Genomic DNA, 63,108 nt, shown 5'->3' with positions numbered 1-63,108 from the left:
ATATTAAAAATTTTTTTAAATAAAAATGAGTAAAAATGAGGTCCAGCTTTCTCAGATTTCCCAGATTTCTGCTTAGTTATTTATACATCTTTTCTGATATTATTGGCAGTTCTTAGTAAAAATGCTTTAAATTTTCATTCAGAAAACATGTCTTTCAAGTTACGAGTTATGTGTGTGAGACATCATTTAGTTGGTGGGCTAAGAGATGGAGTTAAATGATGGCTTTTCCTGGTTTTCTTAGATTTGGGAATGGATGATGAAGGAGATGATGACCCTGTTCCTCTACCAAATGTCAATGCAGCAATACTAAAAAAGGTAAGATGACTTTTTTTGTGTGTGTATGTGTGTTCGAGATTGAATTTAGGATCTCGAACATGCTGAATACATACCTGCAGCCCTAGGCAAGGTCTTACATTAAATTGGGGGCTCTAAGGGGAAGTGGGGATGAGGAGGGGCTCTAAATACCATCAAATTATATTGTATGAAAATCACCCAAAAAAATCAATAAAAAATAATTATGGGGACATGAAGTGAGGTGGAGTAGGGAGGTAGGGGAAGATCTGGGAGGAAATGGATAAGGGGTTCTGTGGGAGGGAGTCTGAATATTATTAAAAATATGTTGTATGAAATTCAGTGTTACAGCCAGGCATGGTGGCACTTGCCTTTAATCTCAGCACTGGGAGGCAGAGACAGGTGGATCTCTGTGGGTCAAGGACAGCCTGGTCTACAAAGTGAGTTCCAGGCCAGCTAGGGCTAAAGGGAGACCCTGACTCAAAAGACTGGAGAGAAAAAAAAAAAACACCTGGGAGTTGTTATAGTTGTGAGACATCCAATGTGGGTGCTGGGATCTGAATTCCCATCCTTTGGAAGATCAGCAAGTGCTTTTAACTGGAGAGACACCTCTCCAGCCCCTTTATTTTTTTTGAGATAAGTCTTGCTGGGTAGCTCAGTCTGGTCTTGAACTTGGAATAATCCTGATGATGCCATCATATTTTCTTTTTTTTTTCATATGAATGTATTGCCTGTGTGTGTATAAGCGTACCTGTGTCGTGCAGTGTCTGCAGAGGTCCAAAGAAGGCATCAGATCCCCTGGAACTGGAGTTTCAGACAGTTGTTAACTGCCATGTGGGTGCTGGGAATCGAACCTGGGTCCTCTGAGAGCAGTCAGTGCTCTTAACCACTGAACTCTCTCTCTAGCCTGCCATCATATTTTCTTAATGAACTTAGCTTTTAGACTTATGATTGTTCCTTTGTGTAAATGGGTAGTTTGGTTTGTGGATATTATATGCACATGTGTGTTGCAGGTGTGTGCCTGGATGCCAGAGGAGGATATTGAGTGTCCTGGTCTGTCATTCTCCTTATTCTCTGGAGACAAGGTCTCTCACTGAACCTGAAGTTGGCTGGTAGCCAGCAAGCCCTAGTAATCCTCTCATCTCTATTTCTTTAAAAAAAAAAAAAAAACTGGGTTAGAAGTATGCGGTGCACACACACATGCATATACAACTTTTGTGGGTGCTAGAGAGATTCAAACTCGGGTCCATGCTTCCATAGTAAGTGCTTCTTGCCCACTGAGCCATCCCCCAGCCCTCAATTTTTGTTTTGAGACAGGGTATTACATAGCCCAGGCTGACCTTGAACTCACCATGTAGTTGGAGGATAACCTTAAAACTACTCTTCCTTAGGGCTGGAGAAATGGCTCATAAGTTGGAGAAATGGCTCATTCGTTAAGAGCACTGACTGCTCTTGCAGAGGACCTGGGTTCAGTTCCCACATGGTGGCTAACAACCACCTGTGTCTCCAGTTCTAGGAGATCCAACACCCTCTTCTGGCCTCCGAGGGCACTGCACAACATGGGCACACTTCCAATAATGCAGGCAGTACGCTCAGACACGTAAAATAAAAATAATAAAATTTTGGGGGGGGGGTGCTCTTTTTGAGACAGGGTCTCCCTGTAGCCCCAGCTGTCCTGGAACTCACTATGTAGACCAGGCCGGCCTTGAACTCACAGAGATACACCTGCCTCTGCCTCCCAAGTGTTGGGACTACAGGTGTGCGCCACCACGCCCTACAAAAATAATAAATATTTTTAAAAAATTTAAACTATTCCTCCTCTGCCTTCAGTATAGGGATTATAGACTTGCACCACCATGCCTGCTTTTGTTTTGTTTTTTTATTTACTTTTTTTTTTTTTTTTAAAGGCAAGGCTTGTCTCCTTATAGGTTCAGCTGATCTGTAGCTCACTATGTAGATCAGACTGGCCTCCATCTCACAGAAATCCATCTGCCTCTGCTTCCTGAGTGCTGAGATTAAAGATGTCTGCCACCATGCTCAGCTTTGTTTATATTTCTTACGCTATTTTCATTGTCCATCTTTTAAAAAAAATTTATTTTATGTGTCTTCTGTCTGCATGTATATCAATGTAGCCATGTTGTGCAGTTCCCAAGGAGGACAGAAGAGGGCATCAGTGATTGCCTGGAACTGGAGTTACGGACAGTTAACTGTCATGTGGGTGCTGGGATTCAAACCCAGGTTCTCTGCAAGAGCAGTCAGTGCTTTTAACCACTGAACTATCTTTCCAGCTCCATTTGTCCAACTTTTTTTTTTTTTTTGAGAAGCCCCAGCTGTCCTGGAACTCACTATGTAGACCAGTCTGGCCTTGAACTCACAGAGATCCGCCTGCTTCTGCCTCCCGAGTGCTGGGATTTAAAGGCATGCGCCACCAAGCCCAGCTGTCCAACTTTTTAATGGACTTAAAAAAAAAACGTTTTTATTATGTGTATGAGTGTATTGCCTGCATGTATGTAAGTGCACCCATGTTATGCAGTGCCCATGGAGGTTAGAAGAGAGTGCCTGGAACTGGAGTTAGGCACAGTTGTTAAGAGCAGCCAGTGCTCTTAACTGCTGAGCCATCTCTCCAGCCCCTTATTGGACTTTTAAAAAGTAGTGATATATTAAAAAATAAATGGTAATTTAAGAGTACCTTTTAATGACACTAAATACATTCACAATGTTGTTTAACTATCCCCAGTAATCATCTCTAGAGCATTATTGTCATCCCAAATAAGCTCTGTAGCCATTAAATGGTAGCTTTTCATCCCCCTACCTCATTGAGATACTGATAAGCAGCCACACATTTGTCCTTTTATAAGGTTTGTTTTATTTAACACAGTGTTTTCAGGAGCTGGAATTACACATGGTTGTAAGCCCCCTGATGTGGTGCTAGGAATCGAGCACTGACCCTCAAATAGCAGCAAGAGCTCTTAACTGCTGAGCAATCTCTTCAACCCTCTAATGGACTTCTTTAAAAAGTATGCTGCCAGGTCTGGGTGGCACATGCCTTTAATCCCAGCATTCAGAAGTCAGAGGTGGGTGGATCTCTTTAGTTCAAGGCCAGTAAGAGATACATAGATCCTGTCTCAAAAATAAATAAAAATAAAAATTTTGTTAGGATACACATAAAATTTATCTTAACTATGTTCAAATGTATAGTTTGTTGGCATTATGTAACAGGCTTTTTTATAAGAATTAAAGTTTTTACCACTTATCTTGGGTAATCATATTTTTGTGGTTTAGAAGCTGCTTGTATCTAGTTGGGGTTGGGGGGAAGGTGTGTGCATGTGCACACGCAGGCATGCAGAAACTAGAGCAGGACATCGGGTACCTTATCTACTTCAATTGCCTTAAGATAGGGTCTCTCACTGAACTGGGAACTGATGGTTTGGGGTAGACTGACTGGCCAGTAGGTTCTCAGAATCTGGCTTTCTCCTCCTTTCAGTGCAGCCGTGCCTGGCTTTATGTGAGTGCTGGGGATTTGAACTCAGGTCCTCATGCTTGCAGACCAAGTGTTCTTACCCACTAAGCCATTTCTCTAGCCCCTAGTTCTTTTTTTTTTTCCTTAAGAATTTTGAGCTGGGCGTGGTGGAGCATGCCTTTAATTCCAGCACTGGGGAAGCAGAGGCAGGTGGATCTTTGTGAGGTCAAGGCCAACCTGGTCTACATAGTGAGTTCCATGACAGCAGGGAGACCTTGTCTCAAAAAGACCAAAAGGAAAAAAAAAAAGGGGGCTGGAGAGATGGCTCAATGGTTAAGAACACTGACTTGCAGAAGACCGGAGTTCAAATCTCAGCACCCACATGGCAGCTAACAACTGGGGATCTGACAGCCTCTTCTGTCTTCTGCAAGCATTGTACAACACAGGTGCAGTTGCTTACATGCAGGCATAACACTCATAAAATAAAAATAAATATTTTTTTTTTAAAAAATTGAGTATTGTCAAGTAGCATAATCTTGTATTAAGGTAAAATGCTTCTAAAAACTTTTGCTTTGAGTTATTCAGAAGCTGGTGTCTTTTAGGTTAGGACACAGCTGTGACTAAAGGATAAAAACCACTCTAAAGCACTTGGAAAGCAGAGGATGTATTGCATCTTAATACTTCTGAGTTACAATCTGCCTTTAAGTTAAAGTCAGGGCAAGAACCTAAAGGTAGGAGCTGAAGCATGGACTATGGAAGAAGGCTGCTTTTAGGCTTGCTCCCCTGGCCTGTGCTCAGCTTGCTTTCTTATGCAACCAAGATTCCCTGCCCAGAGGTGGCACCACCCATAGTGAGCTGCTCTCCCACATCACTCAACAATCAAGAAAATGCCTTACAGAGATGGTCACTGGCCAGTCCAATGGAGGCAGTACCTCAAAGGAAGTTCTCTCTTCCCACGTGTCTGGTTGACAGCTGAGGCTATCCAGCACACACCTGTCCTTAAACATACACATATCACACTAAAATACACAAATCAGCCGGGTGTAGTGGTGCATACCTTTAATCCCAGCACTCGGGAGGCAGAGGCAGAGGCAGAGGCAGGTGGATCCTTGTGAGTTCAAGCCCAGCCTGGTCTACAGGTCAAAAAGACCAAAAAAAAAAAACCCAACAAATTAATTAAAAATCTCTTCCCTTATGGAGCATGTGTTCTTAAGGGATATGGACAGAGTATGAGAAAGAGAGATGTTCCAGCCAGCTTGGGCTGCAGGGAGAATTGGTCTCCAAAAAAGTATTTTTTTAATTAAATAAAAAACGGCTGGCAAGATGCTCAGTAGGTAAGGATGCTTGCTGTCCATCCTGATGACCCGAGTTTGATTCCTAGAACCCACATGGTGGAGGGAGAAACCCTGAGAAGTTGTCCTCTTACCTCCATAGAGTCAGTGTGTGTGTGTGTGTGTGTGTGTGTGTGTGTGTGTGTGTGTGTGTGTGTGTGTGTGTGTGTGTATGTGTATGAGAGAGCAAGAGAGACACAGGATGGGAACATTAAATGTTAAAAAAATTAGTTTGATTATTAACTTTTTGTCATGTCAGCTTGAGCTAGTTCTTACCCCAGTGTAGGACTAATGCCTCAGCATTGGGATGAGAACTTTGTGACAGAATGAGGACTTGAGCTGCTGCTGTTGTAGGTCATTCAGTGGTGCACCCACCACAAGGACGACCCTCCTCCTCCTGAGGATGATGAGAACAAAGAAAAGCGGACAGACGATATCCCTGTTTGGGACCAAGAATTCCTGAAAGTTGACCAAGGAACACTTTTCGAACTCATTCTGGTATGTTATTAATGGATAAAGCCGTTCATTCCAGAGCCTTTACCACTCACTTGAGTTGAATTTGCCAAATGCATTGATACTGAATTGATAATATTCTCTGAACTCAGGTGCAATGCTATCTACTATATACGTTTTAGTAATCACATTAAGTGTAAGTTATCCAAGCACCAGTTGAGAGGTGAAAATGGCCGATCAGATGGGCTGGCCCCCATCTCACAGAGATGCCTCTGCCTCCCAAGTGCTGAGATTAAAGGCATGCCCCACCACCACGCCTGGTGAAACCTACTTTTAAATATACAGGCACAATTAGATTCAGAGATGGAAAGAGTATGCTAACACTAATCAAAAGAAAGCTGGAATAGCTGTATTAAAATAGGTTTTGAAGCTGGATGTGGTGGATGCACACTTTTAATCCCAGCACTTGGGAAGCAGAGGCAGGTGGATCTCATAGTTCATGGCTAGCCTGGTCTACATAGCGAGTTCCAGCCCAGCCAGAGCTACACAGTGAGACCCTGTCTAAAAACCAAACAAAACCCCCCAATAAAATGGATTTTGGAGCAAAGAGTATTAACAGGTTTAGAATGGGCTATTTCATAATAAGGGGATCAATTCATTAAAAGTACATGATCATAAATGTCTACTTAGAAGCAGAACTTCAGAAAAGTGAAATAAACAGTGAAACTCAAAATTCTAGTCATTGATCGAAATTCCAGGACTTGTCTCCAAAACAAATAGGGAATCAGTAAAGACTAGGAAAACTTGGAAATACTATTAGATAATTTGTCTTAACTTACATATATAGAACTTTATGTTTAATCATAGCCAAATAAGTTCTTGTCAATATAGACCATTTTCTGGGCCCCAAAAGTTTCAAATTTAACAAATTAAAATCAAAATGCTTTTCTGACCTCAGTGAAATTAGCTTAAAAAATGTCTGGGAAAATCTGCAAATATTTAAAAACTAGCAATTTCTTAATTTATAGGTCAAAGAAGAAATTTTTAAATTAGTATTTGTAATATAACTGAGGGAAAACACTTAAAAATCTGTGGGATACAGTTAAAGCGATATGCAAGAAAATTAAAGAAGAAATTAAATTGAAGAGTATTAAAAGGTAGAGAGTTTCATAAAGTTCCTAAAATGATCTAGCATTTTAAACTTGATTCAGTGTGCATTGCTAGTCATTAAAACATCCTAGTGCACATTAATGAAAGCCAGCTATCATTTTACAGGCAGCAAACTACTTAGACATCAAAGGTTTGCTTGATGTTACATGCAAGACTGTTGCCAATATGATTAAGGGGAAAACTCCTGAGGAGATTCGTAAGACCTTCAATATCAAAAATGACTTTACTGAAGAGGAGGAAGCCCAGGTAGGTAGCACACAATTATCTGTGATTACTTTTTTTTTTTCTTTTTATGTGTATGCGTGCATTGCCTGCATGTAGGTAAGTGCACCCGTGTCGTGCAATGCCTGCGGAGGTCAGAAGAGGCTGTCGGATCCCCCTGGAACTGGAGTTAATGGACAGTTATTAGCTGCCATGTGGATGCTGGGATTCAAACCTGGGTCTTCTACAAGAATAGTCAGTGTTCTTAACCACTGAGTCATCTCTGCAGCCCCATATACTGGTTTTTTTACTGGTCTGTCTCTTACTCTAAGCTCTTAGATGATATTGTTCTTTTGTAAACATAAGAAAAATGGATTTTGAATTAAAGGGGCTCTTAATTCATTAGCAGTCTTTTTCTACCTGGGACCTTGTATATAAGCCTTGAATAGCTGGCTTTAGAAAAGCAGGCTCCAAAGTTGAGTGTATACTAGTACTTTAGGGAACCTTATGGTGAGATAATAAATGATAATGTCAGAATGATTTTGTTGACAAGACAACGAACTGAAATTACAAGAAAGAATTAACTGAATTTACTTGCCAGATTTGGTGATTGGAACTGTAATTGCCCCATTGCTCTTGCTTTTTTGATGACTTCTGGGAAGAATAAATACCTGAGGAGACACAAGAACGGGAATTAAGGCATGCGCTCTTACTTAACTTGACACTTGCCCAGCTTTCCATCTGCCCTTCTCACCATGCACTGTTGGATGGAGTGGGTAGTGCTTGGGAGTCTTCAATGTTCAAGGGACCTCTTGTGTCTCTCTTCTAGGTGCGCAAAGAGAACCAGTGGTGTGAGGAGAAGTGAAGTGCTGTGCCGACACTATGAGGATGGCGCCGATACTAGTTGCACTGCTCTGTTTATAATTGTTAATAGTAAATGCAGCAGCAAGTAGTTGTGTTAGCATAATGTCCTCACTGCATGTGTAGTTCCAGTAGATCCCAAACTTATGGTTGTTGAGTCACTTCTATTATGAGTGGAAGTTGTTTTTTTTTTCTTTACTCTGAATAAAATGGAATTAGGGTTCTCTGCAGAAAGTGGCATTTTGGGCTCTTTCTGTAAAGCGATTTCTGCCTAGTTTATTGTCCAGTTAACGTCAGTGAGCTTTTCAGAGTTGGCATTGTAAATAAAACAACTTATGAAAAGTATTCTGTAATAGAATTAACAAAATACAGTCTTTATTCATGATTTGGAAACTGGAAAAGGGTGACTTGAAGCTGATGTTCCAATGGGGTTGATGGGATCTTACAGACCCAAGTGAGGCAGCCCTGCTTCTGCCTAGCCTGCATGTAGCTGGGCTCTTCGTAATTGGACCTGAGGACTGACTTCATTTGTCTTTTTCTTTTGTTTTTTAAATCTCAGCTTTGAATACGTTGCCTAGAGATTAGTTTAGTACCCAGTTTGTGCTTTGGGAGGTGGGGATGTAACTAGATAATTTGTTAGCTTTTCAATTAAAGACACTTACTTCATGTGGTATGTCATCTTATTATCAGTGTGCCCACATGGGAAAAAACACTACTTGCATGTAAAAAGTAACATCTTTAACATAAAACAGCCATCATAAGTGCAAGATACTTTTCAATAAAAAGGTTATTTAGTAGGCAGTGAGCAGTTGCTTTTGTGGATGTAAATGTGTCTCTTCACTTATATAAGATGGAAGCCAGAGATGGTGGCACACATCTTTAATCCCAGCACTCAGAGGCAGTGGCAGGCAGATCTCTTTGAGTTTGAGGCCAGCCTGGTGTAAGTTCCAAGCTAGCAGGGGCTACAGGGGGAGACCCTGTCTCAAAAAACCAAACACAGGCACACACCAAAAAACCCCCCAAGACTCACCACATGTTCAATGGGTTTAAATTCGCTGGCCTTTTTTTTTTTTTTTTTTTTTTGAGATAAAGATTCTTTGAAAAGATTCTTAGGCAATTTATGCCTTTGCTCACTGGAGGCTGTTAACATGTAGCCCCAACTGGCCTGGAACTCACTATGTAGACTAGGTTGGCCTTGAACTCACAGGCCTGCTTCTGCCTCCCAAGTGCTGGGTTTTGTTTTTGTTTTTTAAAAATATTTTTATTTTATGTGTATGAGTGTATTGCCTGCATGTATGTGAGTGCACCTGTGTCATGCATTGCCATGGAGGTCAGAGGAGGGCTTTGGAGTCCCCTGGAACTGGAGTTAAGGATGGTTTGTAGCTGCCATATGGGTGCTGGGAATCGAACCCGGGTCCTCTGCAAGAGCAGTCAGTGCCCTTGACCGCTGAGCCATCTCTCCAGCCCTGGGTTTTGGGTTTTTTAACATTAAAAAAAATTTTTTTTTGACAGGGTCTTTCTAGTCACAGCCCACCTGGAAGTCATGATGTGAACCAGGGTGGCCTTGATCTTCCAGAGATTCATCTGCCTCTGCCTCCCGCTGGCTGGGATAAAAGGCCTATACCACCACACCCAGCATAACATTAAAATTTTTTAAAGATTATTTTTACTTGGTGTATATGTGTGCACGCACACACCATGGTACATTTGTGGAGGTTAGAGGACAACTTCAATGGGACTTGGTTCTTTTCCTGCCACCAGGTATGCTGCAGGGATTGAACTCAGGCTGTCAGGTTTGATAGGATAAAGGAGCCTTTATACCCTGAGCCATCTTGCACCCTCCACTCCTTTTTCTTTTAAAAACAATATTTTCTTTTTTCTTTTTTTTTTTTTTGTCTTTTTGAGACAGGGTCTCCCTGTAGGCCCAGCTGGCCTGGAACTCATTACATAGACCAGGGTGGCCTCGAACTCACAGAGATCCACCTCCCTCTGCTTTCCAAGTGCTGGGACTACAGGTGAGGCATGTGCCACCTTACCTGGCCCAGTGTTTTCTTTCTAAAAGATTTTTTTTTTCTCCTCATTTATGTATATGAGGGTGTGTCGGTATATTTGCCACATGTGTGGGTGCCCACAGAGGCAGGAACAGGCTCTCAGATCCTGTGGAACTAGAGTTATGGGGCAGTTGTGAGCTGCCTGATGTAGGTGCTAGGAACTGAGCCCTGGTCCTCTGGAAGAACAGCCAGTGCCCTTAACTGCTGAGCCCTCTCTAGCCTTAGTGCTTAGTTCTTAAACACATAACTGCTCTGCCACTATTTGTGTCTTCCCCTTTATAGTAGAAAGGTTTATTTTTGCAATACTGGGGATTGAACTTAGGACCTGACACCTGCTAAACAAGCACTCGACCAGCACTTCCTGTCCTAGATAACAGTGTCATCTGCAGCCATATTACTTTCTTGTATTTTTACAGATTTTTATGTGTATGAATGTATTGCCTGCATGTGTGTAGGTGCACCTGTATCATGCAATACCCTCAGAGGTCAGAAGAGGCCGTTGGATCCCTGGAACTGGAGTTATGGATTGTTGTTACCTGCCATGTGGGTGCTGGGAATCGAACCCAGATCCTCTGCAAGAGCAGCCAGTGCTTTTTAACTGCTGAGCCTTCTTTCCAGCTCCCCCGCCCCTGTTGATCATCAGTTACTGTTAGGTGTGGCTTAGATTATCACTTGACAATAACTTCTACCTTTCAGATCTTTAAATTCTTCTTACTAGTAAAGTCCTTTATGTTGTCTACTTAATTCCATTTGTTTTCTTCTTTGAGACAGGGTCTAGCTATGTAATAGCCTAGGCTCGTAGTCTTCCTGCTTCAGCCTCCTGAGTGCTGCTGGGATGTAGATGTGCACCATCATGCCTGGCTTCCGCTTGTTTTCTATACAGAGATAGAAAACTACAACATTATGTGACTCATACCTGGTTTGTAGTCTGGTGTTGCCATCTTTAAGATGGGTTTTTATCTTTTAAACTTTCATTAAAATATAAAAATACATGCTGGGCGTAGTGGCACATGCCTTTAATCCCAGCAGGGCTTACCTTTATTTAGCAGTGCTATTCATGTACATCTGGATGGAGTGAAAGACCCCATGAAATGGGTGAGTTTAGAGCAGAACGTGAAAGGTGTAAATGTCAAAACCTCGGTTTAGAAAGTGGTTACTGATGAAGAATTAGGAAAACATTCTTCAGTACTGTCCTTTTTTGAGACAGGGTCTCGTGTTGCCCAGGCTGGCCTAGAACTCACAACTCATGTAACCAAGGATGACTTTGAACTTCTAATACTCCTAAGTGCTAGGAATACAGTAGTGCACCACCACATTTGGTTTTTATGCAGTGCTGGGGATCAAATGTAGTGTTTTGTGCATGCTAGGTAAGCACTCTTCCAGACCAGGAACTCCTTAACCTCCAGGCTTAATTTGGAAATGCCTTTTAATGTGCCAGAAAAAACGAGGAAGGTATTTGGCAGATTTGGTGATTGCCAGCTAGGATTGACGTGCAGGTATCAGTTTGATCTGTGGCATGGAAAGTGCATAGCTGCTGCCAACAATACAGTGCTGCAGTGCTTTAGTGCTGTCGCTTCCTGTGACAGAGTGAGGATCGAACCCATATTGTAGAAGAAAGTTCTAATACATTAGCTAGGTTTCACTATAAGGTTTTTTTCCAAGATTCATAAAGTTTTTAGAACAGTTGGAGAGCTGGACTAAAAGGTAGGTGATTGCAGTAATTGGGACTGGGGAAGTTAACACAATTTAGGAGCCAAAGTCTATTTGAGAGAGCAACTTTGTAGAAGTCCCTGTCAGACTTTCACTTTGTAAAAATTTTTTACATTTAAGTGTGCGTATATGCACGCTCACCTGGAGATCAGAGCACAACTTATGGGAGTCTGTTCTCTCTTTTCAGAACCAGGTGGGTTCTGAGAATTGAGCTCAGACCACCAGTCTTGGCATAGACACTTTACCTGCTGAGGCATCTTGCCAGCCCCACTTTATTTTATTCTGAGACAGGGACTTAATGTGTACCCGAGGTTGGCCTTGAACTCTCAAGTGTTGGGATTAAAAGGCTTGTTCAGCACCTAAAATGTAAAGAGTAAACACCAAGACATAAACCTGCACCCCTCCTGAGGCCCAGGCTTGTCTCCAGCCCTCTCTGTACCCGTCCTCCTGCCTCCCTCCTGAGTGTTGGAATTACAGGCATTCAGACCACTGAGGAGCACTAAGGAGAAAGTTCCGAAGAGACTGCCAGAGAGCTGACAGCCTTCCTGACCAAAAAGAAAACCCAGCTCAAGGCTGTTACTAGTTTTGGGTCTTAAATGTGAATTCTACTTTGATACATTTGCCTGGCAAGTAGGACTGGATCTGGCCTTGCTACCCTGACCTAGTGTTTTTTCCTAGAAACATACCGGAATCAATGAGTATAAAGCACGATTCTGTTCTTGTGACCTTCCTATCCCTGCTCTTGTGCTCTGACAGAGGCTAGCAATATTCCAGAGCGTGGTTAGGCCTCCACAGCCAAAAGGAACTTGAGACACAGGAGCCATTCAAAAGATAGATATAGCTTGGAAGAGTCCAGCCGTGGCTTGGAAAAGGGGTGGGGGGGAAACGCCCACCTTCAAATTTAGGAGACCTAGAAAGGCTTAATCTTGCTAGTCTGAGCCTTTACATGTCCTCAGCACAGGATGGGGCTTGGTTGCCACAGAAGAGCAATCAGACACCGTTTCCAAGAATTTGTAAGTACACCAATTGTCTTGGAATGGGTAAGAAAGCATAAGAGTATCCTGCCCTTTGGTGGCTCGGAAAACTGGGTTGGTTGAGGGTACTGGTGTGATGTTTGTATTTGAATTAGGTTGCATTTTCAAGTCATCCTCCAGTCTCAGGAATGTAGTGGTGTGATTTAGGATTTGAATTTCCTTTCTGAAGTTACACTTTGTAAAGAGCTGATCTGATTCTAATAAAGTTGCCAAAGCATCCTCCATTGTATGCCACCAGCACACCTCACCCCACTACACAAAGAGGATATTATTCATGTGCCCAGTGTACTCTTAAGTGACACAGTAGATCAGATGTAAAAACCCAACTTTGCACAAGCCCTGGTTAGAACATAGGGTTGGTTTTTTGTTTTTTCAAACAACTAGGCCAATAGAGAATTCTTTAAAATGGAACAATGTCCAGAGAAGGACTGTTGTCTTTAGTATTCTCTCCCACAGAGGTGTGAAAGTCTGGGATTGCAGTTTCCATATCCTACATTTACTTCTTAGGACAGCCTTACCATGGAGCTCAGGCTGGCCTTATATGCAGAGATTCACTCGAGACTAAAAACCATAGCACAGGATGGTGGCCCAATAGCTGTCCCTTGTAAGACATTTCTTGCCTAACACTCATCCAGTGATTGCCTGAGCTGTTGAGGTGGTTTGACACCTGTTATATTGGTAACAAGTTTCCAGAAGTTGGCTGTCCATCTACTGTTTGTCTGGTGTACACTGCACAGAAAAAGCTTGTAGATTATCATCCAACCTTTGCATGTCTTGTATGAGAATGAGATAAATAATGGAAGTTTTGGGAGGAAAGAGTGCTTGTTAAGATAGCGTTGTGTAGGATTTTTATGACATAAGGTTGTAAGATTTGAGTGCTTGTTTTCCTTGATAAGCTGAGTGACTCATGTTGGAAAGTCTGTGCAGTCTGGATGGCACTGCCAGCTTACAGATGCTCAAAGGCACTGGGGAGTAGGCTAACCTGCCTTGGCTGTAGTGGTAGAGGATTAAGAACATTAATAGTAAAGCTTAAAAAGTGAGTTTACATGCAGCATGAGCTCAGCTGTAAAGGTTGGGCCAGACCAAGTCAGACCTTGCAGGAGATGACAGTAATCCTTGGTTTCTGTAGTTTGGAAATCTTGGGAATGTTGTGTACACAGTAGGGAATAAACTCAAGTTCTCTGACTGCTAGGAAGAAAAGGAATGTGTTAGCTATGGTTAACTACAACAGCTTGTCACTCCAGTCAGGCTTTGAAAAACCCAGTAAAAAGTATCTTTATTTTCATGTTTAAAAAAGTTTTTCTATAATGCATTAGCAATACAAAAATATTTTTAACACTACATTTGTCTTTTTTTTTTTTCCAGTCTCTGTGTAGCTCTGGCAGGAACTCACTGTATAGATCAGATTGACCTCAAACTCAGAGGTCCACCTGCCTCTGCCTCTGCCTCTGGAGGGCTGGGATTAAAAGTCGTGCGCCACCATGCTCGCCAGTCTTGAACTTAAAACACTACCCTAGAATACATCATCTTTGGATTCTGAGAAACCAGTGGCTAACATGGAACTAAGGCTTTTCTGAAGGATGTATAAGGTACACAGCCCCTTTTCTTTGGATTTCAGGCTATATACAGTGAGAAGAATGCAAAAAACAAAATTAAATTAAAAAAAAAACTTTTTCAAGGCTCAGGGTTGAAGCTTGGCTCAAAGATTTTTATAGTATGTGGTGAAAACCCATGTCCACCACTAGAGGTTTTACGGGCTCTTGCCCAAGTTGTAACAGACCTGGTTCTTCCCACAGCCCCACAGAGAAACTGAAGCTGGCCTGGTCTAAATGCTGCAAGGGGGGCTCTGGCTGTCGGGACACTTGTTGCACTCTCACACCTGCCTAAGAGCTGATTTGACTGACAGGCGAAGTGAAAAGGCTCTGATTGATGGGGAAGGGTGCATACTGAGTTTGGGCCATGACTTCTTCAGACTGACTGTAGCTCCTAGTGCCTATGGCCTACCACGGCTTCTTCGGCTGGTGAGCGTCTGGGGAAAGATTTCCAAGTCATTCCAGCTACAGCTAAATGCCCCCTACCACTCACACTGCAGTAGGGTAGTCAGGTTAGTCCTGCTGCTCAGGCTGATAGATCTCAACCATTCCATTCCCTCCTCTTGCAAGCTCGTGAAAACATGGTAAGAGGCCGCTTTCTCTGGTTCAGCTTAGGAACAACAGCTGGTATTTTGTAAACAGAGCTTCTCAGTTCCCTTAGGAGAGAGAAGCATTGTTATCTTGACTTGTGACAAGAACATCTTGTTTGATAAACCAGGTCGTTCTTGGTCCATGAAGTATCTGGCATGGGGAGGGTATGGCAGGGGACTGAAGAGGCACTTGTAGAGAAGGCAGCTGAGCTCAGTCCGGTCCATCTCACCTATAGCAACAACAACAAAAAGCAAGGCCACAGGGCATCCTGCTAACAAGACATGGCTAGCAAGACAGATGATTAAAAAAAGAACAGGTGTGACTGCCATAGGCCAGAATGTCCTTAATGAGAGGACACATCTACTCAGGTCTGATCCCTACCACTTGAACAGATAGACTCAGGTTCAGACCAAAGCTGTGCAGTCTCTGAAATCTTCACTGGGCCCTTAAAAGGGCCCCTACCTGATTTCTATATACTTTGGGCCTCTTGTTGCATCCTTAGATTAGGGGTGGGCCTGTGGAGGAGGCCAGGTGTCCTGTGCATGCTAAGCTGCCTGTCTCTGAGATTCCTGTTGCTGTACTTGTGTGTTCTGGAGGGTGCTGTGGGGGGCTTGTGGGAGTCCAGGGGCTGGGAGACTGAGAGCTTCAGAGAGAACTGAGGACGTTGGTGCTGGCTCCACAGGGCTAGCAAGCACTTCTGTGGGAAAGTGGGGCAGCAGAAGATAGGATGGTGAGTCCTGGGGAGCAGGGGACCGGGGGCAGCCTAGAGCACTGTCATCGGAAGGAACGGGGCTGGGGCAGCGGCCTTCTCCGGGTAAGTACCGAATGCATTTCTTTTTCCTCCTAGGAATAGTGAAGAGAGTTATCTGTAAACAGAGGGTGAATTCATAGTCATACACCACAACCAAAAAATGGCTGTCCTTGCGCAGGCGTGGCACCTTGTCCCATGACTGGAGTATGGTCCCCTCAGCCCTGCCTGGCCCAGACATAGGACAAGTGCAGGTTCCAAAACAGCCACAAGGCGGCAGCAGGGACTTTTTGTGGGTAGACCTGTGGACAGTATGTTTTCCAGGGGAACTTCTCATCTCTTGTGGGGGTCTTTAAGCTGCTTCATGTGTGTTTGTGGGACTTCTCTTTGCATACGGCAAGAGTGACAGTGCTTGTGAACAGTCCCAGTCCTCACACCCATGTGAGTGGAAAAAGAAATCCTCAGTGACTGTTGCCCATTACTACTATAGTGCTTTCTGGGGGGTGGGTTTTTTTTGTTTTATTTAGTCTTTTAGAGACAGGGTCTCCCTGCAGCCCCAGCTGGCCTGTTAGAACTCACTATGTAGACCAGGCTGGCCTGGAACTCACAGAGATCTGCCTGCCTCTGCCTCCCAAGTGCTGGGATTAAAGACATAGCGCCGGTTTGTTTTTTCAGTGGTCTCCGGATAGTAATGGTGGCTGGCCTGCTTTTGGGAGCTTGACAGTCTTCCTGTCTCAGCCTCCTCAGTGCTGAGGTTACAGGCATGCACCACACCTGAACAGTTTGTCTTTTGAGTAGCACAGAACAGATGGAATAGGGCCTCTTGTGGGGATGGAGGTGGTTTTGTGCTGTGTGCACACCCCACACCCATTTCTTTGCTCTTTGTCCTTGGATGCCCCCCCTCAACTTCTCTAGCCTTCTGTTCTCAATAGACAGAAAATGGCAAGTCAGTGCTGCCTGGCCGTCAGAGTACTTGGAGGAGTCTCATCTTCATCATCACTTTGTTGTCTCAAGCAGGAATCCCACCTTACAGGAGAGGTGGGTGGGCCTTAATCACCTGGAGGCGGGAGCAGGGGTTCAAGCTACTTAAAGAATGATGTGTGATAGATTTGTTTCCAGGACCTAGTAGGCTTGGCTGGCACCAAAGCCATCTGCTTAAGACTGCTTTTCTTCCCTTCTAGAACATTCTGTCTCTCTCTACTTGTTCCACCTATACCATTCTCCACCAGCTATGTTCAGTGTGCACTCAGATTCTTAGGAGGCATGGGTTCCCTTTTCTCCTGGGTTTGCTGGGGGTCTGAGGGACCAAAGAAGGGACTGCAGGCCCAGCAGAACATGTGCAGTCAGGGAAGCAGCTTGAAGCGAAGGGAGAGTGATGGTGGGGACAAACCCACCTGCAGGGACCACACCAATCCGTCTGCTGGTTGAGGCCAAAGCGAGCACGACATTTCTTAGGCGAACCAGGGTCTGCTCACAGCCATGCCAGAGGGGCAGAGCAGGGCAGAGAGTGAGCAGGCAGGCAGCAGGGCAGAGCAGGGCCCAGAAAGAAGAGGTAACATCAGTGTTAGCCAGTTACAGACACCCTCCAGCCCCCACAGGCAGAATGGATCTCTCCATGGCATAGCCAGCCCCAGGGGGAGCCCTAAGACTCAGAGCAAGGTATCAGAAAAGGTGGTCACCCAGCTGGGCAAGAGTCAGTGGGAAGAATGGTGGGGTACAGAGGGGTCCTTGCACTGCTCTCCATCGCACAGGGAGCCTCTTGGAATCCTGAATCTTCTGTCTTGGGGCCATCCATTCTCTCCTGCCAACTACCTGCCTATTTTATCCAGCTTTTCCTCATTGTCAGTGCCCACTTGCCCTCTCTGACCCACATTCTCCTAAGTCAAAGGCCTTATACCTATGCTCTATACTTAGATGGAAAGGACCCATTCCTATCAGAAAGGGCTAGGGACATTTCCCTCTGTGGAGGTAGCACAGCTAAGAATGTCATGAATATGGCATCTGAATCATCAAGAGCTGGGGACAGGAGAGACCTACAGCAGAGTGGGCTCCCTGAGTTATCCATGCAGTAGAGGAATGGAGAAATCACCAGGTACCAGTCAGCAGCTGTGTGACCACTGTGGGGCCTGGACTCAGCCTCTGCCCAGATAGCCTGCTTTCCTTTTCAGCACAACTAGCCAGCATGATTTTTAGGGGGTTAGGTATGGAACCACATGATCAGTTCCTCACCAGCCTCCAGTGCAAGTAGGGCTGCAAAAGTGCCAGGGACTTGTGCTGGTCCTTCCTGGACATCGCTAAGTTGTTGCATGGAATTAAGACTTGTGAGAGGCAGACCTTGTTTCCTGGCTGAGTATTCTGCCCCTCCCTCTGGGCCAGAGCAGGGCTGCTCTTGAAATGGGAACATACTGCTGAAGCAGGCCTTACCTGCGGTGGACTCCTGATGCTTTTCCCTTGACCGCCTCTTCTTCTTTCCCTGCCAGGAACAAAAAGGATGCTCAGTTCTGGGGGGTGGACACTGGGCTGTCTGCAACCTTTTGCCCCAGGGAATTCTAAACATATATAGGCCCCTCCTACCCTGGGGTTCCTGTTTCTTGATTGTACCTGAAAGGCTACTTTCGAGCAGGTACATTTAGGGGTGCCTCCCTCTCCCAGCCTGCTCGCGTGTGTGAACAGCAATGGCAGGAGGGATTTGATTTCCAGGTCCCTTCCTTCCCTTCCCAGATGGCAGTCGCCCCATATGTGAGTGCATTCTGGAATGGAGCACTGCCTTTAGGAGTAGTTCCCCAAGCATGCCTCTTCTGAGGTAGTCAAGGAAGCCTTGGTCCCTCTATGCCCCACACCTTGTCTGTACTGTCAAGACCCTGTTGAAGTCATGGCCTGGGACATGGTAGCGTAGGCTCTCATCTATCCCTGTGGTGTGTCCCTGGCCACTCACGTAGTTATCCCGTGCCGACCAGCCTGGGTACAGCTGCATGTGCAGCTGCCTTTCTTTGCGAGCCAGCTCATAGTACTTGGCCTGCTCTTCTCGAGACAGCGCGTGCCACTGCAACAGGGAAGCGGGACGGTTGGGATGCATCAGGGAAACTCAAGGTATACCAGGGTGAACAGGGCTGGGCCCATCCCTGCCAGCTTGCCTCCCCATGGCCTCACCCTGCGGCCCAGGATCTGGTTGATGGCAGCGCTCTCTTTGAGTGTGCACTCTGCGATGACCTTGGCTCTCATCTCCTTCATGTAAAGCATGAAAGCGTTGAGGGGCTTCTTGATGGTTGGCTTCTTGGCCTCCTTCTCTGCCTTGGATTCTGCCTGTGTTTTCCTGTGGTGCACACATGCAGATTGCTTTATCTGGAAACAGTTCCCCAACCCCCACCCAGCATCGTGCAGTGACCATCACCTAATGCCATTGCTCTCTAGTGTAGGGTTTTGTAAGTGGACTCTTAACCACCCTACATGAATGAGCAGACAGCTAAGTTCCTTACGAGGCTGGTATGGCCAAATAAGAAAAGCATACAGACTCATCCCCTTTGTTCTCAGGTCCCCTCCCTCCCACCCACTCTTGCTTTAAAAAAAAAATTATTTTTATTTTATGTGTATGAGTATTGCCTGCATGTATGTGAGTGCACCCATGTTGTGCAATGCATGGATGTCAGAAGAGGGTGTCGAATTCTCCTGGTACTGGGGTTAAGGATGGTTCGTAGCTGCCATGTGGGTGCTGGGAATTGAACCCGGGGTCCTCTGCAAGAGCAGTCAGTGCTCTTAACCACTGAGCCATCTCTCCAGCCCTGCATTCCTGCTTTTGAAGACTACAAGCATAGTAATGGCCAGTGCCAGAGCCACACGAGGCTTGGCAGGCCCTCCTGGCAGTCCTCTGAGCTGCTAGGAAGCAGGCCTTGGACCTGGTGGGAGGCATATGCATCCTGGCTGAGCGTTGCTCTGTTCACCTGCCTGGTTCACACCTTCTTGTCCCCCTCCTCCCATCATGTGTTTGCACTCACAGGCCACGGTCGTAGGGCTGAAGCTCCTGCTTCCCCGAGGAAGGCACGATGGCTGGGTGAGGAATGGCAGCTGGGTGACCAGGTACACCAGATCCCAGCATCAAGGATGGGTGGGTGAACCTGGAGGCAGGAGAGCGGACACTAAAGCAGGCATTACAGGCCAGACTTTGGACACACACAAGGGTCCCTGCACAGTGCACGAGGACATGTGGAATACCCACTGGCCTGGACACAAGTACACAAAGAGAGGCAAATACCTGCACCCAGCATTGCAGACATGGCAAAAATCCACATACCTGCTCATCAGGTGGCTACTGAATAAGTCCCAAGCAGTGTTTAATCTGACCCCTTCTTATGACCTGTCCCTACCAAAAGGCTGCAGAGGCTGTGGCAGCCTGTGGACCTCCTCGCTCTCCCACTTGACTCCTCAGGCCCCTCTCCACACAATAGCCAGACTGACCTTTTAAAAGAATGCTCTGACCCACTCCAGCTCAGGAGCCCTGACTAAAATAATAAAACCCAGGCTCTTCCTTGGGGCCTGCACAGCCCTCCTGAGCAGCCACACTAATGTAACTCATCCTATCCTCCTGCCTCCCACTCCCCACACGCAGCCAGCTCTAGCTTTTCTATGTCCACCTCTCAGGAAATGTTAGCATTCCCAGGCACTTCTCCCTGACCCATCACGTCTGGCTGGGGTCTCCTTGGGGCTTGCCCATCTTCCAGCTGGCCCATTCAGTTGTTGGTGCTGTGTCCACCTCCCACCCTAAGCTGCTGAATGGCATGCCTGGCACCACGTAGGTCTGTGTCTGTCAGCATGAGCTGAATGAGGGGACTTGTGTACTCTCCCCTCCCACCTCTTTCCTGCTGTTGTGTGAAGATCACTGTACCATTTGCTGCTTGTACAGATGTGGGATCCCTGAGCAGGCAGCCTCGAGAGACCAGAGGCTAGGGACACCAAAAGGTACTGCTTCACCTTGGGCAGAGCTCAGGGGATGCCCCACCAGGGGGTATACATTGGTGTCTGGGATCCTCTGTCCAGGGTGCCCTGGGCCGAGGCCTCTTTCCCATCGCTCACTAGTTTCATTCGCAGGCACAGAGCAGCGAAAGACTCCAGACAGACAGAGGGACAAACAACTAACACAGGGTAAGCACTGGCCTGAGCATAGCCCTGTGTGGGCACTGAAGCCTGGGCAACAGGAAGCAGGAGCCTGGCTGCAGGGATGGGGACTCACCTGGGGTAGGGGGCGCCAGGGGCTGCGGTGGGGGCAGGGAAGTGCTGTCTATATCCGCAGGAAGGGGACAGGGGGTAGAGAGGAGGGCTGGGCCTGTGGTTGGGAGAGATAGCTGTTAGCCATCTGAATTCCAGCCAGACATGGGGAAGGACTTTTGTCCCTTGCATGATGGGACCTGTACATAGTGTGAGACAGGTGGATCTCTGCTGGGATCACTCCAGTGTGTGCTGCATCTGACAGCCTGTGCTCCAGTTTCAGGGTTAGAAGTGGCAGCCTTCTCTAGGACCCAGCTTAACAGCTTCCCTTGGAACCCTTCCAGCCTGCCACCTTTCCTTGACAGTTCACAGCTGATAACTGTCCCAGGGCCTTTGCACCCTCTATTGATGCTGTCTGGATTGCTCTCCTGCCCCAATATGCCTGCTTTAACCCTTTATTCTTCCGATCTTGTGACCTTTTCCCAAAAGCTCAGAGGTCCCAAGCTGAATGAGGTATCCCTCTGGGCTCCTACAGTTCCTAGTCAAGATGGTGTTAACAGTGCCCTGTAAATGTCTGGCTTTCTGCCTGGTTGCCACTAAGCAAACTTGAATTCTGACAGGGCAGGGACCTAAGGATCAGTCTGCTTCAGCAGAGTTTCACTGGCACCTAGAGTCCTGCCTGATACAGGACTCAGTGCAGAGGTCTAAAATTCCTGCTTGTCTCTTGGCAGGTCAGTCCTACCTGGGCAGATCTGAGAACATAGTGCTTCTCCCTGTGCCTACAGCCCTTCACTGGCACCTTAGTGGGAGATACCCTCTTGAGGCTCAGGTCTCCTGGTCTTTGGAGCTCCTGGTCTAAGGGACTCTTCAGGAGGCTGGCCAGAGAGTTGCATGTGTGGAACTCTGGCCTGGTCCCATCAGGCTAAGCTCCAGGTACTCCTACCCCACCTTGGTCCTGTAATCATGAGGTTAGGCCTAACTTGTATTCAGAATGGTGCTTCGTCCAAAATCTGGAAATGGAGGTGTGTACTGATTGTGGATCAGGGCAAATGAACAGCAACAGGTGGACCCAGGCTGACAGGCTTTCCTGGGAAGACAACCCTTGCTGCTGCTGGGTGCCTGCCCCATCCCAGAGGGGTTAGAGACCTGCCTAGGTCATGCCTTGGTTAATGAATAAAAAGCCAAGTGACCTGCTGAGGCCCAATTCCAGCTGAAAACAGACTGTGGCCCACAGTCATGCCTGGTCCAGCTCCAAACAGGCTCATCAGGAGCTTGGCTCAAGCAGGCGTGTAGGGACTAAGAGGGACCCTGTCTCTGCTGAGAAGGGACAAACAGCAGCAGGCACTGAAGCTACAGGAAGTCTGTCCCTGATCACCAGACAGCTAAGAGGCACTAGCCTCTTTGGTGGCTATTCACACTGTCACCTCCCTGATCAGGGTGACCTTTTCTTTCTCATATGTTGGAGAGTTCAGGTGCAGTAGGGTTGAGACCTAGGAAATAGGGAAAGCTTCCAGCTTTCCTTCCTCTTAAGTATGTCAAGCTACCTAGGGAATGCCTACAGACCAGGCAGGCACAGGGATTGCTAGCTCAGAGCTTGGGCTAGAGCTGCTGGTCAGCCCCTGGTATTTACAGAGCGGGCAGCATGGGCTCAGCGAGATGGATGGAAGTGAAACATGGGACAGTAGGTACTGTCCAACTGGCTCACTGTGCCCCTTTCCCAGCAGGCCCACACTTACCAGCTCACAGTGGGGGGGAGCTGTCCCATGCTGCCTGAGGTGAGAGAGTAGAATCCAGAGAGGTCAGGAGTCTGCAGTGGCCTGTGAACTGCAGTAGGAAGGGCCAAGTAAGTGGGCCAGCTTGACCAAGGGGTGTTACTACGGTAGAGCTTTCTACTGGGGCCTCTAAGATCACACTTCCTTTTGCTAGAGGTCCAGACATTAACTGGTTTGTTCAGACGTATCCTAGGGTGGTGACAGTGGCCTTATGACAAGCAAGGGAACCAAGGATAGAGGTGCGGGGTGACTTGCATTAGGACACTGGCTGGCCAGAGGCAGAGCTTGAAGTCACTCAGCAGCAGAACCAGACCTCACCACTCCTTGGTCCACTGCTGCTCTGTCACTGGCCTCTGCTGGGGGCTCTCTCTGTCCAGGCCCTCAGGGCAAAAAGCAGGCCTCCTGGTCTAGAGGAACCTAGCTCCACCGGCCCGGGCTGAGTCAGCAGGTTTCCCACAGCTGACAATGGTGGATTTCAGAATGACTTTGGCTGAGGCTGAGGTGAATCAGCCATCACAACCACCACTTTCCATTTTCTCACTGGGGGAGGTAAAGTCTTTTAAGTCTTACATTTACCAGTAATGCATGGCTGCTGCTCCCACATTGGCAGTGGGGGCCACCCACAGGCCTGAGTCTCCTACCTCAACCTGAAGCCTCAGTTCTGAACCTGGCACTACCTCCCTTGCCCTCAGATGCACACAATTCTTTTTTGGCTTTCTCTTTTCCTCTCCACCCCCCCCCCCCCCCCCCCCCCTCGCCGCCCTCCCTTTTCACTCACAGGGGGGTGCACTCTACCCAGGCCGGAGTCTCGGCCCGCCCTTCCGCAGGTTCGCCCCTCCCCCCCCCCCCCCCCCCCCCCCCCCCCCCCCCCCCCCTTTTCGCAGGGTCTCATTTTGTAGCCAGGGTGATCTCAAACTTGTAATTTTCCTGCCTCTTCCCCTCAGTGCTTGGGCTACAGGTACACATCACCATGCCTGGCTCCTTTCTGGCATTTTCTTTGGGCCCTGGGTGTGCAAAGCCCCAGTTATTACTGTTACAAACAGGGTCTCAGAAGCCAGGAACTTGGCCCACATGTTCTAGTCTCCATGGGCTTCTCCCCATCCCCAGCCCATACCTTGCTTCTGGCTGATGTCCGCAGGTGCAGGTGCGGGGTGTTGACTGCTGAAATGTTCGTAGAGAGGAGAGAGTTGGGGGACACCGTGTGGGGGCTGACTGGCCTTGTGCTGAAAAATGAGGAGGCTGGGTGAATGTGGAGTGCCCAGAGGGAAGAAGGCATTGGAGACGGGGAGGGGGGCATGCATGCAGGCAGAGCTGCAGTGAGATGTGGGCAACACGGGCTGTCAAAAGTGGCAAGCAGAACCCCACACGTTAGGGTAGAGGGCACCACTCCACATACCTCGTGTCCTGCAACACTGTCTTCCTGCCTCCTAGTTCCTGAGACTGTCTGTGCGGTCCCACTTTCCAATGAGCCTTATTCTTAGGGTACTCAGCATCTGTCCTGTCAGAAGTCCTTCCTGGCCTAGTCCCAGAGATGCCCTGTTTCTGTGAGGCCCAATGGCTTTTCCTCCTCCTACAGCTCTCAGACTGTCCCACCTCAGACCTAACTGGATGCACTGGCACAGGGCAGGACCCCTTAGCAGCTAACTGGAGTGTAGGGAGGTCAGGTGGGGTTTGGCTCATTCCAGGGACAACCTGCCCAGACCCTGCTCTTCTGGTTTCCTCAACACCGCAGGACTCTTGCTTTTCACATTAGTCAAATGGTTCTCAGTCAAGAAATGAGTCAGCCAGCAGGCCTGAGAAGAGGCTCCCCACACAACCCAACCACAGGTAGTCGCTGCCAGACCTACTATACTGGCCCCCGTGTATAAGTCAGGGCTCTGGGACACCTACAGCTGAGCCCATCTTCGGGGATACTGCTGTCTGGGAACACACAACTGATCACTGGCCATAGCTCAGTAGAATGACAGGAGGTTATCAAGGGCAAGTAGGAGGATGCCCCGCTTCTTGCTCCCAGCAGTGAATCTCGTTGGAATCCTTAGATCTTCCGCTTCCTCGCCTGGAAGTGAATGACGCCTAGCATAGGTCCCTTGGTACTTGGCCTTTGGGGATCCAGGGTGAGGACAGAGGCAAAGCTGGGCATGAGCCACACTGCCACTAGGGCATGTAGCCTGGTCGGGTCAGGTACTCGCAATAGCCCTGGCCTGCCATCTTTCTATGTTCCTGCCTCCAGCAATAAGCTGCATCTCCCCTTGAATTCTGGGCTACCTTGGCTTCCCTCTGTCCTAGACAATGTCCTGACAGGTGTCCATCAAGTGAGAGAGGAGTGAGCTGGGGCAGCTGTGGGATGTGTGGAAACATTTCTTTCAGGCACTGACGACCTGCCATAGCTTACAAACTCTTTACCACTGGGGCACAAACAGGCTGCTGTTTTCCCTGTCTGTCTTCCACCTCCTGTCTTTCCCCTTCTACAGAAGCCTTAGCCAAGTCTAGCCTCACTCGCTGCCTTCAGATTTTGGCTCTTGCTCTCTTTTCGGCCCAGCCAATCTTTTGCCTCATCCTTCCACAAGATGACCTCTGTCAGGCTCCCCAGTCACTTCTACGATCCTGAGCTCAGTTGTCAATTCTCAGTCATTTCCCCCATTTCTCAGCCTTGTCAGACACAACTGATTCTCTCTCTTCCATTAAGTCAAGTTCCATCACTGGCAGCTCTTCCTTGGCCCTTTGCTGATTCCCCTGTGCCCTCCTCTCCTAGGATATAGCTTTAAACAAAGAACCTGAGTTTAAGTTTCCAGCACCCATGCTGGTCAGTTCCTAACCACCTGCAACTCCATTTCCAGGGGATCCAATGCCCTCCTTTGGCCTCCATGAGCACTGCATTCTTGTGCATATACCCACAGATATATACATATATACCTAATTAACAATAAAGTTGGGTGTGGTGGCACATGTCTTTAGAGGGAGAGGTAGGTGGATCTCTCAAGTTCAAGGCCAGCCTGGTCTACAAAGTGAGACCTTGTCTCATAGAAAAAAAAAAAACTTCAGTATGATGACTCTATATTTCTGACTCCAGGCTCTGCCTCTAGGAATTCCACTCTCTGAATACCTACTCAGCTCTGCTAGGTCTACACTGCGCCATACTCCACATACCCAAATCATAACCTTTCTTCTATGTGTGGTATTGAGAATTGAACCTAGGGTCTCCCGCATTACATAAGTGTTCTACCACTGAGCTATATCCTCAGCCCTCAAATCAGAACCTTTGACTTTCTGCCCTGTCTACTGTGGTCCTCTTCCATTACTGGTGGAGCCACCTTTCCATGTCTGGAGGACCCGTTTCAGACCAGACATCTTTATGTCATTCTTGCCCCTCTCCCCTGTACATCCAATTTCTCAGCAGATTCTAATGCACTACCTCCAAAATCTAGTGATCCAACCACTTCTCTCTGACTCCTTCCCGCTCAGTCTGAGCCATCATCATGTCTCACCAGCAGCCACATCCTCCCTGCCTCCTCAACCAGGCCTCCAGCTGACAGTCTCCTTCCCTGGGGTCAAGAGCTCTGTGATTACACTAGCACCTTCCCTAATGCTTACTTAGTATGCCCAGGACACCCAGAAGTGCTTCACCTACAGAATTTTTTTTTTTTTTTTTTTTTTTGGTCTTTTGAGACAGGGTCTCCCTGTAGTCCCAGCTGGCCTGGAACTCACTATGTAGACCAGGTTGGCCTTGATCCCACAGAGATCCACCTGCCTCTGCCTCGAGAGGGCTGGGATTAAAAATGTACGCCACCATTCCCAGTCCCCCAGTGATAAGCTTTCGGGTGTGTGGTGATGTATGAGGGAAGCTGGGAGACCCAGCTGTATCTGGCTAACCTTTAACTCAGGTATCGTAGGCAAGTCTCCTTCCTTATCTGGGCTTGAAGTTTCTTTCCTTGTAAACAGAATGAAAACGTTAGTCCTACCCACCTCATCAGTCACAGATGCTGACATTTTGCTTTGTTCGAGAGTTTTGGGGAGCAACTACCTAGTGTCTAGTAAGTTTCCCAGCGATCTTTAAGGCATTTATTTTTTTTATCCTGATAGGTTCCAAGACAGTGCTAGCCCGAAGGCAAGGCTTGTGGCAGCTGAGGGCATGTCCTACTCTTTCAGAACCCTTTAGAATATTAGACTGTGACAGAAAGTATTCCACCATTCACTGCCTAAGGTCCAGCTTTGCTTCCTGACCTAGGGTGCAGCACAGGTCATGCTGGGCCTAAGAAACTTCAGTGACCTAGCTCAGCCTATAGTTGTTATGTGTGTAGCAGGGCAATGAGGTGGGGGGTAGGGGTCCTGGGGGATGGTGGGCTAGTCCTGTCTGGCAGTGTTCCCTGGGTACTGGGGGAAAGCCTCATTAAGCAGAAGTCTGCAGCCAAACCACAGAAGTGCTGGGTGGGCAAGGGTGGGGCAGACAAGCAGCCTAGCAGCTAAAGCCCAGGGAGGCCAGGGCTCCAGGGCAAGCACTGAGGGCCTGGCCAGTCCTTCCACATTTGTGTAGGCTGTTCATAACATTCCTCCTAAACCCCCACCATGCCTGGTGGTGCTAGCCAGAGGGCATGGTCTGGCACAGGGCCCCCTGCCCCCTTCAGTCAGTGGAACGTCCCGCTCCAGGGCTTCAGCACAAGGTTGTCTCAGGGCCAGACTTCCTAGACGACAGAGTGGGGTCACCTGGGGCTTGGCATGTGTACAGGGAGCCCAGTGACTCAAGTGCCACCTCCATTCTCTTTCTGAGGGTGCTTGTCCCCACCAGGCTGCAAGCACCTCAATAGCACAGCCCCTATCTCCTTACTAAGGGAGGAGACCAACACAGTAAGTGCTCAGAGCATGCTGGAATGTATGCACATGTCAGTGACTCAGCTGCAGTCTGCATGTCTCTAGCATGCACCCTAGAGCCCTGCACTTTACCAGAGCTCTGGCAGCTGCTCCTACCAGCCTGTAGCACTCCAACACCCCTGACAGCCACCCAGCTTATATGTGCCACCTACCTGGTGACCAGCTCCCTCCTGGCAGAGGTGGTCCTTCCTGTTATTGTCTCTCTCTTCCCAACCCCCACCTACTGTCCTAAAGGTGTTCCCTTCTAGGATTGTTTCTTTAGCGTCTGGCTAGAGTCTCCAGCTCCACTGCCCTAGCCTCCCATCCTCTTCAGCAGGTTGGAGTGAGGAAGGGAGCCAAGGTAGGGCCAGGTACCGGGAAATGGAAATGGGGGACTCCTGAACAGGTCTCCTCTGCTCCGGAGTCCAGTTTGGGCATGGCCAGTCTGCCCCTGGTTACCCCCTCCTAGCTGCACCCCCCCACACACACTTCCTGCAGGCTCAGGTGAAAAATAAACACAGTCGGCATTTTCCCTGCAGACCGCAGCGGTCTGCTTGCAAGGCTGTGAGCACCCTGAGAGCCCGTCACCACCAGCAGAGAAACTCCCTCGCCTCTGACGGTTGACTCTGAAAACCCCTAAGTGCTTGAGCCCCAGAACACTTTCCCAGCGAAGAAAGTTGCCATTTCCTCTGGGCTCAAGCCTGGGGGTGGGTGAGTAGTGGGACCTCCCAAGAAAGCCCTGTGGCAGGGACCGAGCCAGGAGAAGCACCCCTGCACACCTAGGATCCACAGGCTGGCACAAGCATCAGGATGTGTCCCTGAGCTCCTAGTCACTCCTCAAGCAGACATACCAGGCGGGCACAGTTACTAATCACCACCGGCAGGAGAGGAAACCAAAACACAAGGTCATACAATGAGTGGTGGAGCTCCGATGCCAACAGCTACATTGCAAAGGCCCTATGGTTACCGTAGACAGAACAGGGGCATCAGGATGCAGGGGAGGCTATACCAGCTTGATCTCCAGCTCAGGACTCAGGGTTCCCAGCAGCCTCTGGGATCTCTAGGTCAGGGCTTCTGGCTACAGGTGCCAGCTGAGCTACTGCCATCGGGAACCTACCTGATGGTGAAAGCTGGATATGGCCCCCACCCTAGCCATGTGTCCCTGCCCAGCACTGCATGCCAGCCACAGCAGCCTGCTCTTCTATCAGGTATCCAGTTCTTTCTGCCTCAGTGCCTCTGCTTACCCCTCTTCCTGCTCCAGACTCCCTTCTGCTCCATGCCAGACTGGCTTTCCCTCAGACCTAGGTCACCTCTAACCTGGATGGGAGTCCACCAGCCTGGCAAGCAGCTGCCTAGGTGTCCTAGAGGGCTAACTATCTCTGTCTTTCCAGGTTCTGTACTTAGGGGTCATTTCCTGAAGACCTGGGGAATGAAGGCCTGGAGAATCTAAATTTTCTGCATCTCCCCTTTTGCCACTGTATTCACTGAAGGAACTAAAGTTGGGTATTCAGGCCTTTAGCGGTGTGGGATGCAGGGACCCAGCTGAGCCAGTGTTCAGGGAGAACACAGCAGCACTGGGTTAAGGATGGGGCTGGACACAGGGTCACAGTACACAGGTTTGGAGGCTCAGAGGAGTTGGGGCCATTTTAAGGTCAAGGGATAGCCCACCTGGCATCTGAGACCCCTTGGCCTCTTCCCACGACCGCTCCTGCCTATGGTGCTTTGGAAGTGAGAATGATCAGGAAGTCAAAATAGACCTGCCACTCATTCAGAGTGCCTTCGTGCTACCTTGTAAAGGTACACTTGTGGACAGACCCTAGACCCACACCAGGGAACCTGTCTTGGGGACAGACCGGTTCATCTTCAGCATCCCTAACAAGCCCACTCAAAAATTTCCCTTCAGTTCTCACTTCCCTTCCATACAGTCAGACAGGTGATCAGTCCCCCTACGGCAGGGCTTAGAGTCACCACCAAGCACCAATGATGCTTATGTGCATAAGAGTCTGGCTAGCTGCTAAATAGGATGTTCCCTAGGGCATAAGCCCATAAGAATGAACTTCCCAGGATGTGGATCCCCTAGACCTTCTGAATGAAGTCACCTAGGCCTGGATTTGCAGGTTTCCTCAGACCCTCCTCTGCAGACACACTCCAGCCAGGCTAAGAGGAACAGTCTGGAAGACTGTTCGTACCCTTTTATCCACAGCTTCTGCCTTGAGCCCTGCTGCCCAGGACAGAGTGCTCTCCAAAGGACAACAACTCGCAAGCTTCTCACCCACAGCACTGTGGACACCCTGTGCCAGACACCCACCACAGAACACAGGGCCGTGGCTGCAGGGCCAGCTGAACTGGAAGGGCTAGGGGATAGCTGGGCCACACCCTGGACCAGGAGGCTTCAGTCCTACCTGCTGGCAACACGACTTCTGCCACGGTTGCAAAGCCCTGCCAAGTACGTGTGGCTAGTCTACCAAGCCTGGCCTTGACATCAGATAACGGGGCCTCCTCACCAGAGGTGAGGACCAGAGTCCCTGCACGAAGCCTTTGGCAAACCACAGGCCTCTCCACCCAGCCCAGCCCTGAGGCACCCTCAGAAGAAGCTGAGCCCCAAGCTGAGTGGCCTGGCCCATGGCTTCTCGTGGTTTCTATGCATTCTGTCTACTAGCGTTTTCCTTCCTCCTCTTTAGGGTGAACGCCCCTCAGGACAGGATGTTTTTAGAGGAAAATATAAGCTTCCGGGAGCTGCTGCAGCTGAGCTGCTGGTTGACACTACCAACACCCTGTGTGGGGACTCTGCAGCAGCCTGGGGCTGGGCATGCCGCAAGCCAGGCAATCACTCACCCTGCTCTCCTAAGCGCCCAGTGTTCAATCCCACTGTGGACTTGGCCTCAACCCTATCTGGCCTTGGCAGTAGGGAGAGGGAGGTGCTGAAGAAGTTTACAGCCTTTGTGTTCCTGGGGGCAGAGCTGGAGGCTTTGTAGAGAAGGAAGGGAATGGCAGAGGGAGGTGCGGACTTAGAGCTGGCAGCCCCTGCCAGTCCAGTAGTAGCCCGCTGGGCACCTAGCAGTCCGCAGAGTTCCACCGGAACTGGAATCCCCCGTCTTCCCAAGCCACTCTGTGCAGTGTGTATAGATTCTGCTGCCCAGGACAGGAAGCGCAGGAAGGTTCAGGGTCTGTCAGCATGCGTGACTGGTCCGGATGCCAACCAGCCTGTCAGGGTTCTTACCAGTCAGCCGCAGGCCTCACAGGCAGATTGCCTGCTGGCAGTGCCCTGCTAAACAACATCTGGGTTCTGTTGTGTTTTTTCTTTTTTTCTGAGACAGTTTCCTTCTGTAGCTCAGGCTAGCCTGGGAGAATCTAGATAAGCCCAAAAAGGTAAGGCTAAGGAGAGAAGTGGTCAGCAGTGGCTAGAGGGTAGGAAGGAAGGCGAACTGAAGACCTCATGCCTGGCCTTAACCTGCATTCTGGCCCCAGTTCAACCCAGTAAAGATAGCACAGGGGTCTCCAAGTCATCTGGACTCTTCTGTTGCCTGGACTGCCCCATGAGGACAGCTCTGCCCCAAGGCCACATCAGGTCACCCTGGTCTGACCCTTCAAGCTACTGTCCATTAAGGCCTAGGGGCTCCATATAGACTCAACAAGGCCACAAGAAGAGGTATGGAAAGAAGCTGCTAAAGGCTCCACCCTGGGGTCCTTCCACCCTAACCCTCCACTCCCAGTGTAAGCAGAGGGAGGAGGGCTGGGCTGATCCAACTACCGTGGGGCCCTGAGATAGAGCCCCTAAAGAGGCTGAGTTAGAGAGTTCATGCAAAACCATAAAACATAGCTCTTACTACTGCACACCTGGAGGAACAATGCAGATACAGGGCAGGGAACACCAAACCATAGGGCAAGGAGGATGCACCAGGAAGCCAAAAGTACCCAGCTGCCTTTAACATGCATGCTGTCTACAGGGCACTGGGGCATTGTGGAGGAGCTGAGTTCAAATCCCTCCTCCAGTGCTTACACAAGGGCAATTCTCTTTGTCCCTGCACTTCCCTGCTTATAAAATGCCCATGGTCTTATGGGATTGTGAGGATCAGGTGAGTGCCTATCTTTTTTTTTTTTTTTTTTTTTTTTTTTGAGACAGGGTCTCCCTGTAGCTGGCCTGGAACTCGCTATGTATAGATCAGGCTGTCCTTGAACTCACAGAGATCCATTTGCCTCTGCTTCCCAAGTGCTGGAACTAAAGGCATGTGCCACCATGCCTGTGTAGTATTCTTTTTGTACTTAAATGAAAAAAAAAAAAAAAAAAAGACAAAAGTAAGCATCGTCTCTTGATAAAAGCTTTTCAGGAAAACCAGCTCTGTGCCAGGTTGGACTATTTGGTCCACTGTCTGATCACTGAGCTCCTCACTGGCCCACAGTGACCAGAGCGAGGAGGTAGGAGGTAGAGTTCAAAGAAATTGCCCTCAGAATGCCCCCATGAAGCTGGTGAAAGGCCCTGGCTCCCAAGAAGTTTTCCACAGATAACACACTCTGGCCATTCAGGGCCTAGGAAAGCCTTCAGTCTAGTCCTGGACAGCCCAGGAGGGGGCACCTGGCCCCAAAAGGTTGAGCAGTAAGCTCTGAGCTGACTGAGGACCAAAGCTGGTAAGGAAGGAATCCACAACAGACAGTTTCTAACCGTCCTTGGTCACACACCAAACCTGGTTCAACCTTACAGGTCATTTACAGACTGTTCTCCATGTAAAAATTTTTTTCTGGACTCCTGTCTCCCAACCAAGAAACACAATCCTCTTCACCCTTGGAGAACAGACCTTACCAGGTATCCAAGAAGGTCAGGCCAGTCCAGTCCAGGCTCAGAGCTAGGAGGGGCAGGGAGAGGCCAAGTCCTTCCTTGAAGCCAGAGGAGAATCATGCAGGCCGTGGGTTACTTCTCAGCTCCAGTCTACATTGACCCTGTCTCCACATATTCTAGAACAAATGGTGGCAAGTAGGAAGGGGCCTGGGTAGTGGGGTACGAGAACCACATCCAAATCTGACTTTGCCAAGTACCTCTCCAAGTCTCAGTTTCCTGACCAGCAGAGTGGTGGCAATAATGAACACTATGTATGTCTATGTATGCACACATATGTGTGGGTACATGTGCATGTGTATGTACATGGAGGCCAGAAGCTGAGACAGAGTCTCTCACTGTGCTGGGAACTCACCAAATCCCCTAGGCTGGCTGGCAGGGGAGCTCCAGGGCTCCACCTTGCCCAACTGGTACCAGAATTACAGATGTGCACTACCACACCCAGCTTTTCACATGGCTGCTGGGGATCTGAACAAGTCTCCCTACGTGCACAGTAAGAACTCTACAGATAGAGCCAGCCTTCCTTTGCCCAACACCTTTCTTCCCTAAATAGGGTCCCATGTAGCCCAGGCTAGCCTTGAATTCACTATGTAGCCAAGTATGGCCTTGAGCTTCTGATCCTCCTGCCTCTGCCTCTGCCTCCACCTCCTGAGTGCTGGGATTATAGGTATGCACAGACATACCAAGTTTATGTGGTGCTGTGGACTGTACTTGGTGCTCTGTGGATGGCAGGCAGGACTTCAATACTTACATTTTAAAAAAAGATTTATTTTATGTGCATGTGTGTGTATCTGTGTGTATATATGTATGCCATGTGCATGCAGATGCCCACAGAGGCCAGAAGAGGATGTTGGATCCCCTGGAACTGGAGTTAAAAATGGTTGTGAGCTGCCTGATGTATGTGCTGGGAATTGAACCTGGGTCCTCTACAAGAGCAGCAAGTGCTCTTAACCGCTGAACCATCTCTCCAGCCCCCCGGTGCCGCCACTGTTTTTCTGGCACCAAGGAAGCTCTGAACACATGAGTTATTGTGGCTGCTATTCTTTCAAAAACTGTTGAACACCTACTGTGTGCCAGGCCCTGTGTGGGGCACAAGAATCTAGTGATAAAAGGAACAGATGTCATCTGTACCATCTAGATCCGGTCCAGCCTTTTCTGATCCAAGCTACCATTCCTACATGTCCTACTTGACATCACCACCAACTTTTGTGGCCTCAGCTCTTTCTCCTGGTTTCATCAGTTACTATATGCCCCCCACCCCCACCCTTAGGGCTACCCACCACAGCTGGGCAGCTCTGAGAGCCACACACTGTTTCAAAGCCTGCCAGCATGCTCTGGAGTGGCTGCCACAGCCGGCACACCCCAAATGGCCAGCCCTGCCTGGACCCCGGGTGTGCCTGGCAGAGACCCCACTGCTCTCCACAGGCTGCCTCGAAGCATCAGAGGCCCACCCACCCTCTGCCTGCCTGGCCACCAGGCGGCCACAGAGCCATCTGATCTAAGTGAAACTTCAAACTTAATGACTTTCATGCTGGTTATTTAAAATGCAATGTAATTTTCTTAAACACCCTATTATTTCCTTTGATAGCTACAAAGCTACCCCCAATCCCATAAGCATGTTTATTTTTAGGGAAAAGAGTGGTTTGCAGTTGGTCAGAGAGACCATAGGGAGAGGGAATCCGCAGAAAGCAGGGCAGGGAGGCAGTGCTGGCAGCTGGGAGGCCCTCCTGCTGCCTGGCTCTTTACCCCACCCATCATCAGACAGGCCCACCCTTCCCTCACCAGCACCTCTGCCAGGGACCCTCCTGTCCCACACTTGACAGTGGCCTCAGTTAAGCTAGGCCTCAGTGCCTTCAATAGTTTGTTCCACTGGCTGTCCAAGGAGCCTCCCTCAGGTACTCCAAGCAAGGACAAGTCTGGGGAAGGGTCCTCCTGCCATCACCACACCCTCAAGCAGCTTCTTCCTAGCTGTTCCAGACATTCTGCTCCAGGTGAGGCCTCGGGCCTGAAGCCTTGGCTAGCAGGGTAAGATGTGTCCAGATAAAGCAGCCTGAGGCAGTAGCTGCCTACACTGGGTGGGTGCAGCCCTGCCAGTCGGGGCTCCACGGCAAGGGAGGTGGCACAACAGAGGGTGTGCGTGCAGAGGTCAGCTGAGCCCCGCCACTGCGGGGCGTCCTCTGGGAGCAGCTATTTTTAGGACTGAGGCTTTCATGTGGCTGAATGATGTGGAGTTTACAAAGCATCAGTAATGCGTTTCAGATGGCGACCCAGCAGGCCAGGAGGCTGGGCCCCTGCCACCAGAGACAGGTCAAAGTTACTCAGCGTCCCCAGCCTGGATTCCCATCACCTGTCCTTCCCTTCCCATGCCCCCTGCTGCCTGATGGTGAGGCTGGTACTAGCAATGGCCAGTAAATTCCACCCAAGGCCCACCCTGCCATCAGGCCTCTTTCACTGACACCTATCTGAACCTCAAGACCCCTGCTGGGGCTGGGATTACTACACATCATAGAGGACACTGAGACCCAGGGAGGTCAACAGGCCTCCACATAGCTCCCTATCCTCATAGGAAAACTGGCCCCCAGGCCAGTTCCAGACTCAGTAGGATGCCAGCAGCGCTAACCATGTGCATCCTGAGCCCACGCTCACTGTTCCCTGGGGCCCAGACCTGCCCACCCAGGCCTGGAGTCTCTGCTCTCTACACGTCATCTGGAAGCAGACAGTGTGGGGCCCAGACAGCTCCCTAGCCCTTGTTTTAATGGAGGGTGAGGGGTGAGGAGGAAGCTCATTTGGCAGTGTGTCTGCTTCCTCTGATCTCCAGGGAGTTCTGACTGTAGAGTCAGGGCCTCAGAGTGAAGGCTGTGTCACCCAGCTGGCTCCAGGCTCTAAGGCAGAGTCTGGGTGCAGCCCAGGCTGGCAGTCTCCATGGGTGGGACAGGCCACAAGGGCAGCCTCCCAGCAGGAGAGGCCCAGGCTCACACCCTTCCTAGCTCTGCTGAGGCAAGGGCCCTCAGCAACAGATGCCCCTCATCCCACGAGGGCCTGGGCTAAGAGAAGCCCTATGTTCCAACTGGACCCTAATTATCTATATGAACTGTGCTCTGTGTATGAACAGCTGGATCAGGGCCAGTGGACGGGTACAAACCTCCCCAGGCTTTGGTGGCACAGGCCTGTGATCCCAGGTACTCAAGAGGCTCAAACAGGAGGATACCAAGTTCAAGGGCTGCATAGACTACCAAGTAGATTCAAGGCCAGTTTAGGAAATGCAATGAGACCTTGTCTCAAAAAATACAAGCCAGGCATGGTAGCTCACTCCTATAATCCTGGGAGGCAGAAGCAGGAGGATCACCACAAGTTCAAGGCAGCCTGGGCCACTTACAGCATGAGGCCAGCTACCTTGGCAACTTACCATATAAGGCCAAGTACCTGGGCCATGCTTTTTTTTTTAATTTCTTTTTTTGAGACAGGGTCTCATGTAGCCCAGGCTGACCTCCAACTCAGTGATCAAACCCAGGGTTTTTTGCGTGCTAGGCAACTGAGCTACATCTCTAGCCTGACTACATATTTTTATTTGCTTTATAGTATTTTTATTTTATGTATATGAGTGTTATGCCTCCATGTAGGTAAGTACACCCGTGTTGTGCAATGCCCTTGGAGGACAAAAGAGGCTGTCGGAGCCCCTGGAACTGGAGTTACAGACAGTTGTTAGCTGCCATGTGGGTGCTGGGATTCGAACCCAGGTCTTCTGCAAGAACAGTCAGTGTTCTTAACTGCTGAGCCATCTCTCCAGCCTTGTTTTTGAGACAGGGTCTCCCTGTAGCTCCAGTTGGCCTAGAACTTGCTATATAAACCTGGCTGGCGTCTATCTTGCAGAGATCAGCCTGCCTCTGCCTCCCAAGTACTGGGATTGAAGGCGTGTGTCACCATTCCCCATACCTGATGTAGCCACATCTTTTTAAGGGAGGCAGTTTTTCAGGTCCAAAGCTCTTGAAGGGGGGCTAGAAGCTGCCTGAAGGAGGCAGCTAAGAATGTCCTGGGTTCTAGGGACCTCCTTGGGAACCTGGGAGCTCAGAGCCTTGCGAGAGGAACTGATCAGAATGCTTGCTACACCTTGACTGGATCACCAATGGGCTGAGGCACTTGGGCCGAATAACAGCAGTACCCATCTGGGAGGCTCTCTGGCCTTATACTGGCCAATACCCTCAGGTCTCTGTGGTCCAAAGCTTACCCTCCCATGGTCTGCTCACATTCCTTCAATCACCCTGCCACTCCCAGCATCCACCCTGCCCCAGCTGCCAGCTCTGCCTGCCGCGGCCCTCCACGTCCAACCCAAACCATCTGTGGTGGGCACCGCCCTGCCAGGCTGCCAACCCGCTGCATGTGCCCACCCACCTCTCGTACTCTATGGAACCAATGAGGCCTAGGCACCAAAGTCTCATGCCAGACTCTTCGTGGCAGCCCTTCTCCAGCCTCACTCCATACTCCTCATGGGCCCTGGGCTTGGGTCCGTCTGGGTGATGGGAAACAAAGCCATTGAGGCCTCCCTCTCTCCTCTGCTCCGCTGCGCCCCACCCAGGGTGTCCTTCTACTTTCCACTGCAGAGGGTCCTCTCCGGAAGCCTCCTCAGCTGCCCCCGCAGCTCCCCCCCAGACCCTCCCTCCCTCTTCCTCCTATGCCTTTTATCCAGTTGAGCAGAACCTCAGGGCTAACTGGGGCTCTCAGGGAGTGTGCTTTTTCTTGTCAAGGACTGAGCTCTAGGTAGACAAAGAAAGAGGTAGCCTCCCATCCTGTCCAACCAGGCTGAGGAGTCAGGCTTGAAAATACAGAGGTGGACCCAAGGTTCTAGAAGGCAATGTTGTGGCCTAGCTGAGCTCAAGCTAGAGGGATGCTGACTCTTTCAGGGACCCCAGGCCAGCCTGAGCTATAGGAGGTCACAACCCCTTGTCACAGCCACAGGCCTCCTGTAGCATCCACGGGCTAGGGACTTCACATATGAGGCCCCATTCTCCCAAAGAGGACAGAGCTTTCTGTCCTCATTTTCAAATGTGGAAAGTGACCTTCTTAGGGCTACCCAGCCGGGCAGTGGCAGATCCAGTTGCAGAGGATCAAGCTTCTAGACTACATGCTTCTCCTCCCCCTCTGCTAATGGGCCCTGGACAAGTCCCTTCCCACCTGGTCTCCCTGTTCCCACCTGCAGGAGGGTGTTCTTTGAGAATCTAAATACTGTACAGTTGGGGGATGGGGGTGCTCCTGTGACCTGATAAAACACCTGTTTCCTCCAACGGAGCCTTGTTTGTACACAGTGGCAGGAAACACCAGTCACAAGGTGTGAGGGGGTGTGACTCTATGGCTTTGGGACCGCAGTAGTCCTGAAGAGGCTCAGAGGACCTGCGGCTGCGCCCGTTCCCAGGCTCTGGGTCCACCCTGACCCAACCTGACCTCTGCAGTTATATGACTTTAAATTGGCACCCTCGGAGTGCAGCCTATGGTTCAACTCAACTTCACCCCTTGCAGGGGTGGGGGCTGGGCTGTTGTCTCTGGAGAGCCGAGAAAGGGCCCCCTTCGCCCACTGAGATTGTACCCATTCCCAAGCCTCAGAGCAACTGGGGAGATAGCTGGAGGTGGAGTGAGCACCTGGGGGGCTGAAGTCAGCTGAACCTGGAGGAGGAATGCTGGGTTCCAGTGGTCCTGGCAACCCATTAGGACTCTCTGTCAGCCTCAGAACCTGGGGACAGTCTCTGTGCCCTGCAGAGCTAGCTCATCATGCCCTCTCAGTCACACAGGCAGCTCTGCAATTGCAGCCATCACTCCTTGCCCCAGGGACAGGATGGGACCAGACACCCAGCTTTAAGCAGGGGTCCACAGGACACGTTTCCTGACCCTGACCAGCAGCAGTGGGGTGCAAGCCACCCTCAAAGAGTTCCCAATTGGGGACAGAAGAGAGGCAGCAGAGTCCAGATGCCACACGAATCCTTCATAGCCCTCCAAGGCTGCAAAGAGGTACAGTTCCCAGTAACTTGAAGTCCCACTGCTCAGCATGAACCAGTAAGTGAAGAGAACAAAGATGCCACTTCAGCCCAGTGGTGCTTAGACACTGCAAGAGCTGGGGGCCAGGCACATGAACTGGAGACATGGAGAAGCAGGAAGCCAGGGTTTTTCTACTTCCTGACCCCAGAATTCTCTAGATACTGTGCTCTGGGAAAATAATCCAAACAGAATCTGAGGTAAAGAAGGCACCATGTCACTGAACCAGAAGCAGAACTCATGATTGCTTGCTGCCTGGGGCCGTGCCTCCACACGGCCCTACGACCCAGGAACATGCATGTGGTGATGGGGAGAAAAGGTCCATGCATGGCTCAGAGGTCAGTGACTGAAAAGCTCACCTCCCTTTTTCTTACAAAACCACCTCATTTTTTCATATGATGCATAAAAGGCTTTATATGGAATAAATAAACCTTTGTGGTGGTGGGAAAGGATTTGCAGGAATAGTACTTCTCCCAAGAATCCCTGGGGTAGGTCAGGCACCAAGTAGGAGCCTATATACCTGAGCCCCAGGGTTCTGATGCCCAGACCTCTCTGGCCCAAAGTAGAAACATAGCCTTCAAGATGGACATCCATGTGAAGGCCGGTGAACCACCTGACTCCAGGAGAACCAAGATAGTAAGAGAGAAGAATCCTGGGAACTTCTCTGGCAAAACTGCCAGTCCTCGCTCTGAGGGTGAAAGGAGCACTTACTAAATCCATTGTCCAGGTGGGGGAGCCAGGAGATGTTGGCTCTGAGTTCCTTGCACAGCAGCGCCCACTGCCTCAGCCTGAAGAGCTGCCAGGGTGAGCAAGGGAGCCATGGCACTGCTGGTTGGAGGAGGCTCCCTCAGATGGTATCTGAACTAAGCACCGAGTGAGAAAAGAAAGGGCAGAGCCCATGAGCTGAGAAGGAGCGAAGCTCTGAGGTGGGAAGGAATTTTCCAGGTGTAAGCCACCAGGACAAACTGTATTGGGGAAGAGGCAGAGGAGGCTGGAGACCCTGGCATTTGGGCTGTGGTAGACGGTTTGGCCTTTCCTCTAAGAGCAATGGAAACACTAGATGGTTCAGTTGGGCAAGAGATCTATCTGACTTAGGCTTTCAAGGCCTTCTTTGGCTGCTGTGTAAAGCCTGGCTTATGGGTTAAAGTGTAGGTCAGAGAGGGAGAGAGAAGCAGAGGGACCCTGGGAGGCAATGCTGCCATCTGGGTAAGACAGCAGTAGCCTGGGCATGGGGGGTGGGGCATGACAAAGTGAAGAAGCAGAAGGTTCAGGATGTGTCTGGAGGGAGGCCCAGGTGCATGCTGGGCCCTTTGTCTTCCTGTGTTGGACAACCTGCAGCTTACAGTACTAATCACTGCAAAGCCTTCCCTCACTCCCACCCCCAAGTTGATGTTGGGGCCAGATCTGCCAAAGACACCCAGAGCTGGACCTTCTGTGACAGCTAGACACTCCCAGAGACAGCCCTGCTTACGGTCATGTGGGGGCCTAGATTGTGGGAACAGCCTGGTGCCACAGTCCCCCTAACAAGCTTTAGTCTGCCCTAGACTGGTACCCAGCATCCCCAACCCACCCAGGAAACCTTTCTTGGATATGTGAGGGGCTAGGTAGGGGTCACTGCTTACCCAACTCCAACAGGGAGCCACGTCAGCTCAGCACTTCCTTCCTCTGCTCGTATGAGTGCTGCTCAGACCCCCAGCCCTTCTCCCCCAGGGCTCATCTGAACCTCAACCCAGGGACACAGAGAAGAGCCTGATGGCCAGAGGCCCAGGTGAAAGTCCATGCTTCCCTTCACTCCTCAAACTGCAGCAGCTGCTATGGCCCCCTGTCTGGAGATATAATCAGGTACCAGGACAGTTATGGAGATCAGGGACAGGGAAACATGGCCCCTGCCATGACCAAAAACCTTGGCCTTTTTAAAACAAATTGAGATGTAATCCATACACCATAAAATGCACACTCTAAAGTGCCAGATTAAGTGGCATTTAGTAGCTATGTAAGGTTGTACAATGGCCACCACTACCTAATTCCAGAATGTATTCCTCACCCCAGAAAAGAAACCGCATACCCACTCTCCTCTTCTCTCAGCCCCTGGTAATCACTAAGTTGCCCTGTCTCTGTGGATCTGGCTGTTTTGGATATTTCATCTGAATGGCAAAAGGCTCCACAGTCTTCCAGGCCACAGGCTCCAAGTGGAGCCCATAGAAAGGGCCAGAGTCACATTAGATAGAATCAGACTTACAGGCCTGCAAATCCACTAGGCCCATGATGTCTTGATCATCCCCAAAGCCAGTCCCAGAGCCCAGCCTAAAGGATCAGCATGCTATCCTCCCTCCCCACTCCAACTCTGTTCCTGGTCCCAGAGCAGGGAAAGTACGGACTTAAGGAGCGGCTAGGGGCGGGGAGTTCTGTGTGTAAAGGCGCCTGCTGTCAAGTCCAACGGGCCTAAGGTGACTACCTCCTACCCCCGGCAACACAATGGTTACTGGTCTAAGCCAGTAACTGCCTTCAAATACCAGTCAAGGAGTTAACGTTGACCAATTTCCCCTTCCCAAAGAAAGCTTAAAAGAAGCCAATCACCAAACAGGCCACTTGGGGCTGGGGTGTCTGTCCTGTTCCATGGCAAACGGCTGTAAATTGGACATTTAGCTCTGACAAGGCTTGAGCCGCCTGTTCGGGATGTCTCCAACATGGCAGCCACATGGACTTCGCACTTACACGTGCACAGAGAAGGTCCCTAGAGCAGACCTTTCCTGATACCATGATAGGCGTCTCAGGCATCTCTGAGGAACTGCTGATCTCTTCGATGCCCTCAGATGGGTAAAGTGGGGGTCTACCCTAAGGCCAGTGGGCAGGATCTGGGCAAGGGGCTTGGGAGGAAAGGACTAGCTTTGGCAAAAGCCTCCTCAGGCTGTTGTTCCTCAGGGCCCTTACAAGATATTCCTGCCCTGCTATGAAAGGGTCTTTCCTGGTGCCACACACCAGCTCTGTGTCAGGTGACAAATGTCCCAGTTTTGCCTTGTAAAGCTCAACTATAAGCCAGGCGTGGTGGTGCATACCTTTTAATCCCAGAACTCGGGAGACAGAGGCAAGAGGATCTCTGTGAGATGGAGGCCAGCCTGGTCTACATAGCGAGTTCCAGGTCAGCTGGGGCTACAAGGAGACCCTGTCTCAAACAAAACAAAAAAATCCCAACTATACTTGAAATATCCACACAATTCTTCAGGTGATACAAGCTATTTGCTATGTGTTGTAAGATTTGCTTAAAAGATATGCTCTTGGGCTAAGGAGACAGTTCAGCGGTTAAAAACATTTGTGCAAGCCTGAAGCTCTGAGTTCAATCCCTAGAACCCAGGTAAAGGTGAAAAGAGAAAACAAGACCCCATACTTTTGCTCCAGTCTCCACATGAGCACTGTGGTGTGCATGTCCCCATACACCTCAGAAACATACACACAGACACACACACATAATAAAATTTTTTAAAAGGGCCTCTCTACATTCCCCTACGTCTTCCTTTACCCAGTGTCCTCCCTCCAATACAAGCCCATTTCTGTCCTTGTCTCCAGTCCCCTGGCACCTGACGTCATGGCCAAGAAAGTCAGTATGGAGCCTCTTCCTTTTGTGTTCCCAGAAGCCAGGAGTGGCGGTGGCGGTCAGAGAAAGAGGGCAGGAGGGCAGTGACACATAGCCATGCATTTCCTGCAGCTTGAGGACTCTGAAGCAGACCTATGCAGTCTCAGGCCAGGTAATGGTCCTGGCTGTGGAGTCCACCATCCTGTTCTTTGACCACGAGTCCCATCCCATCCCTCTCATCCTGAGGCTGAATGACACACCTCCTCCCGCACAGGCTCTCGGCAGTAAGAAGCCCTCCAAACCGCAGCCTTCTCCCCGTTTCACTGTGCAGTCCTGGGAGCCCACCCTGCCAGGAAGGTTCTGGGGCCTCTGCCTTTTGTGTAGTCATGGTTATCACAACTGAACCTAGTCCTAGCACAAGCAATGCCTGCCAATGGTTTGAAAGTAGGAGCTTATGCCAACTGGCCCCCAGATCAATGGCTTTATAACTAATAGGGGATCAAAAAGGTTATCTTTGTTAAGCATCTGCTTGTGTAGGGCACAGGTCTCTGGGGTGAGTGGCGGCATCAGGTGGCAGTGTTGGGAGCATGCTACCTCCTCATATACCAAGCCACACCATAGTAGAAAGTCAGGCAGACCACACAGCCCACATACTCGGCTTACAGGTAAGGAAAAGGGGGTCTATTTCTAGAGTCTATCAGGTCTCCCCAGCTAAGGGGCCTGGACCTAACTCCCCATGGCACTCTCTTGCCAGGGAACCTTGACCAATGCTTGTTTCTGGAGAACACCCGGAATCCATCTTCCTCTCACCTCCCACCAGCTTCAGCAGGAAGTTGCTCTCAGAACCACTTTCCCCACAGGTACCCTCACCTCCTCTGGGTTGACCCAGTCACTGGCTTTACAAGTCTCTGGCTTGGGGCTCCAACCTGCCCTGGGCTTACAGCCTTATCCAACATCTACCTACCAGTCCTCTGAACTTTCCCTGGTTCCCAACCTAGGCCAGTCTAGAAACCTAGCAGGAACTTTATAGACATGCACAGCACTGAGCTGGCTTTTCATACTTCACCCAAACAAAGGCTGACTAGTGATGATCACAAGCATGCCTTGCAAAGCCCAACTCACTAATTTATGGAGCTGACACTTCACCAACACCCCTGATTTGTAGCACATCTCTCAAACCCCTCCTGATGTGTCTGAGACCAAGCCAGAAGAACGGTGAACGTATCTCCTTGCACAACCAGGAGTTCTGGAAAAAAACAAAAAAAAAAACTGCCTCTTCTGCCCTATTCTTCCCTGGTTTAAAAAGCTAACCGCAAAGTTCTCAACTCAAAGCGCATCATGCTCCAGTAGGGCACGGTCTGGGCTCAAAAGAGTTTCCAGAAGACCTCACCCCAGCATGGTTCAACACTAGGGTTAGACCTGCACCTGCCTATGACCAAGCTGAGATACAAACAGCTCCCACCAGTACGAGGGGAGCTCAGGCACCCCTTCTCAGGATTCCCCTCTGGGTCAGATCCCATTGGGTATGTGGGAATAAAGAGCAACTAGGAATTCTCATCTACCCACAGCATTTTATGGAGGTCACTTCCTGTACAAATCTCACCTGTATGGTCAAGGAGGTAACCAGCCCCAGCAATGGCCCTGGCTGCTGGGGTCACTTACCAGCGGGGGTTGAGGCTGGGGATGCTGCCCTGCTCCTGAGGTGGGTGGGTAGTGCATCAGCAGATTGAAGGCAGAGTAGACCGTCTCTTTGTACATGCCGCTGGCACACTCGGGGGCCTTCAGGCCTGGAAAAACCACAGCTGGGTCAGACACCAGCCAGGGCAGCTGCTCGCTAGGCCTGGAGGCTGTGTGCTCAAGAGCGAAAAAGAACTGCCCAAGGGGTCCCCTTCAAGTTCCTGGCTTGATAGGGGACTGTTGTGGGTGTCCGCAGAGCCAAGTTTTGGGGCGGGGGGAAGACCCGGAATCCAGGCCTCCACTAAGCGGCCCCCCACTTGACTCCCCACACGGCCCTCCAGCCAGGGAACCTTGGCCAGGCTTGCTCTTCAAGGCAAGGGATTAGTCAGTCACCTGGGCAGGAGGGGAGGTGGAGATGGCGGGGGTCTGTTTACTCCTATAAAGGTCAGGGCACCGGAAGTGACTCCAGCTCGCTAGCGCTCGGGAAACCCGCCCCCCAACTCCCCCACCCGTGGTTAGAGCGCCTTCCCCAGCCGGGGGTGGGGGGAAGTCTAGCCCCTGGGCTCCCTCCCTTTCGCACCCAGGCCCGGGGCCTCGGAGGGGGGACACGGGGGCGCCGGGCCGCGCAGAGCTCACCGTCCTCCAGGGACTCTGGAAGTTTGTCCGCGAAAAGTCTCTGCGAAGAGTGCTCGATCCCCAGAGCCTGCGGGGACAAGCAGAGGGTGGTGAGCGCGCAGCGACGCGGGACCCGAGGGATGCGCACCCACGAGGGCCGCGGGCGCGAGGGGCGGCTCGGCGCGGTCCCCACCCCGACAAGCGTGCGCGGGCCGGGCTCACCTCCGCCCCGGCCTCGGCCTCGCGGTGCCCCGGGACTCCGGGCCCCGGACCCCCCGCGCCTCCGGTCGGGGCCCGTGGCGCTGTCGCGGCTCTTGTCCTGCTCCTCGCCTTCGTCCTGGAAGGCCAGCAGCTCGTCGGGCGCGCCGAGGTCGTCGCCGCCGCCCCCGCCCGAGTCCAGCTGCGGCATGGTGCGCTCCGCCCGCCGGGGCGCGGGGACTGCGGGACGCGGAGCCGGCGAGCCCAGAGTCGGGAGCTCCGAGCCCGGGGCGCGGCGGGCGGAGCGCGGGCTGACTCCGCCTGAGTGGGCAGTGGGCGCGGGGCGAGGGCGCCGGGCAGAGCTGCTCCGGGAGCTGGCGGGTCGGAACATCAAAGGCGCCGCCGGCGGAGTGCCGGGGGCGGGGCGGGCACCCCAGGGGCGGGCCCGGCTGGTGGGCGGGGCAGAGCACCCAGCCCCGCCCCCTCTCCCGGGAGAGCCCGGGACGCTCCCGCTGGGCACAGTCTTAAAGGGCTCGCTCTCCCTCAGCGAACCCTATCCCCCGTCCCGTAGGCACGCCAGCACCCCTCTCCTGCACCGTGCCCTGGAGGAAGCCCTGGAGTCCACTTCCATGGCTGCAAGCTACTCCCAACTTGCGCCCAGCTTTGTCCTCCAGCTGCGGAGTGTGCTGGTTCCCCAGACCCTTGGGACGTGTGGGTGATTTGGATCCCCAGCCTTGGTTGTGAACTGCGTCCAGTGCCTGATCTGGAGGCTTCCTAGGCTCTGGGGCTGCTGGAGGCTGGACTCGGACCCCCTAAGAAATAGGCCGGGTTAGGATTGCTCAAGGGCCCCTTCTGCCCTATCTACCATCCCTGTGCCAATCAGGGACTTGCTTCCAGACCGTCTGCCCACGTAGGAACAGCACACACGCCTCCCACAGTTATTAAGCGTCTGTGGCATGCCCAACTTAAGCATCACATTGTGACAAGCCCTTCAGCCCTGTGGCGGCTCCAAGGCGCACATGGGATGGTGAAGGACCCCTGTGCTAATGCCAGTTCTCCAATCCCCCGCCCCCAAGATTGTCCCAACTAACTTCAACTGCCTAGAACCGGAGGCCCAGGAATCGAGACTCTGGGCAGCCACGTGGGATTCGACCCGGAGCAACTCAGTCTGGGCCTTCGCGAGCCCCTGACCCGTGGCATCTCCTTGGCACCCGGGGCCGTATCCACGCGGTTCTCCAGGGCACGGCTGGCCTGGGCTGGTCCCTACGCCTGCAAGACACTGAGCCCTTTGGGTCGCAGTATAGTGAACTTAAGACACACACGCACCCGTCCCAAGCAATTTTCAGTGTTGTATTCAGTGAAGACCCATCCACCTCTTCCTAGAGCGATTAAGACAGGGTATTTTGTGGAGGAGGGTAACTGGCCGCCTCTGGCTCAGGGCCCCACACAGGACCTCTGGCAGCGGCGCAAAGCCGGCCGGAAGACAGCCGTACCGCCCCTCCCGGTCTAGGCCCAGCCTGGCTGGCTGGGGATCAAAGAGCCAGGGCTGTGCTTCTCTGTGTTGAGATCCTATCTGCTACCGCCCAGCAGGGCTCCTGGGTCCCCTACCTCTGGGATAGAATTCCCATTTTAGCTCTCTTCCCAGAGCTGGTGGGGGGTTTGGAGGGACTTGGCCATAACTGGCCAGCTTAGCAATGGAGATACACGGTGCAAACCCCGCCTTTTGCATTTCCAAGTCTTGTTCCCCATAGGTGCCAGCTTGCTGCTAGGTTTGACCCTGGCCCCTCTAGATTGGGGGCAGGGTGGGTGCTCTGACCAAAAGCCACAGGAGAGGAAAGACCCAGGGACAGGGCTTCCCACACCTCAGCCCCGAGGTTGTAGGGTCTGACTTTGGGGTAAGCCCCCTGTGGGAAAGTTGAACTGAAATTGGAAACCTCTAAAGCTAACGTTCTGGGGATCCTACAGTGTTTATGGGGGGGGGTCCAGCTTAGGCACCGTAGCCTCCAGAACGGCTGGCAGACCATGACGTCCCAATCGACACAGGCCATTTAAGATGCAGTTTTTCTCCAACCATGAAAAAAGGCAGGTCTAGGAGGTGTGATTTTTTTTTTCTTCCCCTCAATAAGGAAGGATAATTTTTTTTTTTTTTCCAGCTTGCCATTTCTCTCTAACCAGATTACCGCCACTCTGCCTTACTGGTATGGAAGTAGTTTTATCTCTACGCAAATGATGGTGGAAAGAAATTTTCTTAATGCCCTTATTTAGCAAAAGAAAATCCCTTCCATCTATTCACCCTCCTATCCTCAAGTTTCTTTGGATGACTTTATAGAGCTGTGAAATCTCCGGAGCCTGGGAACCCCTGCCCTGTGGGATCATGGTTCCAAGCCTCACTAGATTGGGGGGGCGGGGGGCGGTAGGCGCTTGAGGAGGCGGAGAGCAGGGACAGAAGGGCTGAGTAATCTCTGCCTCCACAGCCACACCGAAAGCAGTCTGAGGGCTCACAGCAATTGCTTACACAGACTGGGCCGAAGGCGCGCAGGTGCAGCAGAATCTAGCAGGGCAGCCTGGCTTCCTGGAGGAGATAAAATTCATCTGGACCTGAAAAACCAAGTAAGGAGGCTTTGGAGCGCTACAGAGGACCAGGAACTTGGATTTCTTCCCCGAAAGCAGGTGCAAGCTGGGTGTGATGGTACATGTAATCCCAACACCTAGGATGCAGAAGTAGGAGGATGTTGAGTTCAAAGCCAGACTGGGCTACATAGTGAGACGATCTGAAAAAAAAAAAAAAAAGACAAAAAACAAAAAGCAGGTGCACCCCAGCAGGAGTCCCCTGACTGGGCAGCACTGAGTCCATGATCATCACCCCACTGACTCACTGATCATCATACACTGAATCATTAATATGTCAGCACCCCTAAGAGCTTCAGACACATCATCTCATGTAATCATCATACCTGGGACAGGGACGATTGTCCCCATTTTACTAATCAGGAAACTAAAGCTTAGAGAAGTTGTGAGTCGCCCAGGACCTCACAGCTTCAAAATGAGAGAGCCAAACTTCCAACTCCGGGTGGCCAGATTTCAGAACCCACTCCAAAGTGTGGTCCAGCAGGATGCCTGAGGTCCCTCAAGGGACTCTATCTGCTGTGTGGCCTTGACAAACAAATGCTGAAGAACCAGCTTTATTACTAGCAGAGGATCCTAATTTGGGGGAGGGGACTCTTATTTGAGGGGCTATGAATAGGACTAGAGGGCTTGTCTAGCATGCATGAAGCCCTGACTTTGATCCCTAGCACCACATAAACTGGGCACAGTGGCTTGTGCCTATAGTCCTAGCACTAAGGAGGTGGTGGAGGCATGAAGATCAGAAGTTTGTGGCCATCCTTGGCTACATAATGAGTTCAAGACTAGCCTGGGGTACATAAGACCCTGTCTCAAAAAACAGGGATGAGAGAATCTCTTAGGATGATGTGCCTGAGTGGCTAAATTTTGTGCTAGTGCTCTATCTAGCCTTTGCCATCTCTTGGGGTCTACCCTAGGCTCCTGTATTGGTCACTGCCATAGGCCTGAATCTCCTATGTTCTGTGATGGCTACTCCCCTCAAGTTCCCAAGGAGTCTGAGGACTAGGCAAGCTGTAGGGAGGTCCAAGTTTTCTGGGGCCAAGCCATAGCTGGTGACTTTAAGGAGACTTCATCTTTATGCAAATGAACCAGGTAACCATGAACACTCTCAGATGCTGGAGCAAACCCAGGGAGGTCACTGGCCCTCCTGGGTGGAGTGAGCATCCTCCTGGGTGGAGTGAGCATCCAACCTGGGCCCGCCTCTCCCACACGCTGGAGTAAAGTTGGGTGAGCCACTGGCTTCCAGTAAAGAACTTTGCACAATGCCCTGCGCATTCCAAGGACTCTAATAAATGGGTGCTCTAAAGCTCAATATTTTTCGGAAGTTGTTAGGCTAATTGGCTCTTCATGTAATGTCATGTAAATCATCCAGCTATTCTCATGGTCTGAGCCCACTTAATCATAGCTAAAGCTGAAAATATACATTTCCTTTCCTTTCAAGTTTGTCTAACATGAAAGGCCCGCATGAACTCTCTGACCTTTTCTAACAGGGAGAGCCTTGAAATGTGGCATTTCCAGAAAATGGCTCAAAGGAGCCCCAGATGGATTTAGCAAATTACAGCAGGGAAAGAGGCTCAGGGGTGAGCAGAGAGCAGCCCTCTTCCTGCCTGCCAGCCGGCCTGGCATCCTGTCAGGACTTGCCAAGAACTGCTTGCAGGTTGGCTGCAGGCTCTGGGCAGGCGTGTGCCCCATGGAGGAGTTTCTCCCAGGGCAAAGCCAGGTCACAGACCCTGAGGCAGACTGGTTTTTCCTAGAAACATGTTACTCTCTGGAAGCTGTGTAGTTGTGTGTGCATGTGTGTGTAAGTGGGAGAGTGGGTTGAAATACACTCAACAGCAATGGTACAGTGACTAGTGTGCAGCTGCCTAGAAGTGTTGAGGAGTCATTTCTTCCTTCACAGAGAAGGAAGAGGGGCTGGGGCTGAAGCTTGGTTGTTAGAATGCCTGCCTAGAATGTCCTGGGTTTAATTACCATGAAAACTGAGGGGGCAAATGCCTGTAATTCCAGTGCTGGGGAGGTAGAGACACCCCAAGCTGTATCCCTGATGACCAGCCAGTCTAGTCTAATTGGTGAACTCCAGATTAATGAGAGGCTCTATCAAAGGGGGTGGGTAACCTTCCTGAGGATGACCCCTGAGGTTGTCCTCTGGCCTCCATACACAGGCATGTTCACTTGCACAGACGTGTGTGTGTGTGTGTGTGTGTGTGTGTGTTCAGGCTCATCTTTGTGTAGCCATTTGGAAACCAGCTTGGGATACATGAGACTTTGTCTGAAGAAAAAAAAAAAAAGATGATAAGCTGGTTGTGGCAGAACACACCTATAATCCCAGCACTTGGAAGACTGAGGCAGGAAGATGGCTATGCAGTGAGTTCAAGGATAGGGGGATGTAGCTCGGTGGTAAAACATTTGTCTAGCACATCTGAAGTGAGGCCTTGGGTTCAATCCCCAGTACTGGAGGAGGAGGAGGAGGAAGAGGAGGAGGAGGAAGAGGAAGAAAAAGAGAAATCTGTTTTTACCCCTCATATTTTATGCAATACCAAGAACTATCAAAATTAAGATTAAATAATGAAGCTATTTAGTTGTTCTGATGATACCCAAAAGAAGATGGGTGATTACAAGAGAGCCTGCCCCACCCCCAGGTTCAGACAGTCTCTTACCACTATTTCTCACAGGCCAAATCTCATACTGGGTTCCCAGTGAATAGGCCTGGGATTCACTCACCAGAAAGGTCTGGAGTCAGAGACACCAAGGTAAGCCCCAGGTGTCTGCTGTGTGCCAAGCACCATGTTCCCAGTGTGCACTAGTCACTTGAGATCTGTATAGGGCCATCCCTATGCCTAGGTCCCCAACCCACTACTGACTTCTTGAGCAAATTCAAGAATGGCCTCTGCCTTCTCTGGGCCCAGAATTATCCAGAAACTGCAGGTGTACCTTTCCTAGTTTCAAGGATGCAATGAATCCATGGCCATGAGCCCAGGGCTGTAAATCAAGAAGAATCGCGGAAAGGGGGAACCAAGCTGGATGGAGCTGCTCTGGCCCCTGTAAAGAGAAATCATTAGATAATTGTTTGTTTGGGGAGACAGAACCCACCTAGCTGGCCTACAGTAATCTAGAATTTAATATATAGCTAAACTTGACATCTTATTCCAGCCTTCCAAATGCTGGGATTACAGGTGTATACCATCATGAGACATTTAAATCTGTATTTTTTTTTCCTATGTAGCCAAAAATGACCTTGAACTCGTAATCCTGTCTTTTCTTTCAAATACTGGGATTACAGGCCTGTGCCACAACACTTTTATTCAATGCTGATGAGGGAACCCAAGGGCTTCATGGATGCTAGGCAAGTACTTCTTCAGCTCTAGATCTCTGTTCTTCTATTAATTCTCTTTATTGAGGAGGGACATTCGTGTGGAAGTCATAGGACAACTTCAGGAGTCAGTTTTCTCGTCCCACCTTGTTTTTGAGGTAGAGTCTTTCTTGCCGCTGCAGCTGCACCGTGGACTCCAGACTGGCTGGTCTGTGAGCTTCTGACTGATTCAGTCCCCTGGCTTTGCACTGTAGCAGTGCAGGGGTTAGAGATGTATGCTATTATGTCTGGCTTTTTTATGTGGGTTCTCCAGAGGTTGAACTCAGGTTGTCAGGTGTGTGCAGTAAGTGCTTTTACTTGCCGAGTCATCTCACTGGCTCCTGTTTTTGTTGTTATTATTTTAATTTTTAATATTTATTATTTATTCATTTTGGTCTTTTTGAGACAGAGTCTCCCTGGAGCCCTACTGATCTGGAACTTGCTATGTAGACCAGGCTGGTCTTGATCTCGAAGAGGTCTACCTGCCTGTGTCCCCCAAGTGCTGGGATTAAAGGTGTGTGCCACCATGCCTGGCTTGTAATTTTTAATATTTATTTTATTTATTTATTTATTTACTTTTGGTCTTTTTGAGACAGGGTCTCCTTGTAGCCCCAGCTGGTCTGGAACTCCCTATGTACACCAGGCTAACCTTGAACTCACATAGATCCACCTGCCTCTGTCTCCCAAGTGCTGGGGTTAAAGGTGTGCGCCACCACGCCTGGCTCAATATTTATTATTTTTGTTTGTTGTTGTTCTTGTTTTTGAGGCAGGGTCTCTCTGTAGCCCCAGCTGGCCTGGAACTCACTATGTAGATCAGGCTGGTCTCAGTCTCACAATCTGCCTGCTTATGTCTCCCAAGTGCTGGTATTAAAGACATGTGTCACCACCTGGCTAGTGTGTGTGTATTCTTTTTTTTTTTTTTTTTTTTTTTTTTTGTCTTTTTGAGACAGGGTCTCCCTGTAGCCCCAGCTGTCCTGGAACTCATTGTGTAGACCAGGCTGGCCTTGAACTCACAAAGATCCACCTGCCTCTGCCTCCTGAGTGCTAGGATTAAAGGCGTGAGCCACCACGCCCGACCCCCCTGTTTTAATTTTTTTAAACATTTATTGAGTGTGTATGTGTGTGTGTGTGTGTGTGTGTGTGTGTGTGTGTGCACTTGTGGAGTGCACTTGTGGAGATCAGAGGACAATTTGTAGGAGTTGGCTTTTTCCTTCCACCATGTGTGTTCTGAGGATCCAACTCAGGTCATGCGACTTGGTGACAGGTGTCTTTATCCACTGAGCCATTTTACCAGCCCATTTGATGGTTGTTTGAGACAGGATCTCACTATATAGGCCAGGCTGACTTCAAACTCTCATATGTATACATTACATTTATTTATTTTGTGTGTGTGCTCACTGTGTGCTATAGCACATGTGGGACATCAGAACTGAACAACCTGCAGGAGTTTCTTCTCTCTTTCCATCATGTAGGTCCTGAGATGGAACTCAGGTCATCAGGCTTGGCAGCAAATGCCTTTATCCACTGAGCCATTTCTCCAGCCTCAAACACCTGATCCTCCTGCCTCAGTCTCTCAAGCTCTGGCACCACCATTCCTAGATAGATCTCTGTTTTGCTTTGCCTTGCTTGGCTTGTTTGACAGGGTCTTGCTATGCAGCTCCAGCTGGCCTGAAACTTGATGTCTAGACCAGGCTGTCTTCACATTTGTGTGTCTTCTTCCTGCCTCTGCTTCCGAACTGCTGGGTTAACAAGTGTGTGTCACTATGCCTGGTTTAGGTCTCTGTTCTTGAGGCAGGGCTATAAAGGGCTTTGTTTATTCCTAGGCCCAGGCTCAGAGCTGGCAGTGCTCAGAAATTTTTTAATGGGTGCAGGAATGGATGGACGCATGGATCATTCACAGAAACGATAGCAAATACAGAAAAAGACTGGAGGCATGGCTAAGAGGGTAAAGGTGATTTCCATCAAAGATGCATCACTAAATGGTATCCTATTCAACCCCAGAACCCATGTAAAGATGGAAGGAGAAAACCGACTTTACAAAATTATCTTCCAATGTCTACATGGGTGCCATAGCGTGCATGCATGCACAGACCCAAACACAGATATAGAAACACACAGAGTAAGTTTAAAAAATAGACTGGAAAGATGGTTCAGCAGTTAAGAGTGTATATTGTTTTTCCAGAGGACCTAGGTTCCATTCCCAGCACTTACAGAGAACTGCTGCTTCTGCCTCCTGAGTGCTGGTATTAAAGGCATGCACCACCACACCCAGCAAAAAAATTTTTTAATTGCTGTAAAGAAAACAAAACAAAACAAAAAACAATGGGTATTTGGGCCTGGAGAGTTGGCTCAGTGGTTAAGAGCTGTTCTTGTAGAAGACTCAGGTTTGAATACCAGAACTCACATGTAGCTAACAACTGTCCCTAACTCTAGTTCCAGGAGATCCAACGCCCTCTTCTGTCCTCCTGGGACAGTGCGTGATATGGGTGCACTTACACACATGCAGGCATAACACTCATAAAAATAAAAGTAGGGGCTGGAGACATGGCTCAGCAGTTAAGAGCACTGACTGCTCTTGCGGAGGACCCGGGTTCAATTCCCAGCACCCACATGGCGGCTACAAACCATCCTTAACTCCAGTTCCAGGGGAATCCGAAGCCTTCTTCTGACCTCCGCAGCATTGCACGACATGGGTGCACTCACACACATGCAGACAATACACTCATACACAAAAAATAAAAATAAATAAAATATTTTAAAAAATAATTTTAAAAATTGGGTTTCATTATGACATTTTCATATATGTGTATCATGTATCATGCATATGTATATATAGATATATGTATATATGTATATATATGTATATATGCAATCTAGGTCTGCATATGAGAGAAAATGTGATATCTCCTCACGTACCAGGCTTCATTTAACATGATGGCCTGCAGCTGTACCTGGTTTCCTGTGTGTGACATCAGTTCATTCTTCTTTATGGCTGAATAAAACTCTCCTTGTGAAAGATATATGGTCAAACAGAGGTTCTGGGAGTTCCTGGCATGGCATATAATGAGAGAGTCTGAGGATACCTGGTGGAGGAGGGGCCAGCCTCAAAGATATGTGGGATTGAAGGGCACAAGGCCTCCTTCAGGTGGAGTGGCAGTTTGCCCTGTGTTAGGGTAAACTTTGATTCCACAGGGTTCTGAGGCTTGTGAGCTAGGATCCTGGGGGGAGTGTTTGGTCTTCCATTGAGCTTAGCCTAGAACAGCAAGCTCTCTGTGTCCCAGTTCAGGCAATCACCATCCCTTCTACTACATGGGGAAATTCCTCTCAAAGGCCCTTCCCCCAGATCACCAGCTCCCCATGTTTGTCCCTTTTTAGATAAAACAGCCTACCTTCCAGAATCATGGCCTTCCATCAAGCAAAGAGCATCAAGACTTTTCTAGCTCAGTGCCTTATGGAGAATGCCTCTCTCTCTCTCTCTCTCTCTCTCTCTCTCTCTCTCTCTCTCTCTGCTTTGAGACAGGATCTCACTATGTAGCCCTGGCTGGCCTTGAACTAACAGAAATCTGCCCGCCTCTGTCTCTCCAGTGCTGGGTTAAAGGCATGTGCCACCATGCTAAAATATTATTTGTGTGTATGTATGTATGTGTGCCATGTCACTTAAGCACAGCTGTGAGGGATACTTTGTGGAGCTGGTTCTCTTTCCACCTCTAGGACTCTCAGCAGTGAACCAGGTCACCAGGCTTACACAATCACCTTTACCAGCTGGACCATCCCACTGACCCCTTCCCCCCATGGACCTTTCATTTGTGCTTTTGCTGAGTATGAACATGTACCATGAATCATGCATACTGTGTTTAATAAATGCTTGCCACTATAGAATACAGCTTTTGCATAAAGGCCCAGTATGGTCCCCAAGCTCCTGGAGTAGGGTGGTGACATTCAGGTTTGCTCGTTAGTTGGGATTTCTGCAGTGTCTGAGATGCCTTTGTATTTTTTAAAATTCATTTTTATTTTTATGTGTATGAATATTGTCTGCATGATTGTAAGTACACCTATGTCGTGCAGTGCCCGAGGATGTCAGAAGAGGGCATTGGATCCCCTGGAACTAGAGTTACAGACAGTTGTTAGTGCCATGTAAGTGCTGGGAACTAAACCCAGGTCCTCTGGAAGAGCCACCAGTGCTTGTAACCACTGAGCCATCTCTCTAGCCTTAATGCCTTTGTTTTTTTTTGTTTGTTTGTTTTGTTTTTGTTTTTTTTTTTTGTCTATTTGAGACAGGGTCTCCCTGTAGCTCCAGCTGGCCTGAAACTCACTATGTAGACCAGGCTGGCCTTGAACTAACAGAGATCCACCTGCCTCTGCCTCCCGAGTGCTGGGATTAAAGGTTGTGTACCACCATGCCCAGATATGCCTTTGTATTTTTAAAGCCACCTCTGGTCTCTTTCTAGTCTAAGAAGTTTACCCACATTTGCAGGTCTGCAGAAGTCCTTTCTCCCAACACCAAATCCACTTGGGGCATCCCAAGCTATTGGTCTGGTCCCTCTGAGTCTCCTGTCCCTTGGCTACTGTGCCTTTGCCTCCTGGTAGTCACTAGCTGGACTCTGGCCTGGCATGGTGGCACAGGTCTATGATCCCAGCTACTGAAAAGGCTGAGGTGGGAAGGGCTTGAATTCAAGGCCAGTCTGGTCTATATAGCAAGTCCAAGGACAGTTATGGGCTACACAGAAAAGATCTTATTCCAAGGGGGGCGCTTAAAAATGGCTGGCGATATAGTTCAATTGGTAGAGTGCTAACCTAGCATACACAAAGTCTTGAGTTTGATCCTCAGCACCAAATAAACTGGGTATGGTGATGCATGCCTGTAATCCCAGCACCCAGGAGGGAGACAGGAGGATCATGAGGTCAGTCTTTCTTGGTTACATAGCTTGAGGCTACATAAGACCCCATCTCAAACAAACGAGCCTGGAGAGATGGCTCAGAAGTTAAGAGCAGGAATTTGATTCCCAGTACCCACATATGGCAGCTCACAAGTGCCTGTAACTCCAAATCCTTCCTCTTCTTCTGGCCTCTGAGGGGACACTCATGCATGTTTATATACACACAGACACAGGCAAAAATAAAAAAAAAACAAAATAAAATCTACAAAAATATTTTAAAAAAATCCTGAGCTAGAAACTCCTAGCTTCCTAGCCTGTGTAAATTCTAGCTTCTGCTCCTTGTGGACAAGACCTTGGGCAAGTTGCCTCCCTCCTGAATCTTATTCTCACTTGTTAGGTGGAGATAATAACACTTGTCTGTAAGACAAGCTGGGAAGATTGGGTGAGTTCCTGCCTGTGACACTCTCAGCAGGGCCTGGCTCAGGTACTTGCTAAGTGGTGACCATTGGCAACCACTGTTTTGCTCCCAGACAGAGGGGCTGAGCTGGGGGGTGGGGAGAAGCCCCTAGAGATACGTGAGGCTCCAGCTGGGCAAGCAGATGCCCTGGCAGCCTGCATGCCTTAATTGTGGGCAGACAGTGGGGAACAGGGTAGGAGGGCAGAAACCTTGCTTTCTGCGATCAGGCAGAAGTATCCAGCACGTTCTGCATGCTGGGCGCCTCTTCCAGCTAAGAGTCATGCCATCTCCACATGTCTGCTGGCTGGAGCAGCCCTGGCCCTGAGGGCACAGACAGGACTAATGGGAGGAAATTATCCCCAGAGATCTCATCTGGGCCTGAAGAAGCACACCAACCAGTCAGAGCTGGCTGACTTTAGCTGCCCGGCTGAGTCCCCTGAAGGCAGAGGCGTGGGAGCAGAGGCCCGATCTTCAGGGAGTGAAGCTGCCCAGGGTGTCTACCCTCCAGGGCCCTCTAAAGCAGTGTCTTCTATTTTCTGGGTGGCTCTGCTCTGCCTTGGTTCCATGAGCAGCTGCAGGCTTCTAATGGTGTCTGGCTCCAAATGGGGGCCCCAAGGCTGCAGTCAGGGTGGGTCCATCTCAAGGATGCTTAACTAACCATGCAGTCTTTTTGAGAGAGAGAGCGTGGCTCAGTGGCTGGCATTGTAAAGCTGAAGCCTACCAGCTTTGTGTCCAGGTACCTCTCTCTAATCTCCTGAGGTCAGGGAGGGCAAAGGTTGTGGGATGGGATTGCCCTCACTTGCTTCTATTTGTTCCAAAACCAGGGACAGGAAGGCGAAGGTGAGAAGGGCCAGGCCAGGGCCTGAACTCTGACTTTGTCATTGGTAGTTCTGTGACTTGACTTTGGGCAAGTCAGTTAACCACACCGGGTTTGCAGATGGAGTGATCACAGGACCTGTCTCTTACAAGGGTTCTGGAGTGGGTGTGAACGGAGCTGCTGTAGATGGTGAGATGGCTGGGGAAGGTATGTAAAGCACTTGCCATGCAAGCTGAGGACCTGAGTGTGATCTCCAGAACCCATGTAAATTTAGGAGAGACCTGACTCTACAAAGCTGTCCTCTGACTTCCACATGGTCACCATGGCATGTGTTCCTACAGAAATACATTAATAATAACAATAGAGATGGCTCAATAGGTAAAGGTGCCTAACAGTAAGCCTGACAACCTGAATTCGATCCCCAGGCCCCTTGTGGTGGAAGGAGAAAATCAATTTCCTATGTTGTCCTCTGACCTTCACACATCTGTGCCCCCCCCAATAAATAAAAAAATAAAATTATAGGCCGGGCGTGGTGGCACACGCCTATAGTCCCAGCACTTGGGAGGCAGAGGCAAGCGGATCTCTATGAGTTCAAGGCCAGCCTGGTCTACATAGTGAGTTCGAGGCCAGCTGGGGCTACAGGGAGACCCTGTTTCAGAAGACAAAAAAAAATTATATACATAAATACAATTTAAAGCGGAGTTATCAGGTGTGGTGGTGCACATCTTTAATTCCAGCACTTAAGAGGCAGAGACAGGTGGATCTCTGTGAGTTCAAGGCCAGCCTGGTCTACGTAGCGAGTTCCAGGTCAATTGGGGCTACAGGGAGACCCGGTCTCAGAAAGACCAAAATGGGGGGGAGGGTCATCATTTGTAACATATTCCCATGTTAACTAAATGTATAAAAATTAATTGCACAACTCTCTTGTGCCCAGCACTGTACAAGGGGCCTTACACCAATTATTTTGTTTAGTCTTCACAACAGCCTAGGACCAGTATTAGGAAAAGCAAATTCAAGAAAGTCAAGTTCTTTGTCCAAGATCACAGCACTAGTCAATAGTAGCACTAACGTATAAGCCCCAGGCATCTGTTTATGGGACAGAGCTCTCTGCCTTTGGCTCTGTGCCTCTCAAAGGAAGTAAAATGTCCCCTTGAGGGGGCTGGAGAAATGGCTCAGCGGTTAAGAACACTGGTTGTTCTTGCAGAAGACCCAGGTTCAAATCCCAGCACCCACATGGCAGCTAACAACTGTCCGTAACTCCAGTCCCAGGGGATCCGACAGCTTCTTCTGACCTCCGCGGGCATTGCACAACATAGGTGCACTTACCTACAGGCAATACAGGCATACACATAAAATAAAAATAATAAATAAATTAAAAAAAAAATGTCCCCTTGAATGGGTGGCAGTATGCCAGCTGGCCCCTTGGGCTGGAGAGCTTGCTGGTGACTGGATTACAAATTGCAGTCCTGCTGAGTAATCTCCCTGATGGGACCTGAAAAGAGGGCTCTCTGGCCTGGCCAGTCCCAAGGCCAGAGGAGGGGCTGCCTATGTGTCCCTTGGAGGTGGTACCGCAGGGGTAGCTGGGTCATCATCAACAACTGGAGGGGCTGGGCTGGGAGCTGGAAACATGGGCTCCCTCTTAATACATTTGGGCATGTGTGGGAGCTGCTGGTGCCATTTGGCAGTCCTTCGTCTCTTTGTCGGCTGTGTTCAGGGCCCAGTAGAGAATGTAAGCCTAGTAAATCTTTGCTCAGCCTGAGGATGACGCCAGACACCTGCCCAGCACTTCACTGTCTACCAGAGCCTTCCGGTCTCTTATCTCATGCATGATGCAGCCCTGAGCAGTGTCAACCCATTTTACAGATGAGGAAACTGCGGCTCAAAAAAAGGAAATGACTCACCCAACGTCACACAGCTTGAATCCTAGTCTTTGACCTTCAAGAAATGTCTCCCTTTCCTAGAGTAAGCTGGAGGGACCACAGGAACCTCCAGGGGGAGGAGCCTAAGGCCTCCTTCACACACAGGTATTCCTCCTATATGCTCGGGGGAGAGTGGGATTTCTTACCCCTGGGAGCCAGAGCCACAGCCCCTAGGGCTTCTTATGGGAGAGGTTGTCCCAGGGGTCCTATTATTGCTTATCTACAGGGTCAGCCGTCCTGAAGCCTTTCCAGGTGCCAGGACCAGATAGGTCCAGGCCCGCACAAGCTCTCACAAGAGAGTGGGCTGGACAGGGCCAAGTCACGGTCCCTGAAAAGGGTCACCGAAGCTCTGCTTCATGGGGGGGGGCAAAACTATGTAACTGGAGACATAGTTTGGGGTCCCCTGCACCATGCCTCCAGTCTCTGGTTGGGTCTGGCTGGTTGCTGGGTGGCGGCTGGGTCCTCAGAGCACCATCTCGGTTCTCACGGTGAAAGTGCCTTCCTTACATGGGGTCATCTGTGGCCTCCGCTGACATTGCGGTTTTCCTAAGTGTCACTGTATTGAGCTTTCGTTCACTGCTCTTATTACTGACACTTAAAGGGATTCCCCTCCGGCTTAAGCCTGCCTTCTTAGGGCTTTGGAGCCTCTGTTCTCGCCCTCTGTCCTCTTCCTCCTCCAGTTTGTGGGGCTGTTGTAAAAGCAACCCTTCTGTGTCCTTATCTCCCTGTCCTTGATCCCAACTGGCCTAAGGAGCCCTCAAGTTGACTCTGGTTCTGAAGGCAGCCTCTGGTGGGGTGATGGCTTTGACCCTGGAAGGTTCTTTTTTTGAAAAAGGGTCTCTTGGCTGGGTGTGGTGGCGCACACCTTTAATCCCAGCACTCAGGAGGCAGAGTTCAAGGCCAGCCTGGACTACATAGTGAGTTCCAGGACAGCTGGGGCTACAGGGAGACCCTGTCTCTCTCAAAAAAAAAAAAAAAAAAAAAAAAAAAAAAAGGAAAGAAAGAAGAAAGAAAGAAAGAAAGAAAAAGAAAAAACGGTCTCTTGTAGCCCAGGCTAACCTGCACACTACTTAGTAGAAGATGACCTTGAACTTATGATCCTCCTGCCTCTACTTCTCCAGCACTGGGATGACAGCACTCAGTTTTTGAGGTGCTGGAGAGTGAACCCAGAGTTCTGAGTTCACTCCCTCGCCTCTAGGTGCACACACACAAGCTCCCTCAGTCCAGTGACCTGCCTGCTCTTCTTTCATCCAACTTTCTGCCCATTTCAGCTGCTGCCACTGCTGAGGGAAGTTTCTAACACAGGAGCCTGTTGATAGAAGTCCCCTCCCTCTTGAGTGCATGGCGGAGATGAAGAGAGAAATGGGCCCCTCTCTAACCCCTGATTCATTGTGGGATTGGTTCTGTGGCTGAAAACCCCCCGTCTGAAATCTACAGTCTCTCAGGCTCGGGTGGGGGGTTTCCTCAACTGCAGCAGGCTGGGCCAATTTCCTCAGTTGAAACAACTTGCCTCTTAGGATGGAGTGAAAATGGTCAGGGCCCATGGTTCTGGAACTGAGGAGCCTCTAGGCCTCCAGAGATTGGCCTGAATGCTTGCCTCTGCCTTGGAACCACCCTTTGCTGGGCCCTGCTCTGTGGGGGAACCCCTAAGCAGGGAGATCCTGTTCCAGGGTATCTATCCAGGCCTTGCAAGGCAGTGAGGGGAAATCCATCAGTCCCCAAACTGCTCCTGCTCGGGTGGGTGGCTGCTCTCCTGTTTGATTTGAGGAAGAGATGCAGGTCTGCAGGGGAAGGCACTTGGCCCCTCTAGCTGCTGACACTTGCATGAGGCAGACCCATAGAGCCTCTGCGTTTCACCACGTGGCTCTTCCTTTGTACCCACAGAAAGTCCCAAAGTTGCCCCAGGCGCCAGGGAGCTTAGTGAGAAGCTGGTGCAGGGTTGGGGGGTGGGGGATGTCCTGTCATTCTTGCTGCCCGTTAGAGGATCACACCATATGGATGAGGCATGAGAGAAGACAGGCAGGTGTCAGAAGTGTGTGAAACCAGCCAGACCTAGCATGCTCAAGAAGGGCCGGGGAAGGGGACTGTTTGGAAGTGAGGTTGGGGCAGGGAGTAGGGGCTGTGTGGAGAAGGAGCCGAGGGTGAGTCTCCTGTCCCACCTCCCCAGTACCAGCTCTGAGCACTGTAGAATAAGAAGCTTATTGAGAACAGGAGAATCTCTGGATTTACCCAGAGGACACTGAGACCCAGAGCCAGGAGCTTTCCCCACTCCATAGCCCGTGAATATAGGAACTGTTTTGAGACAGGGTCTCACTCTGTAGCCCAGGCTGGTCTAGAAGTTATTTTGTAGTCCAGGATGGCCTCAAACTTGTGATTCTTCCTGCTTCAGCCTCCAAAGTGCTGGGATTATAGATATGAGCCACTAAACCTTAGCTCTCAGGAAGTCTAAAAACATGCAGCAATGTAAAACAAATCAATCCAAAGCACCAGATTCATGAAGAAGGTGTGAATTGCTTTTTGTGCCTGTTGTTATTGTTTGTTTGTTTGTTTGTTTGTTTGTTTGAGACAGGTCTCCCTGTAGTCCTGACTGGCCAGGAACTCGATATGCAGACCACGCAGGCCTCGATCTCGCAGAGATCCTCCTGCCTCTGCCTCTTGAGTGCTGGGATTAAAGGCCTGTGCCACCATGCCTAGTATGAATTGCTTTTGGAAGGCAGCCGTGCTCACCACTAAACCAACACTCAGAATGAATTGCTTTTGGAACGAAAAACTAAACCATCTAAAGTTATTATAAAAAATGCAACAAGCATCAGGTGTGGTGGCACATGCCTTTGATCCCAGCGCTCGGGAAGGAGGCAGAGGCAGGGGGATCTCTGTGAGTTCGAGGCCAGCCTGGTCTACATAGTGAGTTCCAGGTCAGCTGGGGCTACAGGGAGACCCTGTCTCAAAAAAGACCAAAAACAAAACAAAACAAGCAAACAAACAAAAATGCAGTAAGCGAGTCTATGTGAGTTTGAGGCCAGCCTGGTTTACATAGTGAGTCCCAGGCCAGCCAGAGCTACATAATGAGACCCTTTTTCAATAAACAAACAAGGAAAAGCATGAGCTGTCAAGCTGCTCAGTGGGTTAAGGCACCTGCTGCCAGGCTTGGCAACCTGAGTTGGACCCCAGGGACTACACATGGTGGAAGGAGAGAACTGACTCCTGCAAGCTGTTACCTAAACACTATGCAGGTATACATGTGAACGCTCACATGCACATACATACATACACGCATAAATATGTAAAGAAAATTTTAAATGAAAAAATTGAAATTGGATGTAGTGATACATGCCTCTAATCTCAGCATTTGGGAGGCACGAGGATCAGAATTTCAAGGCCACCCTCATCTCCACGGGGAGTTTGAGGTCAGCCTAGGATACAGGAAACTCTCAAACAACAAAGAGTGCTGGTGGAAATCAAACTTTCAGCTGTAGTTAAGGTGGGGCTGGAGCCCTTGAATTACCAGGAGTCCACTCACCCCCTGCCCTGGCCCTGCATTGTCCAGGGGCTCATGCTGCATCCCTTCCTCTCATTGGCAGGCTGTGATAGATTCTGATTTAGAGCAGCAGGGACTGTGTGCAGGCGCCCCCTGGTGGCTGTGTCTGGAAGAGACCACTCTCTGCCGGTCGGTTGTGGGTAACAATGGTGTTTGAACACTGGGTCCCTCAAAAGGAAACCCATTCTCTCTGCCTCTCCCACAGTGGTTACCTCTGTATTCTTGGGACCAGGAACTCTGTCTCACACAAGTCATCAAGGACGGTGATAGTGTGCTCACCTGGGGTCTGAAGGAAGCCTAGTGGCCGGACACGGTCTCACCACCTCCCCTAGGGTCTCTGGGAATGGAGATGCTAACTCCTGTCCCCACATCCCCTGACTCAGCCTCATCTTCTTCAGGGTTAATGACAATTGTGACACACAGCTGCTGAGACCCCAGTGAGGGACAGATGGTGAAGGGTTTCCTGAGAACAAGCCTGGCTCAGCTGTCAGGTTGGTGAGTTAATAACACCAGCCTGGATAGTAACAATGCATTTCTCAGTTTACTGAACACCAACATGCAGTGACGCCCAGTGACATCCAGTGAGCCCCAGAACGGTTCACAGGAAGGAGCTCTGTTCTTGTTTTATTGAGACAGGATCTCATGTAGTCCACACTGGCCTCAAACTCACTGTGTAACCAAGGATGGCCTGAACTCTGGATCCTTCTGCCTCTACCTCCCAAGTGCTGAGATTATAGGCGTGTGCTGCCACACCTGGCTAGGTCATTTTACTCTTAAACATTGCAGTATGTGTTCCTAAAAATGTAAACATTTTCTTTTTTTTGAGACAAAGTCTCATGTAGCCCAAGCTGACCTCAAACTGGCTATGTAGCCAAGAATGGCCTTGAACTCTTGATCCTCCTACCTCTACTTGAGTGCTGGGATCATAGGCATGTGCCTGGTTTAAAAATATAAACATTTGGGCTGGAGAGATGGCTCAGTAGTTAAGAGCACTGACTGCTCTTACAGAGGACCTGAGTTCAGTTTCCAGCACCCACATGGCGCCTAACAACCGTCTGTAACTCCAGTTCCAGGGGATCTGACCCCCTCTTCTGACCTATATGGGCCTCTATCTCCCTTGTACCACACGGGTGCACCTACATGCAAGCAATACACACCCCTCCACACACACACACACACACACACACACACACACATATAAAACATTTTCTAGCTGGGTGTGGTGGCATGTGCCTTTAGTCCCAGCACTTGGGAGACAGAGGCAGGTGGATCTCTGTGAGTTCAAGGCCAGCCTGGTCTACATAGTG

General features: G+C 49.9%; 2 protein-coding genes across 2 annotated transcripts in view; one reads left to right on the top strand and one right to left on the bottom strand.

Annotated features, from left to right (window-relative positions):
- Skp1 (S-phase kinase associated protein 1) overlaps positions 1-8,568 on the top strand; it is a 21,114-nt gene extending 12,546 nt beyond the window's left edge. The window contains exons 3-6 of the mRNA XM_008827853.3: positions 242-315; positions 5,437-5,580; positions 6,811-6,951; positions 7,736-8,568. Of these exons, the coding sequence (XP_008826075.1) occupies positions 242-315; positions 5,437-5,580; positions 6,811-6,951; positions 7,736-7,771 (395 nt within the window). The 3' untranslated portion in view covers positions 7,772-8,568. The remainder of the gene's footprint in view (positions 1-241; positions 316-5,436; positions 5,581-6,810; positions 6,952-7,735) is intronic.
- Positions 8,569-15,270: 6,702 nt separating this feature from the next.
- Tcf7 (transcription factor 7) lies at positions 15,271-44,643 on the bottom strand. Its single transcript, XM_029560862.1, is given in 12 exon segments — positions 15,271-15,588; positions 17,918-17,966; positions 18,429-18,536; positions 18,644-18,806; positions 19,486-19,605; positions 20,718-20,810; positions 22,429-22,516; positions 23,579-23,687; positions 43,395-43,519; positions 44,046-44,112; positions 44,247-44,310; positions 44,312-44,643. Coding segments are annotated over 12 exon segments (1,368 nt in total). The 5' UTR covers positions 44,614-44,643; the 3' UTR covers positions 15,271-15,508.
- Between the last annotated feature and the right edge of the window lie 18,465 nt (positions 44,644-63,108).

Source organism: Nannospalax galili, unplaced genomic scaffold (assembly GCF_000622305.1).
Source record: "Nannospalax galili isolate Female #2095 unplaced genomic scaffold, S.galili_v1.0 scaffold970, whole genome shotgun sequence".
Classification (NCBI taxonomy): domain Eukaryota; kingdom Metazoa; phylum Chordata; class Mammalia; order Rodentia; family Spalacidae; genus Nannospalax; species Nannospalax galili.
This window is presented reverse-complemented; position numbering and strand designations above follow the sequence as displayed.